This window comes from Crotalus tigris, unplaced genomic scaffold (assembly GCF_016545835.1).
Source record: "Crotalus tigris isolate CLP2741 ecotype Arizona unplaced genomic scaffold, ASM1654583v1 scf7180000017666.379230911805:20528666, whole genome shotgun sequence".
NCBI classification, from domain to species: domain Eukaryota; kingdom Metazoa; phylum Chordata; class Lepidosauria; order Squamata; family Viperidae; genus Crotalus; species Crotalus tigris.
In genome coordinates this window covers 9,423,800-9,487,130 of record NW_024096552.1, presented here as the reverse complement: position 1 = coordinate 9,487,130, position 63,331 = coordinate 9,423,800, and the positions used below count along the sequence as shown (strand labels likewise).

Sequence of the window (63,331 nt, the reverse complement as noted above, 5' to 3'; positions counted from 1 at the left end):
GCGTGACAATGGGGGTCTCCCACGGGCTGGAATCAACAGGTTCTAGGAGTCCCTGTTGGATTAGTTTGTCTAGTTCAGTGTCAATTTACTTTTTAAAGCAAAAGGGACCCTTCTTGCTTTAATCCTAATGGGAGTGACAGTGGGGTCTAGCTTTAAGGACACAGGTGGTCCTTTGAATGTGCCCAGCTGGGGGCTGAAAACATCTGCAAATTCTTTGCAGACTTCCTGTAGGTCGCGTGTTTGTAAGCTGTTGAGTCCTGTGACGTGTATCCCCAGGGCCTCAAACCAATCGAGTCCTATGAGACTCGTTCTTTCACCCCCTACTACTAACAAGTCTAGTGGACCTTCAAAACTCGTGTATTGCACGTTAAGGGTGGCCTCCCCCTTAACACACACTCTTGAGTTCTGAAAATCAGTTAATACAATATCAGAAGGCATTAACTTGGCCTTAGTCCCACTACTGGAACAAATCTTCCTAAATGTATGCAATGAAATGATGGAAAGGGCGGACCCTGTGTCTAGTTCCATAGATAATGGAACCCCTTGTAGCTTCACGGTGAGTGACAGCTTTTTCTTCATGGGCTTGTGTGTGCCTGTCCTACAAATGTTTCTACGCGAAGCGCAAAAACCTACCCTATTCTGGCTGGGGACTCTGTTACCCTTCAGGCGTTCTTCTTGAGGTTGTGCCTTTCGTCGGCCCAGACACACAGCTGCAATGTGCCCTAGTTTGCCGCATGCCCGGCAGGTAGCGGAGCGGAACTTGCAGTCGGTTCTCCTGTGGCGACCTCCACAGCCGATGCACTTGAGCGGAGCTGAAGAGCTTTCCTTCTGATTTTCTCCCTTAGCGGGGTGTAGACGGTCGACTTCTTCGTCCGGATCCTCCTCGGAGTTTCGTCGGACGTCTTCTTGGTGCACGGACGCACCCTCTGCACTGCTTCTGATCGGCGGCATGTTCTTGACGGCGCCGCCTGCTGCTTCTTCCGCGGTGGCTTCCCTTAAAGCGTCTTGGAAGGATAATTCTTCCTTAGCGAAAAGTAAAAGTCTCTGTTGTAGCTCTCGATGCCTCAACCCGCACACGAATCGGTCCCTCAGTCGTTCCTCGAGGTCCTTGAACGCGCAGGGCTTGGCGGCCTTCCGTAACGCGGCGATGTATTCCTTGGCTGACTCCCCGGACCGTTGATCCCTCTGCTCGAAGGTGTGGCGCCATGAGATAACGGACACCTTGGGGTGGAAGTGGGCCTTCAGCAGCTTCTTCAGGTCTGCGTAGCTTACAGACTCTACTGGAACAGGTGCTGCAAGGTTTTCTGCGATTTCGAAGGCGTCTTGGCCGCAAGCGCAAAGCAGGGTGGCAGCCTTCAAGCTATCTTCCCTCACTTGGTTTGCCTTGAAGTAGTTCTCCATTCTGTATACGTAGGACTCCCACCGCTCTGGATGTGAGACGTCGAATTCCGCAAGCCTTCCGATTTTCGCCATCTTCGGATCTTCAGGAGACGGGTCTATCAGCCAGCCTACCCCCGAATGCGCACTGGAGTGGCGGGCAGCTGCTGAGTCAACACCGTTCCTCTTCCGCCGCTCAGGACTCCTTGGGTAAGCTTACACTTTTTCCTTTCCAGGTAGTGCAAGGCATCCCACCTTCGTCGCCAGTGTTGCGTCCTTGGCGGGAAAACAGACACGAGAAGCAACTGGAGTCCTCAGGTTCTTTTATTCAGCGTTTCAGCTTACAGGAAGATGGCTTCAGCTCAGCCCAAACGCCTCGCAGCCCCTTATATAGGCAACTCCCGGGTAAATGGGTTACTTTTCCCGCGCCAGCACCCGCGCATGCGCACGGCGCTGGCGACAGCCTGTCTGGTCCCGGGCAGCTTTGCACCTGCCCGGGACTGCCTGCAAACGCCCGAGCCGTTTGCAAGGCTCGGGACATAACAGTGGGAGCAACACCTCTGGCTGGATTTCAGACAGAAGGAAGCAAGATGGCCTCACCCTTGTGCCTCAGAAGCCAGAAAGAGATCAGGGTCCATGACTTCTACCCTCAGGAAAGGGGACCAGGCTGTACAAAAGAGGCTTTTCCACCCACAGGGCTTCTCTCCTCTTCCATCTTGCCTGCACTGTCTCTCAGAGAGGCTGAGGAAACAGGAGCAGTTCCTCAGCCAGAGACGCTGCTGAGGAGAAAATGGTGGGAAAAAGAAAGGCCTCTAGTAAATGGCAAGCAACACACTGCTGAGGAGAAAATGGCGGGAAAAAGAAAGCCCCCTAGTAAATGGCAAGCAACACATAACATCCCTGCTCTCCGGGAGCCTCACTTGCCACTCAAATGGCTCCGAAGGAGGGAAAAGTTTTCCTTTTTGGAGAGTGAGAAGTCAGAAGAACTTTGAGGCAATTGGTATTTCTGATTTTTCAGATTTCATTCCTGCTTTCTGAACCACTTTGCTCATTCAAACCCTAACCACCAGATCTTTTCCATTTCCCTTGATAGGAAACTTCTGGAGATTTAGAAAGTTGCCTTTCAGAGACAACTTTCATGAAAGTATGTCTCTTCTAAATATTTAATCCAACAAGAAACAGAGAAGGATATTTGGAACACTTGCAATGATGATATTTTATTTCACTGATATCCAATATTTTAAATATTACTTCAGTTGACTAGTTCCATGTCTTTTATATTGTCAGCTATCATAGCAGTGTCATCAACATAGTGAGGGTTACTCCTGTTTATTCCTGTAATTTGAAAATATTTCTTATCTTGAGGTGGATGAACAGAGGTATGATGTTGAGATCATGGGAAGTGATAGTTCTGCTCTACACTGCATGGTCGTACCACACCTGAAACAGTGTCCAGTTTTGTCATTGCAAGAGAAGAAAGTGCACAAATAACTGTGTGGAATCAAAAGGCAGGACAACAGGCAAATGAGGAAGGCTTGCTGCAGTGTTTATTAAACAGAATGTACTGGGAAGTGAGAATGCCTTCTCTGAAAGAAAAGTGAGACACCCTGCCAACAAAGAGATGCACTCATATATATACATTTCAGAAATATGGAGAGAAATTACATAGGTACAAGTAATACATATTCATAAGTAATAGCATAATATATCTCTGGTTACTTCCTACCCTTTTTTATTTTCAGAAAACAATAGTCTTAGTGAAGAAAGAAAAGTTTACATCTTGAGGTACAGGGAAACTCATAAGAACATTCAGAGAGAAAACTACAATAGGTCACTGTGAGATAGATGTTGCAAGCCAATTCTTTCTGTTTCAGTTTGTCTTAAACTGTTCCCTTCAACTGAAAATTGATTTACCCTACAACTGCAAGAGGCTATATAACAGAATAACAGCGTTGGAAGGGACCTTGGAGATCTTCTAGTCCAACCCCCTGCTCAAGCAGGAGACCCTGTACCATTCCAGACAAGCGGCTGTACAGTCTCTTTTTAAAAGCCTCCAGTGATGGAGCACCTACAACAGGCATGTCAAACTGTCGGCCCATAGGCTGGATGCATCATGCCGAAACGGCACCCAACCCATTGCCGGCAATGGGGAAAAAGTCACGATATGGCACACAATGTCACGTGACGTCGTGAGTTTGACATGCCTGACCTACAGCTTCTGAAAGCATGCTTCAGAATATTGAAAGCCTTCAGATTATTGAAAGCAGGATATTTACGTCTACAGAAAACATAACCCAAAGGCAAACTTGAAGAAGCTTAGTTGATTGTATGCAAGCAGTCATTAGGATACAGCGGTTTTAGGATACAATAACATGAATGAATTTCAAGACAGGGCACAAATATTAAGGGGAAAAGATAAAGTAAAAATTTAAAAGGAAAGATACTAATACTCAATGGATTTTATGACATTGTATGATATGGTACAGCACAGATTTTATAAGGATGTGGAGATAGTCCCATACGTACTATAGATTTCTCATTGAGCTTTTTCACTCCTTCAGGCACCTGGAAACAGAAAGTCCTCAGCAGGCTGGTTAGGATAATGAACAACTCAATTCTTGACAACTTTTCTCCTAAGCAGACACGCTGCCCTGTGGAAGAGACATCATTCCATTAGCAATCATCTAATATTTGAAGGGCTGTCCAGGATGTGGATTCTTCAGAATTCCTTAGGGTTGGACAAGAACCCTGGTGGAAATTTTACATAAAAAGATCCAAATTAAAAATAAGGAACAATTTCCAGATTCCGAGAGCTATTTAACAGTTAAACAGCTGCCGCCTGGAGTCAGGGATAATCCATCAGTTTTCAAGAAAAGATTGGGTAGCATTTTGAGTTGGATCATCTCAGGATCCTATTTCTGGACATGGTGTTGGACTTGAAGACTCCAAAGTCTTTTCCAATCATTTATTTCTATGATTGTCTGATTCTAGGCAGTTTAAGAGAGATGCAATATGAAAGAGATGTGCTGGTCTACTGATTGTCCTGAATTGCTACATAAAGTAATCCTCATTCAGTCCTGCTACTGAAAGGAAGGCAATATTAGCTAGTAGAAGTGGGCTATGAGGGACCTGGTCATAAGATCAAAATATGCTGGTATGTTGCTTTTCTTGAGAGACAACGACTCTGTGTGTCAGCAACACAAGCTATTTGGTCTTGAGTTATGATATTGCATATTTCTATCTCATGTTGTTCTTAGGTTCATAGACTATGGGAAGATGTCAATTTGCTGGTCTCACTAGGTTAACCCTTCCAACGTTTGTCATACATTCAGATTCAGGAAGGGGCGCCTGCTTTTTCTGCTGACCTTCTCATCTTCAAGTCCTAAACTAAGATTTTCTTAATGACACTGAAGTCACAAACAAAGCAGACACAAATGTAAGGGGAAAAATTAATTATTTGTAGGGAAAGGGGTTTTTGGAGTGGTAAGGAAGTTTCCTTTCAAATGAAAAAGGGCCTGTTTTAAGAAGCAAGGAATCATAAAATCATGGGCTAAAGGCAGTGGTGGGATTCAAATATGTGACCAACCGGTTCTCTGTGTGGATGCGGTTTCCAGAAGTCCATTCAGGGCCTTGGCAACAAAAAATTAGCTATTGGTTCTGCTGAAGTGGTGCGAACTGGCTGAATCCCACCACAGGCTGAAAGGACATTGGAGCACTTCTAATCCAATCACCTTATAGAATGGAAGACTTTATACCATCCTGAACGAATGGTTGTCCAATCATTTCTTGAAAACCTCCAGAGAGGCCCACAACTCCAGGAGGCAAGCTGTTCCCCTGGTTAATTGGTTTCATTGTCCGGAAATTTCTCCTTAGTTCCAGGTCGGATCTCTCTTCAACGAGCTTCCATTTATTGCTTCTTGTCCTACTCTCAGGTGTTTCTCTGTGGCAATCCCTCAAATACCAGAAGACAGCCAACATGTTACCCCTAATCCTTCTCTTCGTTACGCTAGACCAGTGTTTCCCAACTTTGGCAACTTTAAGGGATGTGGACTTCAATTCCCAGAGTTCCCCAGTCAGCATGGCTGGGTGGCAAATTCTGGGAGTTGAAGTCTACATATCTTAAAATGTCTGAGGTTGGGAAACACTGGGCTAGACATTCCCAGTTCTCTTAACCATTCATCATGTTTAAGCTCCAGACCCTTTATCATCTTTGTTGCTCTTCTCTGCACTCTTTCTAGGATCAGAGTGCATCAGTGGCACTCAGACAATCAGGTAGTTTACCAGGCCACCACTTATGCCCCGCAAAAGCACCAGTGCAATCCAATCTAGTAATAGTAGTAAAGTTGGAAGGGACCTTGGAGGTCATCTAGTCCAACCCCCTGCTCAGGCAGGAAACCCTACACCATTTCGAACAAATGGCTGTCCAGTCTCTTCTTAAAAACTTCCGGTGTTGGAGCATGTACTGCTTCTGGAGGCAGGCTGTTCCACAGATTAATTGTTCTCACTGTCAGGAAGTTTCTCCTTAGTTCTAGGTTGCTTCTCTCCTTGATTAGTTTCCACCCGTTGCTTCTTGTCCTGCCTTCAGGTGCTTTGGAAAATAGCTTGATTCCCTCTTCTTTATGGCAGCCCCTGAGATATTGGAATACTGCTATCATGTCCCCCCCTTGTCCTTCTCTATATTATCTACTAGGATAATATAGCAGTTTCTGCTGTTGAACTGGCCTAGACAAATGAATTCAAACGATATTAACATTTAGCATCCTGAATCACAAGTTAAGGTTACATTGGTCAAATTAGAGCAAATACACTGGAATAACACACCCCAGAAGTCTTTTTCGGACCAGGCAACCACAGTTTTTGGATTCCATTTGGAACAGATCAACTTTGCTCTAGATTCTGGCCACAATGATTTCACCTGGTACAGATATTGTCCAGATAATCTCATTCTCTGCAGTAAGCTATTCACATGTCCATAATGTAAAACTAATAGAAACTCCAATCACATCTCAAACTAGAGGAAATAGAGATTAAGATGAGACAATTGTTTCAGGTTCAGGCAGTCAATGAAAAGGAAAATAATGGTTTTAAATTTCCTGAAAAACATTACAAATTGCCTATTAATCACAAACTGCCTTGAATAATTCTATTTACCTGCTCCAAATGGCATAAATGCTTCTGGAGCTTGAAATTTCCCATCTTTGTTTAAAAAGTGATTTGGGTTGAATTCTTCAGGTGTCTCCCATTCCTCAGGATCCAGAAGAACAGAGCGTAAATCAGCCATAATAATGCTCCCCTTCAATAACAACAGAACAGAAAGGAAATTTGTTAGTAGGGTGTGATGAAGGTGTGATGGATCTGTCAGTCAAAGAGGGCAATGCAGGACACGTCCTCCCAAGCTATATTCCTGCAGGAGGAAGGAACTGGAGCAGGGGAATTATGGGGGTGTAGTTGGAAGGACAGAGAGATCCATATGGCATAGTGATCAAAGCTATTAAACTAACAATGGGGAAATTTGGTTTCCAGACCACACATGACAGTGAAATGGGAAGAAGTGGAATACCCAGGAGAGATACCGTAAATGCCAGCGTATAAGGTGACTTCCGCGAGCGCTGAAATCGGCGCCAAAGACGGGGGTCGTCTTATACGCCGAGTCGTCTTATACGCCGGAAATACTGGTAGTTTCTGGCGTATAAGACGACGTTCTAGGAATGCGGCCCAGCGATAAAGACGGGGGTCGTCTTATATGCCGGGTCGCCTTGTACGCCGGCATATACGGTACATATGGTGTATCCATGGCAAAAAAAAATCATCAGGTTCTACTTTGCTTGTGGAAAGCTGACAAAGAAGGTTGCAAATGCAATTATGTGATTGCAAGACACTAATTGTGAACCAGTTGCCATGTACATGAATCATCAAAATAAAGAGGACAGCAAGTACCCCCTAATCTAAGGAGAGAGAGCAGTAGCTGTACACAAAAAACCATCTCCTCCTCCAGTAATATTTTTAGCAAACAATAACTTGTGGGGTTTCCAAATTATTGACCAAATATGTCATCAGATAATCCACAGATATTGGCTGCTAAGGACCTCTCTTTTTTAAAACAATAGTCCTGGCATTCAGCGAGCTTGCATTGTGATCAAATCATGACAATTTGTGCTACCGAGCCATTTCCAGGTGTTATTGTTTCAACTCCTTGTCTCTGAAGAAAAGTGGCAAAAACTCACAGCCACTTGGAAGTTTGGCATAGACCCAAAGTCCTAGAAAGGTGCTTTGCAACTGTCAAGTCAAGAGAGGTCCATCTCCTGTCATTCTTGGGGCTATTGGCAAGCTGTAGAGATGTGGATATCTCTTTGAGTCTCTTAATATTTACTTCTTCAAATACTTTTTGGCATTTCAGTCTCATTTCAGCCTGTTATTTCTGAAATAACAAAGAACCTATTGGTTGGCCACCTGGTGGCAACTTATGGTGGCAACAGAATAAGTAGATGATACTATACAAGCAATGAGGAGACATGACAAAGGGAAGAATACCCAATAGACCATGGATGACCATAGCTCTCTTAGGTTCAGCCCTTAATCTCTTTGATTTTTTTTGTATTATATTTAAGATTTTACTTTTGAAAAGGTTTAGATTTGTCAGTTTAAACCCATTCAATGAAAACCATATTTCAGTTATTTTTGCCCATATCGTTTTGCGCTGCAATTCCTGAGCAAACATATTTCTGCAACTGCCATGTTGGGCTTCTCCTTTCTCTACCTTTGGAATGTGGAAATCCCGCATTGTCACATCTCTTATGCTTTGTCTGGGAATTGTTATAAATAAAACATATTTTGCTCGTTGGGTTTCATGTATCACTGCATTGGTGTAAGGCAGCTTGTGCCGATCTTCATAGGAGATTGATCCTGAGGAACCAAAGACATCTTCAATCTCCTTGAGGACTTTTTCTGGAGAGAGAGAGAGAGAGAGAGAGAGAGAGAGAGAGAGAGAGAGAGAGAGAGAGAGAGAGAGAGAGAGAGAGAGAGAAGGAAAAAAGTGATAAAGTACAGGCAGTCCTTGATTTACAACAGTTCGCTTAGTGACAACAGTTCGAAGTTACAATGGCACTGAAAAAAGCGCCCCCCAAGCCACAGCCGAGCAAGACACCTGCCTGCCTGCCCGGCCACGTTCTTCCTCCTGTCCGAGGTTTTCATTGTTGTGAGCATTTCTGTTGAGGATTGGCAGTGGGGGTGGGGTGGGTGTGTTTGGTTTTATTCCCCTGTCTGCTGGGTGGTTGCAGCAGGTTTTGGTCACTTCACATGACCCTGGGACACTGTACCATCATAAATATGAATCAGTTGCCAAGCATCTGAATGTAAATCACAAGACCCTGGAGATGCTGCAACATTCCAGTTGATTGGCACTTCTTCAGGGCTCAGCAGAAGCACCAGGATCAGCACCGAGCTCCAGCTGGAGCCTGGCACTGATCCTGGCGCTTCTGCTGACCCCTGACAGCCCTGCAGCTCCAGCCGTCTCTCGCTCAGGCTTGTGCAGTGCTGCCACTGGTTCAGCTCATTCCCCTCCCCTGCTACCACTTTTCTAGTAATGTGGGAAAGAAATAGAATAACATAGAATAAAGAAGAATAAAGAATAATAATAATGAAAAATCGCTAAAAGCAAAAATCACGTGTCTGCATAATTTCTGGAAGAAAGCTATGTTAGCCAAAAGCTGTATTAACAGTACGTGAATGATCTAATGCATATTTAGAAACATTGTATAAAAGTAAAAACTGCCTTCATTGTATTCCCATGAGAAATGGACCTAACGTGTGAGAAACTATCTGAATGTTACACAAAGTAGATTCCATATACAATGTAAGATTCCATCTATGCTTCCTTTGTTCCTGAGAGAAAGAAACCTATAAAGCTTTAGTTTAGACCCTCCCCCTTGTTCAGAAATTTGCTGATTGTTAAATCACTTCTGAACCTTTTGCGCAAAAATAAAAACCTCTCTTTCATCCTTGGAATTCGTAAAAGTCCTCTTTTTTAAGGCTTTTATTTTTCCACAAGACTAGGATGGTCGCGTACCACCTGCCAGGTGCCAATGTACCACAGGTGGTACCCGTACCACTGGTTGAAAAGCCCTGGCTTAGAGAAACTACTACAATAATGTTCCTTCCATCCTTTTCAGAATGAGGTGCAGTTTTGAATCTATAATGGCAGACTGTGTGAAAACTTAATCTTATTCAATATACTGAAAATTTAGTCAATCCATACTACTATATAGAAGTACTAATACAGGTAGTCCTCGACTTACAACAGTTCATTTGTGACTATTCAAAGTTACAACAGCATTGAATAAAGTGACTTATGACCATTTTTCACAGTTAGAACCTTTGCAGCATCCCCATGGTCATGTGATCAAAACTGGGATCCTTGGCAACTGGTTCATAGTTATGACAGTTGCTGTGTCCCAGGGTCATGTGATCTTCTGACGTGCAAAGTCAATGAGGAAGCCAGATTCACTTAACTGGACTACTAACTTAACTTCAGTGATTCATTTAACAACTGTGGCAAGAAATGTTGTAAAATGGGGCAAAATTTACCTAGCAAATGTCTCATTTAACAACACAAATTTTGGGCTCAATTGTGTTCATAAGTCGAGGACTACCTGTATACAATTACTACAGCAATGTTGTAAAATATTTTTTTTTTAAATCTTTATATTTATACAATCTGGTTTCTTTTAATTTGCAAAACTATCTATCTTCATTATGGGTTCCAAATGTTCATAGAATATTATTGTGAAGATTAAGTTTATCATTCAGTAGTTACTGAGATGTCAAACAATTCCTGTGTATTTTCCACACTGAGACCAGTCACTTGTTCCCACTGCCTAGAGTTGTCTCACCTTGGATGTCGGGATGGTTTGCCAAGAGGAGCACTGCCCACATCAGGCTGACATAGGTTGTTTCTACTCCAGCAACAAACAATTCAAGCAGACAGCAAGCCAGGTTCTCTTCACTGCAGGCAGAGTTGGGATCATCCTTTCTCTATGTTTAAAATGAGAAATTTAACTTACAATAAATTCTAGGCTTCCTTCAATATGTTTAATGTTATTAGCCATAAATTATTTGTGTCTGTCTGTCTGTCTGTCTTCTGTCTGTCTGTCTGTCTGCCTGCCTGCCTGCCTGCCTATCTATCTATCTATCTATCTATCTATCTATCTATCTATCTATCTATCTATCTATCTATCTATCATCTGTCTGTCTGTCTATCTATCTATCTATCTATCTATCTATCTATCTATCTATCTATCTATCTATCTATCTATCCATCCATCCATCCATCCATCCATCCATCCATCCATCCATCCATCCATCCATCCATCTATCTATCTATCTATCTATCTATCTATCTATCTATCTATCTATCTATCTATCTATCTATCTACCTATCTCACCTAAATGGGTGGTTTGCAATAAAACCGTAAGAACCATAATTAAAAACAAGGTTAAAACAGAGTTTTAAAAAATGGATTTAAAAAAGTTAAGAATTAAAAGATAAAAGAGGCAGAAGGAGTGCCCACCCCCATCCCAAAACATACCCCACTCAGACCTCTATGCCATTTGGCAGAACCAGATGATGAAACTCTTCTGCAAAGCCAAAAGAGTGGGGCCTCACCTCACCTCTTGGGACAAGATGTTCCACTGTGTGGAAGCAATGGCAGAGAAGGCTGTTTGTGTAGTCTCTGCCAGTCAGAATTCTGCAACCAATGGGGTCTGTAACATACCCTCCATGCTTGACTGGGTGGGATGGGTCAATGAAATATGGACGAGACTTGTTGTCCTGCCATGAAGGGCTTTAAAAGTAATAATCAACACCTTAAATGGACCTGGAAGCAGCCTGGTAACCAATGCAGCTCACATAGCAGAGGTATTACATATACAATGTCAGAGATGCCCAAAACTGCACGCCACTGCATTCTGCACCAACTGGAGCTTCAGGATACTCTTCAAGGATAGCCCAGTGTAAAGTGCACTGCAGTAGTCTATTCAAGAGGCGACTAGGGCATAAGTGTCAGAAAGAATGGCCTCTAAATCCAGGATAGGGTGCAACTGGAGCACATCATGAAGTTGAGCAAAGCCACAACTGTCACTGTCAGCAGGAGTTGTGAATCCAGAAGGACCCCTAGTTTATTCATTGAATCTGTCTGAGGCAGTGCAATCCCATCCAAGATCAAAAATAGTAAACCTCCAGATGCCAAACAGGCCCGTACCTTCTTGAAGCTTGTTGTTTTCCATCCAGACCTCCTCAGTCTCCAAACATTGCCAAAGGGCATCCACAGGGACAAAGATGTGCAACTGGGTATCATCTACATACCGATGATACCTCATCCCATAGTGATGGAAGATCTCACTCAATGGCTTCATGTAGAGGTTAAAAAGGAGTGGAGACAGCACTGAGCCTTTTGGCACCCCCACAAATTGGGACAGACTGCTTGCTCCCTATCAACAACATTTGGGACTGGTCTCATTTGAAGGAGGTGAACCAGCACAAAACCATGTCCTCAACCCCCATCTCCCAAAGCCAACCTAAAGGCATACTATGGTTGAAGGTACTGAAGGCCACCAAGAGGTCAAGAACAGTCATAAAAATGCACTACCTCTAACCCATTCCTGCCATCTAAAGTGCTTATCTAAAAGTGCTCCATATTTATCTATGTCAGGGGTGTCAAACTCAATTTCATTGAGGGCCTCATCAGCATTGTGGTTGCCCTTGGGGGGCTGGGTGGGTTCGGCCATGGTGGGTGCAGCCTACTTGGTGGGCATGGATGGAGTGGGTGTGGCCTACTGGGTGGGCATGGCCAGCTCTACATCGTTTGCGTCAAGGGTGCCTGTGGGGGCCTGGGTAGGAGTGGAACAGATCTGAGGGTCTCTGGCAGAAGGAGATGGGACCAGGGCAAGTGCCAAGGCATGGTCCACTGGAGGAGCCTCACTGTTTCTCTCAGGCCATGTGGGACTGGATGGTGGTGCGGGCTGCCCGGAGCCCTGGGCAGCAGAGGTGAAACGCCCAGCCTGGCCCTTGAGCACCCGTGGCACCAAGCCCAGCCCCACTTCCCCAAGGGGGCACCCAGCTGCACCTATCTCCTCCTCAAGGCTGCTGCTGCTGTGCTGCCAGAGCCCATCAAGCCAGATATGTGAAGTAGGCAATGGTCCATTTCTTCCAGACGATGGTCCATTTCTTCATTCCCCACAAAGGGTGACACCTCCCCAGCATGACCCAGGGGGTGGGGCTGACAGGGCAGGGGCTGGTTCCTCACTGTTTCCAGACAGCCTTGTGGAGCTAAGACTGAATGCGTTTCAGCATAGATGGCCACCACAAAATTGTACATTGGCTCCCGGCCGGCCTGGGCCAGGGCCAAGGCAGCGGGGACCGTTCCCTCACTGTTTCCAGGATGGCTTCGTGGGCTGCATGAAACCACTTCCCTGGACCTTGTGTTTGACATGTCTGATCTATGTGTTCACATATACAGCTCCTCACCACAAAAAAGTATTTTTATGTATGCATGCATCATTTCCCCCTCCTTTCTGAAATGCATATATGAGTGTATCTCTTTATCTGCAGTTGTATGTCTCCCACTACAATTAGTTGACTTACAGCCACAACTGAGCTGAAAATTTTGGTTGTGAAGCAAAACATTTGTTGTGAATTTTGCCCCACTTTATGACCTTTCTTGCCACAGCTGTTAAATGAATCACTGCAGTTGTTAGTAACATGAATCAGGCTTTCCCATTGACTTTGCTTGTAAGAAGGTCGCAAAAGTGATCACATAACCATGGGACACGGCAACTGTCATAAAGACATGCCAGGTGCCAAGTGTCCGAATTTTGATCACGTGACCATGGGGAAGCTGCAACGGTTGTAAGTGTGAAAAACAGTCATAAGTCATTTTTTTTCCAGTAACTTTGGACTGTCACTAAATTGTTGAGAACTACATGGAGGAGGACAACTCCATTATGTACTGTCTAATAAACCACATGGTGTTTTCATGGCAAAGATACTGGAGTGGCTTGTTGTTTCCTTCTCCAGTGGATCACATTTTGTTAGAACTCTCTGCTATGACCTTTCCATCTTGGGTGGCCCTGCACGACATAGCTCATAGCTTAAATGGACTCCAGAAGATGGTAGAGGACAGGAAGGCCTGGAGGATCATTGTCCATGGGGTCACGATGGGTCGGACATGACTTCACAACTAACAACCACAAAAATAAACCACAGCCTTCATCAGTCATCCACAACAATCCGTAGTCCCCAAATAATAAGAAAATTCTGAATGTATCCCATGAACACAAACTTCCAAATACATATCCCATCATGTCATGGGTCCTAATGAAAAATGAGTAGCACAAGTTGGCATGATAAATAAAAAAATAAATGTATACATAAATGGGCCAAATACCTTTTCCATTTGTAGTAGATAGAAATCAGTGAAATCCTGTGGTTCATGCAGAGACTGATATTGTTTGTGCCTTTCTATTTCCTGCCTTGCAAATGAAAGGATACTCTTTGCAGAGTCCAGAGCCTTCTGGTGAGGCCCTGGAAGATATTTCATCAACCACGGGATTGATTCATATATCTAAAAACGCAAAAACAAAACCCCATCACTTCATATTATTACGAATAGTTAGAATAAGGATTTTTCCCTCTGCATAAGAGTTAGTGTGAAGAAAGAGAAGGTAGAAGTAAAGATAAATATTGGCCTCCATAGCTGCTCTATCAAGTATAATGCACTTTCAGAAAAAGGGTTACTTATTTACTTGAAGGATTTGTATCACCTGTCAATTTGAGACATGACTCTGATAGATAGTACTGAAGGCCGCCAAGAGATCCATGGGGCCCATAATGGGTGCACCACCTCCATCCCAGTCCTATCACAATCATCAATAAGCATTTATTTATTAAACTTGCATGCTGTTCATCTCGCCAGAGGTGATTCTAGGCAAGTTAGAGATCTGGTTGCTTTAGTCCAGGCATGTCAAACTCGCGATGTCACATGACTTTGCACAATGTGTTGTGACTTTTCCCCCCATTGCCGGCAAGGGGGTGGGTGTGGTTTCGGCGGCCCGCGGGCCAGCAGTTTGACATGCCTGCTGTAATATAAAAGGTCACTCACCAGATGAAAAACACCACCTGATATTCTTACAACAGTCCTTATGTCTTCAATCAACTTCAGGAAGGTTTTATCTTCGTGTACAAATTGGTGGCCAAAGCTAAAAGCACATATCACATTGGAGACTGAATTGATCAATGGCAATGAAGGATCAAATGGCTGCCCTAAAAATGAAAATATATATCATTAATTCAGCTTCCCCTGATAATACTGAGAACCTGTAATGAGAACTCAGGGACAACTGGAGTCTCAAGGCAATTTCTTTATTTTTATAGGAAGTCAATAAAATACATCAATTTTCAGATAGAGATCATGAATGGCTTCTTGCAAAACAACTTTTCAAATAAGCACCTAAGTTACTAAGACCCTATCCACCTAGGAGTTTGCTATACACCCTTCCCATCCTGGAGGTGGCAGGAAGCCATGCCATTGTAAATATGGTGCCCACTCTTATTACACATCTGGAATAAATCAGGGCTCTGCTGTTGTCCATACAGCTTTTACCTTCAACCTGCCAAGGTCTGTGATTAGTATTCCTTCAATTAAAATTCCGGACTTGACAAATAGCATAGAGGATATAAAGGGCCTCTTCCAATTGTCATGCTGCATAACTGCATTTTGGCATAATTGCATTGATGATGATTTTATTTTTCCCCTCAGTTTGCTACAGCTTGTCCTCTTCTCTTTCCTTCAACCTTTTCCAACATTAGAGCCTTCTCTAGGGCCTAGATCTTCACATAATGGAACCACTGTTACATAATTTAAGCTGGGTTGATTTGTTTAATGCTCAATTTAGAATAGAATAGAATAGAATAGAATAGAGCTGGAAGGGACCTTGGAGATCTTCTAGTCCAGCCTCCTCTCAAGCAGGAGAACCTATACTATTTCAGACAAATGACTGTCTAGTCCAGGAGTGTCAAACTCGCAACGTCACGTGATATGTTGCGACGTATCGCAACTTTTTCCCCATTGGTGGTGTGGACGTGGTTTCAGAATGACACATCCGGCCCACAGGCCAGCGGTTTAACATCGCTGGTCTAGTCTCTTCTTAAAAATCTCCAATGATGGAGCGTCCACGATTTCTGGAGGCAAGCTATTCTACTGGTTAATTGTCCTCACTGTTAGGAAGTTTCTCCTTGATTCCAGGTTGCTTTTCTCTTTGGTCAGTTTCCAACCATTGTTTCTTGTCTTGCCCTCTGGTGCTTTGGAGAATAGTTTGACACCATCTTCTTTGTGGCAGCCCCTCAAATACTGGAATACTGCTATCATGTCGCCCTTATTTCTTTTCTTTAGACTAGCCAAACCCAACTCCTGCAGCCGTTCTTTATATGTTTTAGTCTCCAGGCCTTTGATCATCATAGCTGCTCTTCTCTGAACTTTTTCCAAGGTCTCAACATCTTTTTTGTAGTATGGTGACCAGAACTGACTGCAGTATTCCCGGTGTAGTCTCACTAGGATTTTATAAAGTGGTACTAATACTTCATGTGATCTTGATTCTATGCCTATGTTTATACAACCCAGGATTGTATTAATTTTTTTGGCTGCTGCTGCACAATGCTGGCTCATCATTTGTTTGTTTTCCTTGATGTCCATACTGTTCTCAGGAGTCTACTCCAACATGAAAGTTCAAAACCATCAATATTCTTTCCAGCTTGCTTTTTCAAAGTCCAACATTAACTTCCACAGAGCATCACAGAGAATATCATGGTTTGCACAGTTCTGATCGTCGTAGGTATGAAACCATCCCAGCATTCGGATATCTTTCCTGGCTGCTCTACCAAGTGTTAATCTGCCATCAACTTTATATAACATTTGGAAAGCTTTTGAGCATGAATATAGGTTGGTTAAACACCATGGTACCATAGAGAGCCAATCTGGCCTAATGGTTAAGACACCAGGCTAGAATGTGGGAGACTTGATGTTCAAGTTCTGTCTTAGCCATGAAAGACAGTGAGGTGACTTTGGGCCAGTCACTCTCTTTCAGTCCAACCTACCTCACAGAGTTGTTTTTGTTGTTGTGAGGAAAATAGGAGGAGGAAGGCATGTTGGATATGTTTATTGCCTTGAGTTATTTCTAAAAATAATAAAATTGGGATAAAAACAAATAAACAAATAAATAAAATAAAAATAGGGACATTGAATCTGTTAGTTGTTCTAGTAGATTGTGGAGACTAAAATTAACAAAAGGGTTCTTCTGTCATTAGTGATGTCCCACAAATTATTCCATAGATTGTCTCTTGATTTAGAATCAAAAACTGATTTTAAATCTACTACTGCTCCATGCCATAGAATATTAAGGCCTAATGTACATTTGTCTGCCAAGTAGGATTGGATCATTTCCTGACTGATTGTGGATTTAACTTACCTAATCTTGCATGCTCTCTGCTACGTTTTTGTGTGTATATACTCACATATAAACCGAGTCGTTGTGTGAATTGTGATGGAAAATGAACTCACCATTCTGTTGCAGAGGTATGAAACCAAGCTTCATAAATGGCACACACACAGTTGGAGAGTCATTGAATTTTATAGCTCTAAACAACTGATTACCACTGCATGGATCCAACCATGCTGGAATTGGGTAGGTCTAATTTAATGAAGAGAAGGACAAGGGGTGACATGATAGCAGTATTCCAGTATCTCAGGGGCTGCCACAAAGAAGAGGGAGTCAAGCTATTCTCCAAAGCACCTGAAGGCAGGACAAGAAGCATCAGATGGAAACTAATCAAGGAGAGAAGCAACCTAGAACTAAGGAGAAACTTTCTGACAGTGAGAACAATTAACCAGTGGAACAACCTGCCTCCAGAAGCGGTGAATGCTCCAACACTGGAAGTTTTTAAGAAGAGACTGGACAGCCATTTGTCCGAAATGGTATAGGATTTCCTGCCTGAGCAGGGGGTTGAACTAGATGACCTCCAAGGTCCCTTCCAACATCATTATTGTTATTATTATTGTTGTTGTTGTTAACCATACATCATTTCGCAAGAAGTCTTAACACAGCTCTACTAATGTTTAGAACATGCTTTACAGCAGCACTATAGATCTTCATTCCTGTGATCCATCACTCCAAGCAAAGCATTTTAAGAGCTGCAAGGCTCCAGACACAATAAGAGCAGAAAAATAATGTTTGAGTTGCTTGGTTGCCTTCTAATGGTCAACCAGCTTTGTGCAACCAGATACAGCCAGTGGAAAAGTGCTACTGAAGAGCTGGATTAAAGGTGCTTTTCCAAAAGGCAACTGGACTTTCTCCAAGAAAAGCATCTTTGGGACAGCCATGACCTTGGCTAACTGAGAAGGAAACTCCGAGGAGCTGGAGTTTCAGAAAGGGTTTAGCTGTACTTGGGAGTACAGCTCCCAAGTACCCAAGTTTAGTGTACTTGGGAGCTGACGAGTATCCTAAGACCAACATGTGAAGAATGGGGCAGGGGTGGACAAAGAACTCCTGGATCAGACTAAAGAAACTGGAAGCCAACCGAATAAGTTGCATCCCCTTTCAGGCCTCTTCCCCAATATAAATCAAAACACCCTTCATTTCTTGCACATAGTATCTTGAGGAAAAAAAATTAGGAAAAACACTAACTCTCAGCAGTGGGAGAACATAAATGCAAGGGGAGGCATAAGTCCAAATAACAGTTAGTGGGACACTGTGTCAAAGAGGTATGGATTTGTCCTAAGCAAGCGTAAAGATTATTGCCATATGCAAAAATAATTGTTCATGGTGGTCTCTGAGCTTAGTTGTTTTCTTGCAGGTATTTCATTACCCAAACTAGGTGACTGTCCTCTTTGCATCTTAAGAAGACAGAACTCTTGGAATAATTCTTTCAACAGACATCTTTTATTAAGAGAAAATGGTTGCAGGCGTTCTAGACAGGACTTGGGGTCCAAGCTCTCCCATTCAAGGTTTTAAGGGGTTCCCCAGTAGCCCCACCCAATCACCCCCTTCTTCCAGTGACAGTCTCAGGCATTACACTCCCACCCCCTTCTTCTTACTGCCGGCTGGATGGAGACTTCAGAGAGAACTACATGAAGGTAATAGCCCCATTGTTATGGTTAGTCCTTTTGGTGATATACACATCCAGTTCCTTTGAAGTGTACCAAAGGAAGTGAGGGCCATAAAGCCCCTTTGTTCACCCCCCTTCCCTTCATCGTATGACAGAATCCAGAGAAGGCAGAAATGGTATTTTCTATAGTTGATAACTAGAGATGAAATATAATTGGATTCTGACAGTGACATCATGAGTGCTAGTTCAAAAATTAATAATTGTTCAGATGTTAGTTACAACTCTGCTTCCATGACCTCTACTGCACAGAGTCAAGGTTGATGTTTGCTAGCCCCCAGTCACTGACACAACTGAGTTTTACTAAGTCTGTGTAATATACAATGCAAGAAGGACAGCAGACTACACAGTCCAGTCAGAAAAAAAAAGAAGGAAACAGGAGGAGCAACTGACTTTATTGCATTTCCTGTTTGCTTGTATGGAAGATAAGAGAGTATTACTGCTATTTTAATTTTTATAGATTTGGCTAGGCTTCTTACACTAATGGGTCACTGATTATGATTCTTCGCTATTCATTCTCTTGGACTCGGGTTGCATTTAAAACTGTGAAAACCACATTCTTTGGCTTAGTTTGCTAAAGAGCTCACTGTTGTCTGTTATTATTGCCCTGTATCTTAAGCCTGTCTTCTGGAGTGTTGGCTACTCCTGCCAGGTTGGTGTAGTCTGCAAATTTGATGAGTTCCCCATCTATCCCTTCATCCAAATCGTTGATGAAGATGTTGAAGAGCACTGGGCCCAGAACAGAGCCCAGGGGCACCCCACTACACACTTCCCTCCATGTAGATGCGGTTTCATTGAGGACCACATGCTGAGTATGGCCGGTCAGCCAGCTACAGATCTATCTGGTGGTGATGCTGTCTACCCCACATTTTTCTATCTTATCAAGTACTAGGTTGTGATCTACTTTATCAAATGCCTTACTGAAGTCCAAGTAAATTATATCCACAGCATTCCTCTGGTCCACTAATTTTATGCCTGCTCTGTGCCTGCTCTTCATTCTGGTGTCTATGCTGTACAGAGTCAATCTTGCTTTGTTTGACAAAGAGGCCCAATAAGCTGTAGTTACCCTTTGAGCTCTCTCATTGCTAATGTTACCTACCTTTTGTACGTGCAAAACTTTTTACAAGTTGCTGGGCTTCGTCTTTAATCTGATGCTCAATCATTTTATTCCCTAGTCCCATCAGCCGCAAAGAAGCATTACCAATCTGTCGCTGCTTCTTCCAGATGTGACCATTTGCAAATATAATACCTGAAGACATAATAAATCAAGGAGAAATTATTGATTACATTCATTTTTGTTCATTTTTTTGAAAAGGACAAAGGAAATGTTGACTCTAGAAAGAGCAACAAAGATGATTAGGGGACTGGAGGCTAAAACATATAAGGAACGGTTGCTAGAATTGGGTATGTCTAGTTTAACGAAGAGAAGGACAAGGGGGAACATGATAGCAGTATTCCAATATCTCCGGGGCTGCCATAAAGAAGAGGGAATCAAGCTATTTTCCAAAGCACCTGAAGGCAGGACAAGAAGCAAGGGGTAGAAACTAATCAAGAAGAGAAGCAACCTAGAACTAAGGAGAAACTTCCTGACAGTGAGAACAATTAATCAGTGGAACAGCTTGCCTCCAGAAGCAGTAAATGCTCCAACACTGGAAGTTTTTAAGAAGAGACTGGACAGTCATTTGTCCAAAATGGTGTAGGGTTTCCTGCCTGAGCAGGGGGTTGGACTAGATGACCTCCAAGGTCCCTTCCAACTTTACTACTACTACTACTACTACTACTACTACTACTACTACTACTACTACTACTATTATTATTATTATTATTAAGAAACCATTATTGTGGCAGATCATACATGCTTACATAATAGCAATAGCAGTTAGACTTGTATACCACTTCATAGTGCGTTACAGCCCTCTCCGAGTGGTTTACAGAGTCAGTATATTTGCTCTCAGCAATCTGGGTTCTCATTTTACTGAAAGAAGGATGGAAGTCTAAGTCAACCTTGAGCTGGTCAGGACTGAACTACTGGCAGTCTACTGGCAGTCAGCAGAATTAGCCTGCAATACTGCATTCCAACTACTGTGCCACCACAATTCTTACATACATGTAAGTTTCAGTAAAAGATAACCATATTTTGCAGGCAACTCTTTCATAAAATGCAAGTAATAGCAGATCTTCACTGTATAATCGGAGCCATTACTGGCAAACTAATCTCTTGATATTAATAAGGCCACAGAGAATCCGTTGGTTTTTGTCAAACTAAGTTGAAACGTCTCTAGAGAAAATCTATATGGTTACTAAGATTCAACACCAACTTGATAAATGAAACCATCAAGTTGATGTTCTTGGATAATCCAGTTCTCAGAATTAAAATTTATAATACAGAAAAGGCAGATGTAAGCCAGGTTTTATCTTTTAGATCCATTAATAGATGGAAATGATACCTTTGCTATCACTCTCCACTTATGTATTTGTCTGATGTAACTCAGTGGCAGTTTTTGCAATTACATCTATTGATAACCAGTTTGAACATGTGACTTTTCATTCTCAGATACAATTAGTCAATCACTAAAGGTTTTGATGTGTTATAGTTTACTATTAGTCTTTATAACATTGCATTAGTGCTGAATAATAACTGAATGGAATAAAGAATTAGTAATAGTAATAGTAGTAAAGTTGGAAGGGATATTGGAGGTCATCTAGTCCAACCCCCTGCTCAGGCAGGAAACCCTACACCATTTCGGACAAATGGCTGTCCAGTCTCTTCTTAAAAACTTCCAGTGTTGGAGCATTTACTGCTTCTGGAGGCAGGCTGTTCCACTGATTAATTGTTCTCACTGTCAGGAAGTTTATCCTTAGTTCTAGGTTGCTTCTCTCCTTGATTAGTTTCCACCCGTTGCTTCTTGTCCTGCCTTCAGGTGCTTTGTAAAATAGCTTAATTCCCTCTTCTTTATGGCAGCCCCTGAGATATTGGAATACTGCTATCATGTCCCCCCTTGTCCTTCTCTTCGTTAAACTAGACATACCCAATTCTCGCAACCGTTCCTTATATGTTTTAGCCTCCAGTCCCCTAATCATCTTTGTTGCTCTTCTCTGTACTCTTTCTAGAGTCTCAAAATCTTTTTTACATCGTGGTGACCAAAACTGGATGCAGTATTCCAAGTGTGGCCTTACCAAGGCATTGAAGAGTGGTATTAATACTTCACGTGATCTTGATTCTATCCCTCTGTTAATGCAGCCTAGCACTGTGTTGGCCTTTTTGGCAGCTGCAGCACACTGCTGGATCATATTTAGGTGATTGTCTACTAGGACTCCGAGGTCCCTCTCACAGTTACTACTATTGAGCATGGTGCCACCTATGCTGTACTTGTGCATTTGGTTTTTTTTGCCTAAATGTAGAACCTTGCTTTTTTCACCATTGAATTTCATTTTGTTAATTAGTGCCCAGTGTTCAAGTCTGTCCAGATCCTTCTGTATCTTAAGCCTGTCTTCTGGAGTGTTGGCTATTCCTGCCAGCTTGGTGTCATCTACAAATTTGATGAGTTCCCCATCTATCCCTTCATCCAAATCGTTGATGAAGATGTTGAAGAGCACTGGGCCCAGAACAGAGCCCTGGGGCACCCCACTACACACTTCCCTCCATATAAATGCAGTTTCATTGAGGACCACTCGCTGAGTACGGCCGGTCAGCCAGCTACGGATCCATCTGGTGGTGGTTCTGTCTACCCCACATTTTTCTATCTTGTCAAGTAGTAGGTTGTGATCTACTTTATCAAATGCCTTACTGAAGTCCAGGTAAATTATGTCCACAGCATTCCTCTGATCCACTAATTTTGTCACTTGGTCAAAGAAACGCAATAAGATTTGTCTGGCATGATCTATTTTTGACATGTTGGCTTTAGAGTTTCCGATTTTACCCAGACAATGGGAAAAGACATTAAAGCTAAAATGTTCAATAAATATTAGATTATATAGATAGTCCTTGATTTATGATCATTTGTTAATGGCTGTTCAAAGTTACAATGGCATTGAAAAAGTGGCTTACAACTGGCCATTATGGCCATTGGAACATCCTCATGGACACATGATCACAATTCATGCACTTGGAAACTAACATGTATTTAATAAAAGTTGCAATGTCCCAGGGTCACGTGATCACCATTTCTGATCTTCCCAGCCCACTTTCAGCAAGCAAAGTCAATGGGGGAAGACCTCTGTTTTTGACAAACCCATGTTGGCTCTTAGTAATGACTTTGTTTGCTTCTAGGTGTTCGCTGATTTGTTGTTTGATTATCTTTTCCAGAATCTTCCCAGGTATTGAGGTCAGGTTGATAGGTCTGTAATTTCCTGGATCCATTTCCCCCCTTTTTTAAAGATAGGTACTACATCAGCTCTTCTCCAGTCCTCTGGTAGTTCCCCAGTGCTCCAGGATCTTTGAAAGATATAGTTCAGTGGTTCTTAGATTATGTCTGCCAGTTCCTTCAGAACCTTGGGGTGTAGTCCATCTGGTCCTGGTGATTGGAACTCGTCTAGGCTGGACAGGTGCTCACTTACCATTTTCTTGCCGATCTTAATTGGGGAATTCACACAATTGCCATTTTAAAATTTTTTTGGGGGGGGGGGAGAGGAGGTGTGTCTCCACTTACAGTGAGACAGCTCACTTTTTCTAATGGCAACCTAGTCAAATTCTGACAAACTATAGACAGTAAGAAAAGGGACCTTGAGAGAAATATGCAAGAATACTTCCAAAGGCAAAAAGGGTTGAAACATTTATTACGTTAAGATAATGAGACCATTAAGGAATCAAGATATTTTCCAAAGCACCTGAAGGCAGGACAAGAAGCAACGGGTGGAAACTAATCAAGGAGAGAAGCAACTTAGAACTACGGAGAAACTTCCTGACAGTTAGAACAATTAACCAGTGGAACAACCTGCCTCCAGAAGCAGTAAATGCTCCAACACTGGAAGTTTTTAAGAAGAGACTGGACAGCCATTTGTCCGAAATGGTCTAGGGTTTCCTGCCTGAGCAGAGGGTTGGACTAGATGACCTCCAAGATCCCTTCCAACTTTACTATTATTATTATTATTATTATTATCGATCATCGCACAGTCAGCCAGATGTTCAGACTGGATTTGGCATTTTGTCTACCTATCGAGTCCTTACCCAGGACCTGGGATAGGCAGATGTGGATGTTATTATTATTATTATTATTATTATTATTATTATTCAGATAATATTCAGAAATAAATCAGGCAAACACCTCCCTCATTCACTGAAGCGTAAAAAGGAGGGAAGCATAGTATAATCAGACTTGCGAGTTTCTATTACTTAGTTAGCCCATCTCAATAGATTATAGCTTTGCTTTTCCTGTGGAGTTGATTCTGATCTGATTTTTCTATCAGAATCAGAATAACAGAGCTGGAAGGGACCTTGGAGGTTTTCTAGTCCACTCCCCTGTTCAAATACGAGACCTTATACCGTTTGAGACAAATGGCTGTCCAGTCTCTTCTTAAAAGCCTCCTGTCACATGTTCCGACTAATGAAGCACTTCAAAGAACTTTCAGGCATGTTTCCTAAAGTCTTTATTTGCAGAGCTACAATTTTTGCCGGTCACCATGTTGGACTGGTTAATGCCAGAATCTGAACTTCCTGTCGCTGGCATCAAGCTTTCCTTGCTCAACCCCTCCCTTTTCATGCAGTCACAGGTCACATTATCCAATTAGTGAGAAGGTCAAACGTTTACTTCCTCTTTCTTTCCCGGGCTTTTTCCCCGCTCAGTCTAAGCTAAGTATTAACCCAATAAATGCCAGACAGTTTTGCATATTGTCAAAGCAAGAATATACAGTATTTGCAGCATTGACATCTCCAGCAATAGGGCACCCACAACTTTTGAAGGCAAGTTGTTCCACTGGTTGATTGTTCTCACAGTCAGGAAATTTCTCCTTAGTTTTAGGTTGCTTCTCTCCTTGACTAATTTCCATCCCTTGCTTCTTGTCCTGCCTTCAGGTGCTTTGGAGAATAGAGTGTCCCCCTCATCTTTGTAGTAGCCCCTCAAATATTGGACACTGCTGTCATGTCACCCCTAGTCCTTCTTTTCAGTAGACTAAACACACCCAATTCCATCAACTTTTCTAATAAGTCTGGCATAAACATAATGCTGAAATTGTTTACTTTCTGCAACTTACCCCTTCCTTTTCCTTGAGATGAAAAGAAAGCACTTACAGTTCGATCACTAAATTCTTCTCCATATCTAATCAAGCCTTCTTTTACAGCTTTGAATCCAGACAGCACCACAATACATTGTTTCCCCAACCACAATGTGTATATATTCCCATATTTCTTGGCCAGCTGTGAAGTAAATCAGAAATGGGAAGAACAAATGTACAAATTTACAAAATAAAACAAATATTACTTTGTCGCCATCAATTTTTTTCTATTCCTCCATTCAGAGAAATATTTTTATATTCAACTCTCCCACCATTAACAATTTTGTTTTTTTTTTTCTCTAAAATTCTGCGGCTTTATTAGGAAATGAAAATGGAATATTAAGGGGGAAAGAAGTAGATTTTTAAAAACATCTATGTAACTCCAAGGACATATTCCTATATCTTGGTTGGCTCAGTGAAAGGTTGGACCACTAACCATATCTTGGTGATGGGAATGAATAAGGTTATTCCTTATCAATCATTTCTTGCTCTGTATTCTGGACCGTATAGCTCTATGTAACCCTAACTAGAGAGCATGTATCAGTATGTTAGAATATCTGGCAGTTATTGGGTTAAATGCTAGGTATGTTGATGGGTCAGTGGGAGGAGTCTCAAAAGGTCATTGGTCATTGGGAGATTTCCTGGACACAAGCCAGATGGGAAGGCTTTTGTTCATCCAGCCTCATGTCTCCTAGCCACACGGCTTGGAGATCCTATGCCAACATGTGATGCTCAGGCAGAAGAAGAGGGGAAAATTCAATATCAATTTACCTGTGGAATGAACCTAATATTGCAAAATATGTTTCTGGACATATCTCTACATAACAGTGAGTTATTGTTTAGGATTCCTAGAAATAAAAGCAATATTTTCTGTTTATTCTTCTGAATTATCTATCTGTTTGGATTGGACGGAAAGCAGTCTGTTCTGTCTGGAACAGAATACTCTGTGTCAGCAGTTGTGTTTTTCCACTTATTTTGTCTTAAAAGAGTTTTGAAAGTCTTTTGGTATAAGAGGTAGAAAGATGGTAGTTATGTAGAATTTTCAAACAAAAAGGGATCCGTGAGGACTCCAACTGCTCCCCGCACCTCCTTCCCTGGACTTTTCTTTTTCCTTCCTCAGTTTTTGGACTCTCTAGACTAGGGGTGTCAAACTGCCGGCCTGGGGGCTAGACATGTCATCTGGAAGCCGCACCCACCCCATTGCCAGCAAGGGCAAAACTGGCCCGATACATTGCGTGATGTCAGGTGACATTGCGAGTTTGACATGTCTGCACTAGACCCATGAAGGGAGTGGGATCCAGCTGTTGCCAGAGGCAGATGCCTCACACACATGCATGCACTTGACAATTCTCACTTTCTAATTTCTAAAGATGGTAGTTTAGGTGGTACTTACCCTCTTTCTAGACAGCTGTTGAGTGAAAGACTCAAATACTTCCTTTAATACCCATTGCCTACTGGGCAGGGTCCATGGAGTCCTTTCCCACAGATAGAAAGTGTCTGCCGCCAGAAGGGTAGTGGCTCTTTGGACCCGGTCTGATGGCTGGGTGAGCTGGGAGTCCCTTCATGGTCACCAGAATTGTGGAGAGGAAAATCCCCCCCCCCCGATGAGGATTCTTCCAGCTGGGACGCAATGATCAGCGCTTTGAAGAATAATTGAATCGAAGCAGAGCTGCTGGAAAGAAGTCTTTAATGGCAAGAAACCAAGATGAGTGACATTCAGCAAAGTTTCCTGGCTAGCTAGGAAGATTGATATCCAAATATCAGTTTATATACCCTTTTCTGAGGTTCCAGTCTAACATTTGCTGAAACCTATATTTGGTGATGTTTAATCCTATGCCTATTGATGGGATAATTTTCTTATTTGGCTTTGTTCGGAAGAATCTGAGCGAAATGGTAAATTTCTGTAAAATTCTGTACTGACTTCCCTCTTGGGGTTATGTGGCAAATACAATTCAAATAACCAATTTTAAAGAGTATATATTTAACTGCCTTTTATGTATGATATTTAACTATAATTCCAATGTTAACTCCTGACCAAAGCTTTGGATAGGATCAAGCCTGTGTGACCTCAATTGACCCATCACTCCTGACACTCCCTGTAGTTCACAGAGGAGCTACCGATTCTGAAAAGGACTAAGAGATACCTAGAGTGTTGCTGGAGGAAAACAAAGGACCATTACAACCAGATTACAACTGTTATTAAGGTCTGCCTCATGGAGGTAAGAATAGCGAAACACTATTACATCTCCATCCTTATTGCATCAGCAGAATGTTGCCAGGGCTCAGATAAACATCTTCAGGGCTATGCAGAGGAATTTGTGGATAACCTGACAGAGAAAGTCATTCGCATCAATTCCCAGGTGGAACCTCTGTATGGTGCAAGTCCATAAGAGATGCATGGGGAAAAGTCTAGACTATTTCTGCCAGTGAAGGATTTCTGCAGCTTCAGAAGGATTATATGTTGTTGTTAGTTGCGAAGTCGTGTCCAACACATCACGACCACATGGACAACGTTCCTCCAGGCCTTCCTGTCCTCTACCATCTTCTGGAGTCCATTGAAGCTCATGCCTACTGCTTCAGTGACTCCATCCAGCCACCTCATTCTCTGTCGTCCCATTCTTCTGTTGCCCTCAATCTTTCCCAGCATCAGGCTCTTCTCCAGTGAGTCCTTCCTTCTCGTGGCCAAAGTACTTGAGTTTCAGCTTCAGTATCTGGCCTTCTAAAGAGCAGTCAGGGTTGATCTCCTCTAGGACTGATTATATAGATGCCTTCCAATCGGATTTCAGGTTATGGGACAGAAACAACATCGGTCGCATTTGTAAATGATCACTGACAAGAATGGGATGGGCCAGGCCATGCAAGTAATCCATGAAGCATACTTTCTCTGTATTGGTGTGTGGGAAATCAGCACCTCCCCCCAAGAAGGAAATATTTTGGGGGATATTAAAAATGCAGAATATTATATCTCCCCAAAGAATCTTAAAGGCAGAAAAGCAGGCCCAGTTTTTCTTAATAGCCCCAAGCAGAAACAAACCAGGCCAGCTCTGTAGAAATGCAGATTTAATAATCCCATTAAGAAAGACTGAGCCCCATTCATGAGCAAATACTATCAGGCAGAAGCTCATTCAAGACAAAATATTTTGAAATCTCTTGCAGCAAAACTGATAGCTAAAGTGATAGAATTAGAACAAGCAACCCCTCACCCAAAAATCCAACACAGGACATAGCCACCAGCCCAAGCCCCCGAGAAGCAGGACATGATTTTTAGGACATAATAGGATTAATCCACCACTATTAGACTACCAAAAGGGCACACTGAACCTCAAATCAAAGTTCATGATGTCAATGTTGTGACAAACTGAACTGAAACCATTTTTCATTTTGTCTTTGTTGCCACAGTTTAGTTTAGAGATTTTAGTTGAAGGAGGGGGGAGAGGGATGTTAAGTTTCTCAGTTAGCCATAACAATACTTGTGTGTGAGAATCAAGGTCAGTCCTGATAAGGGTTTTGGCAGGCTGAAAAGCTGGGAGGAGAGCCCGCATTTTGAAATAATTGGTGAATGTGATTTATGACAGCAATTTGGGATGGGAATTGCACCTTGTTACTTTGTATCCTGAGGGAACGGTTTTCAGTCTTGGGTTCAACTATGTAAGTGCTGATACTTTGTTTCCTAAATAAAATGTTCTTTAAGGAAGAAATCTTTGCCTTAAAGTTCTTTTAAATGGCTTCATCTATTGGAACAATGACACATGCCATAAGAACAGGAACAACTCCAAACACAAAAGCCCAAGAAGTATAAAAACCCACCACTCCCAGCTCCATGTGGTCAACCATCCCAGAAACATGCTGTGTCACCAAAGTTTCTGGCAACTAAATAAACAAAAATCTTCTTTCTAAAGCAGTCTCCATTTTGTTTATTCTTGGCTTGGACTGGACCCTGATGAAGATTTTTCTTTTAACAGATGCATCCTTTACAGCAGGGCTTTTCAACCTTTTCACAGATTGTACCACTTTTAGGACATGACAATATTTGAGTACCACCAGTGCTTAGCAAGGTGTCAAAAACTTGATGACTAAAAAAAGGGGGGGGGGATTTTGGGTTTTACTGATTAGATTCATTTGTTGTTATAGAAATGGCTAGTTTATAATATTATGGAAAAGTAAAAAGTTGAGGTTCAATGTTAATGCTTCCTTCTACTGCAACAGGGGAAATATGTTCTTTTTCCCTTCTACCCCCTCAATTTCCCCCCTTTTTCCTCCTGATTGTGTCCTACTATTTGCTTTTGTATTTTTGTATTTTATTCTATAATCTAATAAAATATTACAAACTGTAGAAAAAAAGAAAAAAGTACCTGTTTTAATTTCTTTGGTGGCTGTTCCTTTGCTGAATCCCTTTCCCTTTGCACTGACAAATGTATGGTGAATTTATCCATGTTTATTAATATGCACCACTACCAGCTAGTTCATTCAGGGGGTCTTCAAACTTGGCACTTTTAAGACTTGTGGACTTCAACTCCCAGAATTCCTCAGCCCTCATGGCTGGCTGAGGAATTCTGGCAGTTGAAGTCCACAGGTCTTAAAGCTGCTAAGTTTGTAGACTCCTGAGCTACCTGGTTGGCCCTTCTTCCTCTCTCCCTTCTGAGCTCTTCCACAGTGTAGTAAGACTGCACTCCCCAATCCCTTCATTGTATCCTTAAAGACACAGGAATCAAATGCAAAGCAAGAAAATAAACACAAACTCCATTTTTTTCTCTCTTTAAGTTGCCTCAAGTGTGTCACGTGTCACAATGTTGCAATCCTAGACTGAAAGGCTCTAGCAATTGCAAAAAGCTTTAGCTTTAAATTAAGCCTGCTTACCTTCAAAGAAAACTTTCTAAAAGCCATAGACAGACTCAATTAAAGGGGGTAAAACTAATTACATTTGTTTAAAGGGATTAAACCTTTCCTGTTGTATTTTTTTCCCTTCCCCCACCCAAACCACATTCTTTTATAGCCTCTCCTCTCCCCCCCTTTTCTTCAGTTCACCTCCAGCTCCGAGCTGCTTCTGGAAGCACCAATCAGCTGGAGCCCTGCCGGCTCCTGGGGCTTCTGCATATGCCACATGCCACACTTCCTGCATAGTGGATGGCCCCGTTGCTGTTAGTTTTCCAGAAAGTCTTGAGGTTTTGGCTTTTTCCTCAAGCACTGGGGCCTTATTGAAGTTATGAGCTGTTTTCATCCCTTATATGAAGTTTCTTCATCCTTGTGAAATAATAATCTTTGGTTGGCTTCAAGATAGAAGGGTGTTGTCAGGTATGCTATAATTTGACTGCTTTTATCAGTCTATCAGATCAGGGAGTGTGAACTATTTTTGAGGATTAACAGCTATAAGCAACTGGACGAGAACAAGCTTTGCATTTTTAAGTGTTACAAAAAAATAATTTGAGACACCAAACTGGGTGGATACCAATGAAACATGATCTCCTTGGGTTGAGGATATTGGTGACTACCATCACTGGATATTTTTATCCAAGCCTCAAGATATAAATACAAATGTGTGAAAGAGTGGAAGACAACTCTCCTCCAATTGAACAGTATAGGCCAAATTTGGGAGGGGGATTGCTGGAAAAAAAGAAGGTATTTTGAACCAAAGGTGCTTTTTCAGGAGGCAATTGGACTTTCTTGTTTTTCTTTGAAGACGTTTGGGAATGGAAGGATTTATATTCCTTGCAGACAGCTGGTCATTTGTATTCTTTTAGAGAGTCATTGAAGCCATTTGGAAGTTTACCTGTGTCCTCAAAGTCACCTGAGTAGTGGAAATGTGTGTGGAGCCTTCTGACTGCTGGATGTTTTCTGCCCTTTTCGTGTAGTCTGTAGTTTGGGACAAGCATAACCTGGATGACTGAGAATCTCTATAGACAAGGTATTTTGAAATAGGCCAGATGCATCCAGCAGCTGCAGAGAAAATGTTCTGCCCTGGCTGCTGGCAACTGCTCTGTTCCAAGCCCCCTTCCCAGTGGTGGGATCCAAATATGTAAACAACTGCTTCTCTGTGTGAATGCCACTTCCAGAAGTTCATTCTGGGCCTGGGCAACAAAAATTAGCTACCGGTTCTGGTGCGAACTGGCTGAATCCCACCACTGCCCCTTCCCCCTGATCCAGAGGAGAAGTAGTGCATGCATACACACTAGCAGGCCCAGGGATAACACGGTACTTGGCTGTACAGGAGAAAATGCAGCCTTCTGTGTCTACTAGAGGTAGGGGACATGGAAAGAATGCAGAAGCCGCACCTCCTGCCTCCCTTGCCTGGTTCTGAACATCCTGCAAACCTCCAAAAGCTGGGTGTGGAGACATGCCTCCTCGTGACATTTAGGTGGTATAAATATTTCCTCTTCCACTCCAGTCTGGAAGGAATGCTAGCAGAGTAAGGCATAAGGGGTCAAGAAGGAGCTTCTCCTTTGTAAAGTATGTTTTCTGTAATCCAAGACACCAAGATGAGGGGAATAACCAACATTTTAAAAGATAGGCTTAAGATCCAGAAGGATATTGACAGACGTAAGCACCAACAAAATGCAATCCAGTGATGGGAAAAGCAAGGTTTTACACTTAGGCAAGAAAAACCAAATGCACAGGTATAAAATAGGAGGTAACTGGCTCAACAGGATGCCTGTGAAAGGGATCTGGGAGTCCTAGTGGACAATCACTTAAATACGACCCAGGAGTATGTGGCAGCTGCCAAAATAGCCAACACAATTCTAGTCATAATAATAATAGCTCAGCTGTGGGAACCCAAGGTCATTTGGCCCAGAGTTGATAGAGTTTTGGTGGGCTGGAGAGCTGGGGAGAAAGCCCAAGCTAATTAGGGAATGTGATTTATGACTGTTTATTGGAGGAGGGAATTGTGCTTTGTTACTTTGTATCCAGGGGAAGGGAATTTAGTTTTTGGTTTCGACTGTGTAATGTCGATACTTTGTTTCTCGAATAAAAGATTCTTTAAGATAAACAATGCCTCAAAGTTCTTTTGAAGAGTTTCATCTGTCGGAACCATGGCATACAGCTAGTCTAATGAAGAAAAGGACTAAGGCTAATATGATAATAGTCTTCCAATATTTGAGGGACTGTCACCCAGAAGATGGGGCTCAACCTATTCTCCAGAAGACCTGAGAACAGAACAAGAAATAACAGATGGAAACTTATCAAAGAGCAATCCAATTTAGAACTAAGGAGAAATTTCTTGACAGTGAGAAAAATTAATCAGTGGAATGGCTTGCCTTCAGAAGCTATGCGGGCTCCATCACTGGAGGTTTTCAAAAAGAGATTGGACAGCCATTTGTCTGAAATGGTACAGGGTTTCCTGCTTGAGCAGGGGGTTGGACTAGAAGACCTCCAAGGCCCCTTCCAACTTTGTTATTCTGTACATGTATGGCTTGACTGTATTGTAGTTTTCAGAGGCCTTGACTTTATCACAATCTTGATTCATTATGAATTATGAGCATCCTAGTTACCAGATTGAGATGGGGTATTATATAAATGCCATCAATCAACATCTTGATGAAAACATCGGCCTCAGCTACTGAAGCCTATTTTCTTCCAGTAGCATGGTGATTAGAATATTTGCTTCATATACACAAGGTTACTAGCTTGAAATTATTGCAAAAAAATCTTATATTATGTTTTTACATTATGTTGTATTGTTGTGTACGTTAGGCTACCCAATTCCTAAATAGCAACCCTAGGTGGGTAATATAGAGTAAAACATAAAACAATTACAATTTAAAACAAAGGGCCATTTCCAAGACAGCACAACTAAGGTCAAACCCCAACATATTCAAATCCTCAAAACATTAATGCAGTGTTTCTCAACCTTGACAATTTTAAGGCATGTGGACTTCAACTCCCAGAATTCCACAGCCAGCATTGCTGGCTGTGGAATTCTGGGAGTTGAAGTCCACATGCCTTAAAGTTGTCAAGGTTGAGAAACATTGCATTAAAGGATGTACTTATTTAATGTTCTAGCCAAATGTTTAAAGGAAATATTTCAAGGCTTAGTGAAAAGCAAAAAACCTGAATAGTATACTTATTATAAGCTAAGAATATTTCCCAAAGTGGCTTCAGTTAAATACTCTGAAGTTAAAATATTATCATTTTCTTGGGGTTCAAATTAAATAGGCAAGACATCAATACTCTTTTTATATAGCATAATTCTGGTGTAGAAGACATGGCAAAATAAATTGATCTCAACCCCTTTACTTCTAATTTTTTTATATTCCATTCTTATTTCTTTAATAAAGATAAACTAATCTAACCTAAACAAAACTAATTTAAGAAACTGATTAGACAGGAACACTATAGAACTGAACAAAATTCTTTTCAGATTCCACATTTTAATCTGTAGAACAAATGCAAGTAAGACAATACTTACAGTTTTGGATGCAGCTATATCAGATTTTACATTTCATATCAACATCATCTCTCAAAGAACAAGGAATAAAGACACTTACTAGATTTGAAATTTTCATAAAATTTCAGAAAAAAAGGATAGAAACTCCACTATTTACAAGATGATATTTGACATAGCTAGAGGTATGAAAGATTGTTTTAAGGACTGATTTGTATAGAAATTTTGGGATTTGGGAATGGGAAAAAAATATAAATCAATAGCTAAAATGAGAGAAAGATCATATATACTTAACACCTGGGAGGTTGAGTTTAATAAAATCAGGAAAAGTTGAAAGGGACTTTGGTGAAGAGGTAACAGTATTGGAACATATTCACATAGAAGATGGTCCTGTACAAACTGCGAAAGTTTGGGGGAAAAAGCTCACTGAAAAAAAGAAAATTGGAAATCCAGTTTCATGTAGTCCTCAACTTTCAACCATTCGTTTAGTCACCATTCAAAATTACAACAGCACTGAGAAAAGTGACTTAGCACCACCACTTTCACACTTACGACCTTGGCAGCACTCCTGTGGTCATAGGATGAAAATTCAGACGCTTGCTAACCAGCATATATTTATGATGGTTGCAGTGTCCTGGGATCCCATGATCCCCTTTTGCGACCTTCTGACAAGCGAGGTCAATAGGGAAGCCAAATTCATTTAACAACTGTATTACTAACTTAGCAACTGCGGTGATTCACTTAACAATTGGGGCAAGAAAGGTCATAAAATGGGGCAAAACTGACTTAATAACTGTCTTTCTTAGCAAGGGAAAGTTTGGGCTCCATTGTGGTGATGAGGCAAGGACTATCTGTACTGTTCTAGGGCCTCGGTTTGTCTTATTATCAGCTTGTGAGAAACAAATGAAAAATGCTTGAACCAACTGAATGCTTGAACCAACTGACTGGGTTCATGTTGACTCATGAGCTATCAATATCTAGTATGGTCTGATCTAACCCAACCCTTGTGCACAAACTGCCATTTTTTGTTCCAACCCATAGATCAGATGCGCTCACACTGCCCACAGATCAAAGAGACAACCAGCCCACAGATCAAAGAGAAATTTCCTGACAGTTAGAACAATTAATCAATGAAACAACATCTCTATGCATTCACAAGCTAAATATATAACATATATTCATAAGACTTTAAGTAAAAAAAATCCTTGAACAATATCAGATGTGTAAATCGCAGACCAACTAAAGCTTGCCTGACACAACTTAGAGGAGTGCTCCATCACTTTAATTAACTTACAGTTTTAATTATGATTAAGAGATGTTTTTCATTCCATTTAATTGCCTTAGCAGACCTTTGTTTATCTGTGAGTTACTGTTATCCTATTTTATATGAGACACTAAGTGAAATTTGTAATTTACTTTACTACACTTTTAGCCTTAATTTTATTGTAGCAAGCTACTTTTTTTTTTAACCTGGGGAATGTTTCAGCCAATAGAAACATGATCATTTTTATATCATTCTAATCAATATATATATAGTATTGGAAGGAGCCAGTGAACATGATGCTAAGTTCACAAATCCAAATTAAGGCAATCTCCAAAAGATGCCTGTCCAACTTCTGTTTCACCACACCTTGAAATCCATTCTCAAAGTACCTTTAAACTCTTTTCTAGAATTCAAGTGGATTCTGCATTCCTGGACCTCAGTCCAACTCTAAAAAGCCGAGGAGCAGGTCTTAAACTTCATCAACATCGTCCTCATTTTATTCATCAAGTTATTACAATATTAATATAGCATCAGAATATTTTACTAGCAAAGCAACTTGGGAGATAATCACAGGAGAAAGAAAGTAAAGTAGAATTACCTCTGTTAATGATTTGGCTAATTAATTATTGGATCTATGCTAAGAAATAAATACCTGTTTCAAAATGTCTTCATTATGTTTAATCTGCAAAGCCCATGCATTTCCAAGGATTGGAAGAGAAGGAGGACCGGGCGGGAAGTGTCTTCGGGACCACCATTGTTTCAGAGAGAGCAGAATCAGTAGAGAAAACAGTGGACAAAGTAAAACTATTGATATTTCTATCATGCTGTCTTTTCTCCTTGTTGATTCCTGGATTCTTTCTAATATACTTAGAGGAACTGGATTCTCTCTCACTACTCGAGTGCCTTATAGTTGTTGCTGCTTCTCTTTTTCTCTATGTCAATCTGTATCTGTAGCTCAGGGTTGAACTCCTGGTGTTTGGCTATTTGCTTGCAGATATTTCATTGCCCGGTTGGGCAACAACATGAGTTGTTCTCTTTTTATATATATAATGGCTTGTCCAGCCAGTTTTGATGGGGGCTGGGTTTTCTCTGTGGCAATATCTTAACCAGGCAATGCTTTCTATAGAAGGGGAGTTGCTCTCTATATAAGAAATAACTACATCTCTACAGAAATAGAGCTCAAGAATGATGAAAACTGTCTTGAACGTATTTGGGTCAATATAAAAGGGGGGGAAAATGACATTGCCATAGGTGTATACTATAGTCCACCCAACCAAACAGAGGAAAAAGATGAACTTTTTGCTAGTCAGCTAACTAAGGTATGTAGGAAGCATATCACAATAGTAATGGGGGACTTTAATTACCCTGACATCAACTGGGAGACCAACTCTGCACCAAGTGGAAGATCAAATCCTTCCCAAACAGATTCCTGAGAAACCTAGCAGACAACTTTGTCTCCCAAAAAGTAGAGAAGGGAACTAGGGGATCAGCCATATTGGACTTAATTCTCACTAACAGAGATGAAATGATAGAAGGTGTTGAAACACAGGAACCTTGTGGGGAGTGATCATGCAATATTGGAATTCAGCATTATGGAAGCGCAAGCAATAGAACACAGTCAAACTAGAGTCTTAGATTTTAAGAGAGCTAATTTCAACAAACTTAGAGAGGGCTTGGGAAGGATTCCATGGATGAGAATCCTCAAGGAGAAAACAACTCAAGAAGGTTGGGAAATTTTGAAAAGTGAAATAATAAAAACCCAATCTATCATAATACCAATAAAGAAGAAAAATAACAGCTCTCAAAAGAAACCAGCATGACTGCATAAAGAACTCTCCGACAAATTGAAACATAAAAAGGACAAGTATAGAAAGTGGAAAGAGGGGCACATAACTAAGGCAGAATATTAGCAAATAGGCTGAGCTTCCAAAGATGAAGTGAGGAAAGCCAAGGCTCAAAATGAACTAAGGCTTGCAACCAAAGTCAAAAATAACAAAAAAAGCTTCTTCCAACATGTAAAAAACAAGAAAAAAGTCAAGGAAATGATTGGTCCATTAGTGGGGGAAAGTGGCAAGAAGGTGACAAGCAACAGAGAGAAAGCAGAACTATTTAACTCATTTTTTGCATCTGTCTTTACACAAAGGGAAAAAACAGTCCAACCTATCAAAAACAGTGCCATAAAAAACAGAATAGAAGCACAAGTTAAGATCGGCAAGAAAATGGTAAGTGAGCACCTGTCCAGCCTAGATGAGTTCAAATCATCAACACGAGATGGATTACACCCCAAGGTTCTCAAGGAACTGGCAGCTGTGATCTCAGAAAAACTGAACTATATTTTTCAAAGATCCTGGAGCACTGGGGAACTACCAGAGGACTGGAAAAGAGCTGATGTAGTTTCCATCTTGAAAAAAAGGAAAAAATAACAGTCTGCATTTTAATTACTTTCCTTTAGGCGAGACAACCCATCCAGGGTAAAACATATAATTCGGCCATTTGGGCTGAAGCATTAGGAGGTAGCTTTGCCCCTTCAAATAATTCAATAGAGGTACATACTCAGCTATCTGCTGACCCTCTTCAGTCTTTTTTTTTACAAGATTGTATGAAGACGATTTTGAAGATATTTTCTTTTTTTCTCATTGGCAGCAGCAACCCTTCTTCTTTTAGCCTCTACTGAGAATATACATGTGTAAGGATAAAGAAGCAAAATATCTGATCAAGTAAAGACAAGAACAAATATTCAATTGCATCATACACCTAATGAGAGTAGAGCCATTAGGGTGTAAGGTAATGGGGTAAGACTACAATGATAATCCAAGGATATTGAGGTGGGTGGCCTCTCACCTTCTTTATCCTTCTTCTGTTAGCCTCTATCTCCTTCCCCTCACCCCTTCTACTTCAATCTCTACAGATTCCTGCCATTCCTCATCCAAGGGCCCAGATGAAGAAGGAAGAGGTGATGCTATCTAAGGCTGCATTAGGAGCTGAGTGCAAAAATCAAGAAAGACATATTTTGATCCTTCCAACAGATTTCTTTGTTGATCCTCATCCATAGACAGAATCTTGCTGGACTAAAACAGATTAACATCCTCATAAAGCATATGTGTCATGGTTCCGATAGATGAAACTCTTCAAAAGAACTTTGAGGCATTGTTTACCTTAAAGAATCTTTTATTCAAGTAGCATAATATCGGCACTGTATAATCAAAGCCAAAAACTAAATTCCCCTCCCATGGGCACATAGTATCAAAGCACAATTCCCTCCTCCAATTAACAGTCATAAATCACATTCCCCAATTAGCTTGAAGACGAGCTTCCTCTCCAGTTCTCCAGCCCACCTATTCTTTATCAGCTCTGGGCTCAATAACCTTGATTCTCACACTACGTTTAGTGTTGTTATGTCTAACTGGACTCTCATTCACATCCCTCCCTCCCAATATCATCTAATTCTAAAAGCGAAAGGGAAAAATATGGCTACATTTTTATCTGTTGTCAATGCAAAACATCCAATGTTAGCAGTGTTGACAACATGTGTATGAAAATATTATTAAATAGCACATGCTGATGGGACTCACTGCAAAGCATATTGTGAGAGAGACACCCCAACCAGCAACGGGATGCACTCATATTTACATGTCTCGGAAAGACAGGAAAGAATAATGTATAAGCAATAGATTATATCATAGGTAAAGGATCTTAAATAAATAATGGAACTCAAGTTAATTCCTGAATGTGTTTTCCTTCAGAAACCAAAAAGGGGGGACTGAAGCAATGAAACAGCAATAAAATATCTGTCATAAATCAAGAGGAGGAGGCAGTTTGGGAATGCCAACTATCAACATAGAAAAACATTTACAATTGTAAATGTAGAAGATTGTTATAATAAGATAACCAATTTTGGCCTTATAGCTCTATATATCAACTTGATTTAAACCAGCGGTTCTCAACCTGTGGGTCGGGACCACATTTGGGGTCAAACGACCATTTCACAGGGATCGCCAAACAACGCAGTCCACCATTTTTCCCCCTTTTCCTTAGCTGTGCTACTCCCTTTTATTCTATTGGCTTTTGAAAGCCAATAGAATAGACTCTCTTGAATAGAGTCTAATTCTATTGGCTTCCAAAAGCCAATAGGAATTGTCCAGGCTGTCTCTGCCCTGCTGAGCCTGCCAAAAGTCCCATTCTGCAAACGGTGCTGCAAGTTGTCTGCAGTGAAGGAGAGCTGTCTGGAAGTTTCCACCCCTCCCTGCTGAGCAACTACTAAAAATGTAAGGCCAGGGATGGGAGGTGGGAGGCCGGCGGGCGCAGGGAGGGTTGGTGGCACGCGTGGGGCCCGGTGGGTGCCTTAATAGGTTTCACCTATTCTGTACTTGTACCTTTGTTTTTTCCTGCCTTGGTGTAAAACTTTGCTTTTTACCACACTAAATTTCATGATGTTGGATAGGGCCCATTGTTCAAATCTGTCAAGATCTTTTTGGATCCTGAGCTTGTCTTCTGGGGTATTGGTTATTCCTGCCAGCTTTGTGTCATCTGCAATTTTGATGAGTTTATTAATTTAGTCACTTTGACAGAGAATCAAATAAAATTGGTTTGATATGATCTGTTTTTAACAAACCTGTGTTGGCTTCTAGTTATATCTTTATTTGTTTCTAGATGTTTGCACATCTGTTTCTTTATTATCTTTTCCAATATCTTCCCAAGTATTGATGTTAGGCTGATTGGTCTGAGGTTTCCTGGGTCTGTTTTTCCCCACTTTTTTGAAGATGGGAACCACATCAGCTCTTTTCCAATCCTCTGGTAGTTCCCCAGATTTTTTTTAAAGATATAATACAATGGTTCTGAGATAACATTTGCCAGCTCCTTCAGAACTCTGGGATGTAATCTGTTGGGTCCCAGTGACTTATATTAATCAAGATCAGACAGGTGTTCTCTTATCATTTTCTTGCTTATTTTAATTTTTATTTGTAGTCTTCTTTTACAGTCATGTTTTGGTAGGTTGGTCTATAATTTCTTTTTGTATGAAGACCAATGCAAAGAATGAGTTAAGCAACTCTGCTTTCTCTCTGATGCCTCCTTGCCATCTTCTTTCTTTAGTGGACTGACTGTTTCTTGACTTTTTTCTTATTATTTATATGTTGAAAGAAACTTTTTAAATTATCTTTGACTTTTGTTGAAAGTCTTTATTTTCCTGACTACCTCTTTGCAGATTCAGTATCTGCTGATATTCTGCCTTAGTTATGTGTCCCTCTTTCCATTTTTTTGTACTTGTCCTTTTTGTCTTTCAGTTTATCAGAGAGATCTTTGTGCAACCATGCTAGTTTTTTCTTGGATTTCTTGTTTTTCTTTTTCAGTGGTATTATGCTGGACTGGGCTTTTATGATCATATTTTTTCAGAGTTTCCTACCCTTGAGCTGTTTTCCCCTTTAGAATTTTCACCATGGAATTTTTCTTAGGCTCTCTCTCAGTTTGTTAAAATCAGCTCTTTTAAAGTCTAATGTTTTTAATGTTTAAAAAAATGATTCTTGCTATACTGAACAATGGAGAGGCCAGGGAACTCGGGAAATTATGCAATGGCTCCCTTACTGTGGTTAATATTAAACTCTTGCTTTACGTGATTTTTCATTATTTTTTAAATTGCAAGTTTTTTTATGTATTTATTGTTTTTTAATTAAGTATTGCACGTGGCCCAGAGTATTTTTAATGTGAGATGAGTGGTTATATAAGTATGATAAATAAATAGATATTTAAGATACTGTAACTACTATATCTAATATTATGTCTTAATAACACCTTACTCTCTTTCCATGCCACAGTCCATACCTGGCTTTAATTCTTACAGCACCTGAACACAACCTATATAGTCCTGATGAAATATTCTCATGTCCCATTTATAGCCCTGTTTCACTACAGGAATCAATTTTTGTGATGAAACTTCATAATTATATAATGAACATGCTATTACTAATGTCCTCTGATTGACCTGCATTTTTAATTAGCACCTGAAAGAGATAACTTCCTGCTCTAATCCCAAATAGTTAATGATTTCTGTCTTTTATCTTAGCCAATTTGCACTAAAATATATGTAACTCGCTCTTGCTAATCCCGCTCTTGCTTGCCAATCCAACTCCAGGGGTGGAGTGGGAAGAGATACAGATCCTGTCAATAAAAGCAGCCTCTTATGAGAGTCACAACCATGAACAACTGGCCTTCTCACAGTTAAGACTCACCACAGTTTAATGAGTGGGTAGATAACAACAACAACAACAACAATAATAATAATAATAATAATAAAAGTTGGAAGGTACCTTGGAGGTAATCTAGTCCAACCCCCTGCTCAGGCAGGAAACCCTATACCATTTCGGACAAATGGCTGTCCAGTCCTTTCTTAAAAACTTCCAGTGTTGGAACATTCACAGCTTCTGGAGGCAGGTTGTTCCACTGATTATTTGTTCTAACTGTCAGGAAGTTTCTCCTTAGTTCTAGGTTGCTTCTCTCCTTGATTAGTTTCCATCCGTTGCTTCTTGTCCTGCCTTTAGGTGCTTTGGAGAATAGCTTGACTCCCTCTTCTTTGTGGCAACCCCTGAAATATTGGAACACTGCTATCATGTCCCCCTTCCTATGCTGTAAGCATAGGAAACATAGGAAACATTTTAATCTGTATTAATTGTAAGCACCCATCATCTCTTTATTTTTTAAAAGATGTTACAGATACAGACTGCTTTTTTTGTAAGAAAAAAGATGCGGGAACTTATATCTTGTTAATCTTTTATTTACCTTTCGCACATAGTCAATCATTGTACACACACCCACACACGTCAGTTTTGTAACGAAACATAACAGTCTTTGCCCACAGTAAGCACTCAGCGCACAACTACATGACCAATCATAAGCCGAGCAGTGTCCCAAGCTGAGCAGCCGGAAGAAATACGGATGGATTGGACTTGACACACAAGCAGCCCGCATGCACCATTTTAATGATTTTGCCACCGACCTGCTACGCTTGACAGGGCAATTCAAGTCCATATGGACCAAATATCAAATTTTCAAAAGTTACTTTTAAGACTTGGAAAATATGTCAAAGAAAAGGTGCCGGAACTCCATTCCGGTGAGTTCTATGACAAAAAGAGCACTGGATATAATAGATATAGATATAGATCTTTGGTTATTCAGGTTTTCTCCCGCATCAAATTGGAAGTGTCTTGGTGATGTTTCAACAAAGTCTCATTCATCATCTTCAGGCTGGTGTTTTCGGCTTCGTGCTTCTAGGAGCACGAAGCCAAAAACACCAGCCTGAAGATGACGAATGAGACTTCGTCGAAATGTCACCAAGACACTTCCAATTTGACGCGGGAGAAAACTTGAATAACCAAAGACCTACATACAAACACCCGCGAAAACCTCAGAAAACAAATAGATATAGATATAGATATAATGGGAAGAGTTGGTTTATCTTATACAAATATTCCTAATAGAAACTTATGATCTGTGCAAATTCAAATGCCATATAAATAGCAATAAGATGTCTTAATCCCTGAGGTTATAACCAATGCACCTTTCTCTTTGTAAGCATAGTGCTTCAACTTTGAAGAAGTTGTTCACTAATAAAAAAAAATGATAATTGTATCCCTCCCATCAAGCCATATGTGGCTGAGAATTTACCTGGAATTAAGGAGAAACTACCTAACAATGAGAACAATAAACTAGTGGAATGGCTTGCCTTCAGAAGTTGTGGATGCTCCATCACTGGAGGTTTTTAAGAAAAGACTGGACAGCCACGTGTCTGAAATGGTACAGGGTCTCTTGCTTGATCAAGGGGTTGGACTAGAAGATCTGTAAGGTGTCTTCCAGCTCCATTCTGGTTGATTGATCGAACTTCCAATAGTGAAACAAAAGGTTTTTGTTCACTATAAAAAACAAGGCCTGAACTGGAGGTTAGTAACCGTAACCTCTTGACAACTTGGGGAAATACATGCTCATGAGTCCAGTTCTGGTTAATCCTTTTGTTCAGCAGGCAATACAAAGCTTCTGCTAGGGTTGGTGTTTTCCAAAAGATATAGTGGGTTGGAGGCTAAAATATATGAAGTACAGCAGCAGGAATTGGGTGTACTTAGTTTAATAGAAAGAAAGATCAGGGGTGACATGATAACAAGCCCCAGTATCTGAGGGGCTGACCCAAAGAAGAGGAGGTCAACCTATTTGCCAAAGCACCCAAAGGCAGGACAAGAAGAAATGGATGGAAACTAATCAAGGAGAGAAGCAACATAGAACTAAGGAGACAGTGAAAACAATCAGCGAAACAACTTGCCTCCCAAAATTGTAGGTACACCAACACTAAAGGTTTTTAAGAAGATATTGGACAACCCTTTGTCTGAAATGGTACAAATAGTCTTTGACTTACAACAGTTCATTTAGTGACTATTCTAAGTTACAACATCACTGGCCATTTTTCACACTTACAATCGTTACAGCATCCCTGTGGTCATATGATCAAAATTCAGATGCTTGGCAACTGACTCATATTTATGATGGTTGCAGTGTCATGGGGTCATGTGATCACATTTTGTGACCTTCTGACAAGGAAAGTCAATGGGGAAACCAGGTTCACTTAAGAACTACATAACTAACTTGACAACTGCAGTGATTTACTTAACAATTGTGGCAAGAAATGTCGCAAAATGGGGCAAAATTCATTTAACAACTGTCTTGCTTAGCAACAGCATAAAGAATTCTCTGATAGATTGAAAAATAAAAAGGACAAGTATAAAAAGTGGAAAGAGGGGCACAAAACTAAGGCAGAACATCAGCAAATAGCCCAAGCCTGCAAAGATGAAGTGAGGAAAGCTAAGGCTCAAAATGAACTATGGCTTGCGACCAAAGACAAAAATAACAAAAAAAGCTTCTTTCAACATGTAAAAAAAGTTAAGGGAATGATTGATTCATTAGTGGGGGAAAGTGGCAAGAAGGTGACAAGCAACAGAGAGAAAGCAAAACTATTTAACTCGTTTTTTGCATCTGCATTTACACAAAGGGAAAACCAGTGCAACCTATCAAAAACAGTACCATTAAAACAGATTAAAAACACAAGTTAAGATCGGTAAGAAAATGGTAAGTGAGCACCTGTCCAGCCTAGATGAGTTCAAATCACCAAGACCAGAAGGATTATACCCCAAGGTTCTCAAGGAACTGGCAGATGTGATCTCAGAAAAACTGAACTATATTTTTCAAAGATCCTGGAGCACTGGGGAACTACCAGAGGACTGGAAAAGAGCTGATGTAGTTTCCATCTTGAAAAAAAGGAAAAAAATGGATCCAGGAAATTAGCCTGACCTCAATACCTGGGAAGATTCTGGTAAAGATAATGAAACAACGAATTAGTGAACACCTAGAGGCAAACAAAGTCATTACTAAAAGCCAACATGGGCTTGTCAAAAACAGATCATGCCAGACAAATTTTATTGCATTCTTTGACTAAGTGACAAATTAGTGGATCAGAGGAATGCTGTGAATATAATTTACCTGGACTTCAGTAAGGCATTTGATAAAATAGACCACAACCTGCTACTTGATAAGATAGAAAAATGTGGGTTAGACAGCATCACCATCAGATGGATTCATAGCTGGCTGACCGGCCGTACTCAGCAGGTGGTCCTCAATGGAACTGCATCTACATGGAGGGAAGTCTGTAGTGGGATGCACCTGGGCTCTGTTCTACGCCTAGTGCTCTTCAACATCTTCATTAACGATTTGGAGGAGGGGATAGATGGGGAACTCATCAAATTTGCAGATGACACCAAGCCGGTAGGAATAGCCAACACTCCAGAAGACAGGCTTAAGATACAGGAGGATCTGGACAGACTTGAACACTGGGTGCTAGCTAACAAAATGAAATTCAATGGTGAAAAAAGTAAAGTACTACATTTAGGTAAGAAAAAACAAATGTACAAGTGTAGTACCTTGCTCAATAGTAGTAACTGTGAGAGGAATCTTGGAGTTCTAGTTGACAATCACTTAAATATGAGCCAGCAGTGTGCTGCAGCTACCAAAAAAGCCAACACAGTGCTAGGCTGCATTAACAGAGAGATAGAATCAAGACCACGTATTAATACCACTTTACAATGCTTTAGTAAGGCCACATTTGGAATACTGCATCCAGGTTTGGTCACCACGATGTAAAAAAGACGTTGAGACTCTAGAAAGAGTACAGAGAAGAGCATAGAGAGTTACAGCCATAAAAATAATATCTTACGGGGAGCTTCCGGTGGGAGGCGACGGCGATGGCGGCTAGCTTTTAGCCGTCCAGCTGGGGAAGTGTCAGAGCCGCGGAGCGCAGCGCGCATCAGCTGGCCCGCGGCTCGTAAATCCCTTCCCGGGCAAAGGGAAGGGATAGAGAACGCAAGAGTAGAGGTAGAACCCCTGAACCCCCTCTGGATTTATTTCTAGAGGGGGTGAAAGGAGTGTTCCCTCGGATCTCTTGCTGATCTCCGCCTCCCAGCTGTTTTTGCTTCCTAGGAAGCAAAAGAAACCGCCGCTTCTATCTCCGTGTTTACAGCATTTTGGTGAGTAATTTTTAAACGGACGGAGCAGTTTAAAGGATTTTTTGTTATATTTTAGGTGTTTATTTTTTTTATCTTTTGATTTTTACTATTTTTCCTCCTTTTTTTGTTATACTAGTGAAAGGATTTAAGATGGCGTTTTGAAACTGTCGGAGTTTTTTTTTCCTTTCTCTTTTGTTTTACTTTCCCTTTCTAAGGACTGTTTTTTGCTTCTGCTTTTGCTTTTGGTTTAGAATTTTTTCTTTTGAACTGTTTGCTCTTTTACTATTTAGTCTTTGGATTTACTCTGGACTTTTAATGACTATAGTTTGTCTCTTTTTAAAAAATTTTTTTTTTCTTTCCTCCTCCCTTTTTGGCTGGAGGGGAAAGGGAAGTGACAATTGTGCTTTTTAAAATGGCTTCAAAGAGGCAGCAGCCTTCCTCAGCACCTAAGGTTATTTCTTCTCCTATAACTTCCACTGCACAGCTACAACAACAATCTAAACATGTACCACCGGCTCAGCCACCACCCTCCCCTCCTCTACCTGGACTTTCAGTACAAGAGGTTCGAGGCATAATGGGAGAGATTGTAGTTCAAATGAGAGAGGAAATGAATCAATTTGTTTCACAGATTAAATCAGAAATTAAATCTGATCTCAAAGTAGAGATAACGGGGATAAAGTCTAAATTGCAAGAAAATAATAATGAACTACGACAAGATATATTGGCAGCTGTTTCAGGTTTGGCTACTGTGGTGGTTAAGCTCGACGCAAGGCTTGAGGAAGTGGAAGAAAAAGTTGACTCTTTGGATGACAAAATTCAAGACGTGGAAAGGAAGGTGGACTCCTCACAAGAAGATATTTTGATGTTTCAGTATAGACAGATGGAGTATGCCCTGAGGATTATAGGCCTCAAGGAAGATATCAATCAAGATTTGGTGGAGGTGGTCCTTACTGATCTGGCGCTGGCCTTGGATAGGGATAAAGGAGAATTACAGAGAGAAGTGGAAAAAATTTATAGACTCAACTCCTGGATTGCTAAGCAGAAGAATTTGCCTAGAGATGTGGTGATTTACTTTACAAAGAAGTCCCTGCAGAATGAGATTATACAAGCCTTTTACAACAAAAGATTTCAGATTGCCGCCCAAGATGTCATCATTCTAAAGGAAATCCCATCCAAAATTTTAAGAAGTAGAAAAGACTTTGCTTTTTTAACCACTGAGCTTAAAGCTAGATCGATGCCATTTAGATGGGAAATTCCGATGGGTATTGTTTTGAGCCATGCTGGGACACGCTACAGATTTAACACAGTTGATAAAGCTAGAGATTTTTATACTTCGGTCCTGGGTGCAGGCTCAACTTCATCTGGTCGGAAATCTTTGAGTGGTAAGGAAGCTGAGCAGCAATCTGAGGCATTAGATTTGGTTTCCGCAGGGATGATAAAAGTGGCAAAGCAACGCCAGACGGAGGCTAAAGAGCAGAGGATGACTCGTGCAGCCTATAAGCGTAAAGAGAAGGAGCAACGTAAAAAAGAGCCCCAAGAGAGTTCTCCTGGAAGTGCTTCACCGCCGGTGGGAGGAGCAAGACCCAAGAGTTATGCAACACACGCAGCTCTGTCAGATTTTGATGGTGTCTTCTCCAGGCTGCGTGCCCAGGGAGATGGCAAAGTTTTTGACCTGGAATGTTAATGGATTGAATTCTCCTCAGAAACGGAAAAAAATCTTTTATTATTTGAAGCAACATACCAATGATGTTATTTGTCTACAGGAAACTCATATTTTACTTAAAGACCAGAAATATTTAGTTAATGCTCGTTTTGGATCTCATTTTATATCTCCTGCTCCTGGGAAGAAAGGGGGAGTTGTTATATATGTTAAACAAAACCTACCAGCTTGTCTGGTAGAATCAGATCCCCAGGGGAGATATGTGATGATTGAACTTGGTATATATGGTAAGAAAGTACTTATAGTTGGACTTTACGCTCCAAATCAACAACATGAACAATTTTATAAACAGTTACATCAAAAAATAACTTTGCTTGATTATAGATCAGTGGTATTAATGGGTGATTGGAATGGTGTCTTAGATACACTAAGGGATAAGAAAGGGTCCTCTCCTTTTCTTAAACAAGCAAGGCTACCTAAAGCCTTTTTTGACATGAAAGAAGACTGGGAATTAAGGGATTATTGGCGGGAACGTAATCAAGAGTAGAGAGACTTTACTTTTTTTTCTGATAGACACCAATCTTTTTCAAGAATTGACTTTTTCTTGATTACCACGGACTTGTATAATAAAGTAAAGAATGTAAAGATTTTTCCTAGATCACTGACGGATCATAGTCCAGTCTGGATGGAGCTGATTCAAGAGAAAGAGGAAAGAAGATCTTGGAGAGTTAATGAAAATTTGTTTAGACAAGAACAGAATGTTCAAAAACTAAAGGAGTGTTTAAAGGACTATTTTGCTTTGAATATGTATAAGGGGACTTCAATGTCAATGGTATGGGATGCAGGTAAAGCATTTTTGCGCGGTGTTTTGATAAAAATGAATAATTTTTATAAGCGAAATCAGATTCAGAAACGTAGAGAACTTGAAGATGAAATTAAATTAAAAGAAAGGGCTTTGATTTTAAATCCTTCTGATGAGAGTATTAAAGAATCTGTAAAGTTATTAAGGTCACAATTTAATATGTTGATAGCAGATCAAGCTGCAACCAACTTATTATTTATGAAACAAAATACATTTTGTAATGCCAATAAGCCGGGGAGATGGTTGGCTTATCAATTAAGAAAGAAACAGAGACAAAGAATAATAGAGAAAATAAACTATAAGGGTAAATTAGTTTCTCAGAAGGAATTGATTAAAAAATCTTTTTTGGATTATTATCAAAACCTATATAAATCTACTAATATACACATGCTAGATATAAATAAATATTTAGCTGAGGCAAGTTTTCCTAAACTGACTGAGGATCAGAAATATGAAATTAATGGTTTAATTACTAAGGAGGAAATTACCTCAGCAATTCAACAATTGAAATTAGGGAAACCACCGGGTACGGATGGGTTAACAGCTGTTTATTACAAAGTTCTAATAGAGGAGATGATCCAACCATTACATGATCTTTTTAATGGTATTTTACAGGGTTTAGAGATTCCTCCTTCATGGCGTAGTGCTTTTATATCATTGATTCAAAAGGAGGATCAAGATCTTACCCTACCAAAAAATTACAGGCCTATATCTCTTTTAAATGTGGATTATAAGATATTTGTAAAAATTTTGGTAAATAGGCTGATGAGGGTGGTGCATCATCTTGTGCATAAAGATCAATCAGGATTTATAACAGGAAGGTATATGAAAAATAATGTCAGACAAATTATTAATTTACTAGAATATTTAGACAAGAACAACCAAGTTCCTGCAGGGCTCATATTGTTAGATGCTGAAAAAGCATTTGATCAATTGAATTGGCATTTTATGTTAAGAGTAATGGAAGAAATGAATTTTGGTGAAAAGATATTACAAGCCCTTACGGTAATATATCAAAATCAAACGGCACAACTTATTGTTAATGGAGGTTTGTCGGAGGTTTTTACAATAGAGAAAGGTACTAGACAGGGGTGTCCTTTATCGCCATTGTTGTTTGTTTTAACATTGGACATATTATTGATCAAAATTCGAGAGTCTCAGGAAATTAAAGGAATATATGTTAATAAAAAAGAATATAAGTTGAGAGCTTTTGCGGATGACTTGGTTGTTACTTTGTCGCAACCTGATTATTCTGTAGTAAATTTATTACAGTTGATTCATCATTATGGTTTGGTTTCGGGTTTTAAGATTAACGTAAATAAGACTAAAATTTTACCTAAAAATATGTCGAGTCAGGAGAAGCAGATTTTGGTCAACTTGACGGGTTTGGAGATTGTTAATAAGGTAAAATATTTGGGGGTGATGCTGTCTGTTTCTAATGCAAAATTATTTAAAAATAATTATGAAAGGTTGTGGGTCAGGGTACAGAAGGACTTGAAGAATTGGGAAAAGTTGCAATTATCCCTCATGGGAAGAATTGCAGTGATAAAAATGAATATTCTAACCAAGTTTCTTTTTTTGTTTCAAATGTTACCAATTTTGAAAAATGAGATTAATTTAAATGAGTGGCAGAAGGGTCTCAACAAATTTATTTGGGCAGGGAAAAAGCCAAGGGTTAAGTTTAAAATTATGCAAGACTTCCGTGAGAGGGGTGGACTTAAGGTACCAAATTTGAAATTATATTATGATGCGGTGGTTTTAACATTTATTAGTGATTGGGTAAATTTGACAAATTCTGAGATACTTTACTTAGAGGGATGGGATTTACTTTATGGGTGGCATGCCTATTTAATATTTAATAAAAAAATAGATTGGGCTTTTAAATCTCATATTTTAAGAATTTCTTTACTTAGGATCTGGAGAAAATATTATAAAAGTGATTTTAAAGTACCATTATGGGCTATACATTGGCATGCGATAGAAGGAATAAAAAGAGGGGTTAAAATGGATATGGTGTCTTATAGACAGTTACTTAAATGGGATGGACAAAACTGGCAATTAAAATCACGTGAAGAGTTAGCACAAGAAAATTTTACTTATTCTTGGTTCCAATATAGGCAATTATTAGATAGATGGAAGATGGATTGTAAGGTGGGTTTTCTTAGAGAAGATGAAAACCTTATTAAGCAACTGAGGGATCAAAGACAAACCCACATTAAGAGAATTTATGGGGTTTTAGTTGAATTGGACTCAGAAACGGAACTAATTAAAGATTGTATGATTAGATGGGCGCAGAATTTTGGTGAGCCAGTTTCATTGGACACCTGGGAAACTATTTGGGTGAGAAATGTCAAATTTACTCAATCACAGAACTTAAGGGAGAATTTTTATAAAATGTTTTATAGATGGCACCTTGATCCACAAAAAATGTCTTATATGTATCCTGACGTGCAACCCAAATGTTTGAGATGTGGTTATAAGGAGGCTTCCTATTATCATATTTGGTGGTCATGCAGAGAGATAAAAGCATTTTGGATTAAAATATGGTGGAATATCCAGAGAATTTTTAGAAGGAGGGTAAAATTTACTCCGCAATTATTTTTGTTAGGTATTGTTACAGATTGTGATACAAAGGAGGTTGTATTTATGTTAAACTTGATCACAGCCGCTAGGCTGTTAGTAGGACAATACTGGAAGAAGGAATCTTTGCCTACATTGCAGGAATGGTTTCTTAAAGTAGCTTATCTGGCAGAAATGGCAAAGATTTCGGCTTTCTTAAAGCAACAAACCCAAGAGAAGTTTTTTGCTGTTTGGGATAAATGGATAAAATTTATACAATTTAGATTGGGTATACAAAAATATTATATAGTTTTTTCATAAGTTTTATTTTCATATATATTATAGATAATTTTTTTATATATATAAATATAAAGTTTTTAATTTAATTTTTATTTTTATTTTTTAAGCCTATATTCTGCTCTGGGAAGCTCAGGGGGGGGGGAAGGGAGGGTTTTTTTGTTTTTGTTTTTTTTTGGGAGGGCTGGGGGATGGGGTTTTTTTTTTTTTTTTAATATATGTATTGTTTAGTTTTATTTTTCTGTATATGTTGTCTTTTGTTTTGTATTATTTTTCCTTTTTTGTAAAATTTATAAAACTTTCAATAAAAAAAAAAAAATAATATCTTACATGACTTAATTTTTTTATTTCAAATGTACCATCGTACCATATTTTCCCAAAAATAAGACCTAACCAGAAAATAAGCTTTAATGTGTCTTTTGGAGCAAAAATTAATGTAAGACCTGGTCTTATTTTCAGGGAAACATGGGTGTACACACACACACACACACACACACACACACACACTCACACACACACACACACACACACACTATCTTGCAGGATCCAAACTGGGTCAGTCACTGTGGCCAGAGGTTTGGTCTTTCAGGTTTTTGGACTCATGCTGGAGCCCATCCTCAGAGACCTTCTCTCTCACCAGAATGTGAGAAAATCTCTTACACTTAGACAAAAACAAAACAAAACAAAAAAAACCCTTAACTGCACAGATATAGAATAGGTGGTACCTGGCTCAACGTTAGTAACTGTGAAAGGAATCTAGGTGTGCTAGTGGACAATTAGTTAAGTATGAGTCAACAGTGTGCTTCAACTGCCAAGAAAGCCAATGCAGGTTGCATCAAAAGAGGGATAATATTAAGATCAAGATCAAGGTAGTATATGGCTCACACATTAAGCAAACAACCAACACTTAGTCATTCCTTTCAATTTGTATTCCCCTTTTGTATGTTTTGTTTATTCTCTTGCAATTTCCTCCTCTCCAATGAGCATTAATGCAAACATTACCGTATATGCCAGCGTATTAGGCGACCCGGCGTATAAGACAACCCCCGTCTTTATCGCCAAGCCACATTCCTAGAACGTTGTCTTATACCAGTATTTCCAGCGTATAAGACGACTCGGCATACAAGACGACCCCCATCTTTGGCGCCGAGTTTAGCGCTTCTGGAAGTCGTCTTATACGCCGGCATATACGGTAATTTTCCTTGCTAATTATTCTGAAAATGAGGTGGGAATTCCAAAGGGGTAAGGAAGAAGGGCTATAAGATTTATCCTTTATAGAAGGATTGTTTGCCTACTATAGAAGAATGGACGCTTAAAGTGTCAAATCTAGCAGAAATGGCTAAGATTTCTGCTTATTTGAAGGATTATTCACAAGAAAGATACATTTCGGTTTGGAGAAGATGGATAGATTATATTCAGAATAAATATGGGACTAAAAAGTTTACTTTATGAATAAATTATTGAATATTATTATTATTATTATTAATAGTTTAGTGTAGTGGAATTTTTATTATATTGTATTGTTTATAAATTGGGATTTTAATTTGTTTATATGATAAAGTTTATTTGTAAATTGTTTACTCTGTGTTAAAAGAGAGTTAAAGTGCATTATATTTGTTTATCTATATAGTTGGTTAATGTTAGTTAGATTATGATTATTATATTTGTTACCCTGTACTCAGCTCTGGGAAGTGGGGTAGGGGGGTAGGGGGGGTGGAGGGGTTTGGGGTTCATTTTTTAATTTTTGTAAAACTTTTCAATAAAAAAAAAGATTTATCCCTTTATTTCCATTTTCCTCATGAGACCTGTTCCAGAAAACTTCCCCACCATTTGGGCTCATCTGGCTGTTGAGGGCCATTTCCTGTTGCTGTAAGTATGTTGAGGGACAATTTATTAATAAATCTTTTTCATGATTTATTACCATCCAGTGGTTTGTCATTGCCTTCTTCCTAGGCAATGTGGCCCAAGGTCAACCAGCTGGCTTTGTGCCCAAGGTATAACCAGAACTCCCTGTCACCCAGTATCTAGCCTGATGCCTTAACCACCACACACACACACACACACACATACACACACACACAAACACACACACATCACTAACCCTTTTAAAGCCATAGAGATCCAGTTGGGGAAGGAGAATTGAACACTCCACCCCTTGGCCTCGCTGCAGACTACATGGCTCCATCCCAGAATTGCTTTGAAATTATACCCACTTCCAGGACAGAACCACCTGGCTTAGGGATGCCAAGGGATGTAACAGCCTTTTTTCTTTTCCAATGTAGTAGCAATAACAATAGTAATAGCACTTAGAGTTATATACCACTTCATAGTGCTTTACAACACTCTGTAAGCAGTTTACAGAATCAGCATATTGTTGTTGTTGTTGTTAATTGCGAAGTCGTGTTCAACCCATCGCGACCCCATGGACAATGTTCCTCCAGGTCTTCCTGTCCTTTACCATCTTCTGGAGTCCATTTAAGTTCACACCTACTGCTTCAGTGACTCCATCCAGCCATCTCATTCTCTGTTGTCCCCTTCTTCTATTGCCCATCAGCAAACTGCCCTCCAGCAATCTGAGTCCTCATTTTACCAACCTTGGAAGGATGAAAACTGACTTAACCTTGAACTGGTGAGACCTGAACTGCCAAATTGCTGGCAGCCGGCAATCAGCAGAATTAGCCTGCAATACTGCATTCTAACCACTGTGCCATAACCACTGTTCCATCACAGTTCTATATATGAACACACACACCCCAGAATTGATGGTTGCAAGCTACAATCAATTCTGTCACCACAAGATTTCTTGAAATTCATTTCCTCAGGTAGCTGCTTCATTCGTTCTATTTGCTTTCAGGGTTGTCTACATCGTTGGATTTGCCAATGATTACTTTGCTGAGGTAGTGGTGTACCTCAGTCTGACACTGTATCTCCTTTGGAGACAGACTGATATAAGATGCTGGGCATTCAGAGGATGGCATCAGCCTTTGTTCTGTGGTAAGAACACACACACCCCAATCCTTTTTACTATGCTCCCCAAATCACAAAAATAAAACTCAGGAAATGAAATACAGAAACAATGTTTCACTCATGAAACCCCTGACTATTGTGAAAAGTGGAAACATAGAATCAGGCCTGTTGATTCAGAAAGAGAGCTCAATGGAGGAAATAGATACACTAAAGATACAGGGTAAAATTAATTACACTTGTTTGATTGGATTAAAACTCAAGGAAGTCAGTATTTTAGACCCATTGCTAGCCTTTGTGAAACTAGCTGAACAAATCTAATAATAAAAACATACAAAGCAAGCCTCCAAATTACGAAATGCTGTAAAACTATATAAAAATCCTTGTATTCATCAAATCAATTTGTCAGCTGTCCCAGAACTGCATGCTGTTGCTGGTTCTGCTCATCAATAAACAAGAACCTTCTTTCCTAAGCAGTTAGCCTCCATTTTTTATTCCCAGCTTGGAACTGGACCTGATTTTTCTTTCAACAGTTCTAAGACCCAAACCCACAATCAGATAATGGGCATCCTCTGATGTTCCTTGAGCCATTGACACCAGCATTTAATGTCCATGGCATTGGAGACACCTGTATGACTGCTCCCCATGGCCATTCTTCATGGATTGGCTAGTTTTCAAGCAGAGCAGAATCCATTCCTGTTTGTCTGCTCTGGGTTCTGCTAGCCTGAAATTTGGAGCTGATCTGGAACTTCAGGATATATGAGTTTTGAGGCTGCAAAAGTCAGTGGTGGCCTCTAGATGGGAGAAAATCCTATGCTTTTGGGGAAGGTTGGAGAGAAAATGATTAGGCAGTAATCACAGAAGATGTAAGATATATTTGGATCCAGTCCAGGTTCAGTCCTAAGTATGGGGTACCAAACACATTGCTTGCTCTTGTGGATGTTCTGCCCTGGGATGTGGATGGATGGCACACCCTTTCTTCATCTTCTATTAATTCTTTCACCAGCATTTCATACCTTCTAGCAGAGTATGATTTTGGAATATCTATGAAGTTTGCTCTGGCTGCAGAACATAAAGTCCATAGGAGAAATTTATTTAAAATGAAAATAAATACTAAGACTAAATGGAAAGTAATATGTTTTATTGGCACCAAAAAGGAAACAAAGATAAAGATTAACAAGCTTCCTTCGCATACTGTTCATACATAGCTTTCTGGTCTTTTGTTGACCTAGTTAGGTATGTTGTGTGAACCTACCAATGGGTTCAAGATGTTTAAATGTGGAATAAATGGAAGCAAAACATACATGAATAGGTATTTAGGAAACAGTGACATACTGAATTAGTGTTACACTTTTTATGGTGTTTAAGTTTAAGAATGTGTGGGAATAGCACACAGTTTGTAAGGGTGTGGATGTATTGTCGCGTTTACAACAGGGGCTTCATTGAGTTCTTTCACTCCTTCAGGCAACCGGAAGCTGAAGGCCCTCAACAGGCTGGTCAGAAAGATGAAGATCTCAACTCTTGCCAGCTGCTCTCCCACACATGCACGCTGACCTGAAGATGAGACAAAGCATAAAGGGAATAATAATCTGTTCTGCACAGTATATCCCCACCAACAAGGAAATCTGAAAAGATTTGGAACAGCGAAAGCAGATTTCCATGTTGAATCCTAGAATCTTCTAACAGATTCAATTTCTAGAGCTGCTTTCTTCCCTTTTTTTCTGTTTGTTGACAGTCTTCAGTGGGGACACCTTTTGATTTGGTCCCATCAGAGTAATTGCCACTGTGGCATTAGACAGTCTTTGACTTCTTTTCCTCAGAAAGTCTAATATTTATGGGCAGATGGTCAATTCAGGAATAGTCCAGAAAGTTGGTTTGGCCATGATTGCCATGGATCTGTCCCAGCTACTATTGGGCTTTGATATTTTACTTGTCTCTGAAGAAGAACCAACTTTGCATAACTCTTATTGCCATGGACAGATGTGGAGGCCATTCTGAAAGGATGGAAATCAAATTCTCCAGAAATTGGAGAGGACCTTCTGCAGATCACATTCTGCAGGGACAAAGGGACACCAAATACTGTGGTCGAGGTACCTGATAGGTCTGGAAAGAATACATCAAAGGAATCTTATGTCTCATTTACTGTGAAGTCCTCTCTGACGTGAAATATGGAGATGGGGCAAGCAGTTTCAACAACACTCATAAATTTCTTTTTACTAATAGAAAAGAATCACATTTTGGTTTATGATTATAGACTATCCTCAAATATTGCAGGTAATCAAGGAAGCGATGGTCTTACAGCTCCAGATGCATTTGGATAAAACTGACCATTCCACCTGGGGCTTTATCGGCCTATGACACTCAATCTATTTTGGTTCTCTAGGCAAATGAGCTATGCCAGAAACTTGAATTTGGGAGACCTAATTCTCCTTCCTCAGTTATTTTCAGTTTATTGACCATGTATGTTTCTGGGCCATCAGTTGGAGTTGGGCTTTGAAGGCACAATGATTACAGTCTTTCCTATTGGAATATACCCAGAAGAGTATATCCAGGTAGATATCCTCATAGATTACTATATGATTAGATCACTGAGGCTGGGGCAGGTGAGCAAACTGTGGAAATTGACTGGCACCATAAAGAGTAAGTTGAATTGTGGGAGTTAGTTGCCAAAAAAACTCAGGAGTAGTGCTGGTGAAAATTTATTTGTTATGAGCTACTTTGGGCTCATGGATGTACCTATTCCGAAGGGCAGAAACTCTTCCTGTTCAATGAACTTCCCATCCTTATCTAAAAAGTGATTTGGGTTGAATTCTGTAGGTGTCTCCCATTGTTCAGGGTCAAGAAGAACAGAGTGCAGGTCCGGGATAATAAAACTTCCCTGTAAAAATAGAGATGACTAAACAGGAGTTTCATAAAGAAACAGGCAAAAAAGTTCAAATGAATGAAGCATTAGTTTTTAGCTTGCCTTTATGGACCCCTATTTGTTCATTTTCAAAGCAGATTCTGAGAACAGTAGATTCCTAACTGTTTAGCTTCCTTTCTCCCCTCTGTTCTGTTAAAACAGAGATCTGGGTGCATATTTATCACATCAGATTGCCCCAAGAAATGGACAAAGAAACATGGTCAGGCATAATTACAATTCTAAACTTAAGTACAGCCTTTAATCTGTTACCATCTTCCTAGGATAAATAGAAAACATTTAAGGTTCTAACTTTAAAATCTGAGAGTGTTTGGATTTAAACCCATAATTCATGCTCAAAAAAGTTTGCTATTCTTGCCGTTTCGATTTTGCATGACTACATTCGCAGTTTCTGAGCAGAGAGCTTTTATCCAAGTGCCGTATTTTGCTTTTCCTTTCATGTTGGATCGGTGGAATGCAGCCTGAATACATTTCTCACCTGTGGTAACCTCTCATGTTCACATTCTTTTTACTTTTCCTGGGAGCCCCAAAGAATAAGGCATATTTTACATGCTGCATTTCATGAATCACAGCACTGGTGTAGGGCAGCTTCTTCTGATCCTGATAGGAAATTGACTCCGATAAGCCAAATACATCTTCAATCTCCTTCTGGACTTTCTCTAGAAAAAAAATAGATGGAAATAGAAGCTGGGTTTCATTTTCTTTCTTTTTAAAAAATATTTTATTGTTTTTTTACAATAATGATCTCCAATGCCTGGTGTACAGCGTGCTGTCTTGGTTTATATATATATATATATTTTAAAAACCAAGAATAATTAATTAACAGTCAATAATGATTGATCTTGATAATTCCATAATTAGTATATTAATTAATGTTATATTTCTTTACCTTCCCTTTTCCCAATTGTATTCTCCTTCTTCCACCTTAAACAAATATAATTCTTAATATTTTCAATGTATAAATGATTAAATAAAGACATTTTTTCATATTTGTACAAATAATGATAACATCTATATGTAACTTTTTTTATCAGCTTATATTATTCTTATAACCATCATCTCATTTGTTCACCATGCATCCTATTTTCATTATTTTTGTTTAAGCTTAGTTTCCCTTTTATTCAATCCATTCTTATCAGTCATGATTTTCTCAATGTTAGTCATCTAGATATCCAACATTTTTCCATTTAGATACACCATCCCAATTGTTGCGTCCTTGGCGGGAAAACAGACACGAGAAGCAGCTGGAGTTCTCAGGTTCTTTTATTCAGCGTTCAGCTTACAGGAAGATGGCTTCAGCTCAGCCCAAACGCCTCACAGCCTCTTATATAGGCAACTCCCGGGTAAATGGGTTACTATTCCCGCGCCAGCACCCGCGCATGCGCACGGCGCTGGCGACAGCCTGTCTGGTCCCGGGCAGCTTTGCACCTGCCCGGAACTGCCTGCAAACGCCCGAGCCGTTTGCAAGGCTCGGGACATAACACCCCTTTCCCCCGGGCTAAAACTACTATCAACATACAACATTTATTTTACACGACAATTTGCTCCCCAGTGTTCCCACTGTTTACTGGCTTCTGTCTTGCCAACACTGTTATGTAATCTTCTAGGTACTTAGGAGATTTCTTTGCTCTCTGTGACCTTCTTAGCTCTGGGTTACTGGCATAAGTTCCCTGACTGGAGGGAGGCGTGAGCCTGTTCTCTCTAGTGTGCCCTGGTGTCTTCCAAGGACTGTGCCCCGATGCCTGGCCTGCTTGCTTGCCCACCGGGCTCGTCAGGCCAGGGCTTCTGTTGCTTTGTGACCTGGTTGTCCTACCTAGCTGTAGACCCTCAGGCCCCTTGAAGTGATAGCCACTGCTGGGAGTCTCTGTAGAACCCCCTAGGTCAGTCCAAGACCTGTCAGGAGGCTGTCTATTCCCTGAACCCCATTCTGTGTTTGGGCTCGTGTGGGTTTCTGTACTCTCCCCAAACTCAGGTGTCCCCTGATTTGTGCTAGGGGTGTTGTAGTCGGGACTTGGTTCCTCGACTAGCTCTGTGTATGTTTGACCCCCTGTAGGATTTGGGGTAAGGTCAGGCCAACCTTGGGCATTGTGTGCCAGCTCTCTTGCGGGGAATGATTTGTTGGGATGCCCCCGGGGATCCTCCGTTGCTGGAGTGCTGTGTGCTGTGTGTGGAAAGTGAGTATGCCCCCGGGGTAACTCCCTGGCTGGAGGAGGCGTGAGTGCCTGTTGTGTGGGTAAGCTCCAAGACTTCCTTTTCGGAGCAATTGCAGAACCTTGGGACGAGCCGTTTGTGGCTCCCTCAGTGGCGATGGGCAGTAGCTCTTGCCCTTCCCTTTGCTCCAAAGGGTCCCCCTCCCCCCCTGGATAAGACCCAGGAGTTTCAGCAGAAAAGTCCCGCCTAGAGCGGAGTTGGTCGATGTGCCGACGCAGGACACGACCGTTGTCCAGGGCAACCTCGTAGGAGAGAGGACCTGTGATCCTGGACACAGAAGCGGGGACCCATGGATGACCAGGCCCGTAATTGCGAGCCCAAACCGGGGCACCCACAAGTAGTTGTCTAGGTGCCCTAGGATGTGAGGTAGATGAAGGCAGTCTGTCCGGATGCAACCGGTCAAGTCTAGTAGTAAGTTGGCGCCCCCAAACGAAGTTCAGCTGGACTTCTCCCTGTAAGGGAAGTGGGTACGGTGTGGTGGCGATAAGAAAGGAGAAAGTCGCCAACCTTTGAATGCCAGTCCCCGTAGGTGAGTCCTCTTCAATGGCGTCCTTTGCGATGCCACCCAGCGTATTCAGTTCACATACCGTTGTGTGGATGGGTGAAAGGCGCGATTGGCATGACGAATCAGGTTTGCCTGTAAGAAAGCTTGGAATTCGGAGGAGGTGAATTGAGGGCCGTTGTCAGACACAATGACATCTGGCAGCCCGTGTGCAGCAAAAATCCCCCTCAGTAACTGAATAGTCTTTGCAGTGGTGGTGGACGAGACAGGCACAACCTCAAGCCATTTTGAATGGCTGTCAACAAGGACCAAGAAGAACTGGCCCTGAAAGGGCCCAGCGTAGTCAATGTGCACCCTAGACCTTGGGGACTGTGTTTCCTCCCATTTATGCACAGGAGCTTGGGGCATCTCTGGGCGAGATCGTTGGCACATGTGGCATGCGTGTACCTTAGCCTCAATATCTTTATCGAAAGCAGGCCACCACAAGTGGCTGCGTGCAAGAGCCTTCATACGAACAATGCCAGGATGACCCTCGTGGAGGGATTCTAAGACCCTAGCCCTCATTGAGGTGGTAATGACAACTCTGTTTCCCCAAAGCAAACAACCCTGAGAAAGGGACAATTCGTTCCTTTTGGACCAGAAACTCTGAAACTCAGGACTAGGGCAGTGCTCAGGCCACCCGGACAGGACCCAGGAGCGGACACGTGAATGTGTGTGATCTGTACCTGTTTCAGCGGTAACATCCCTGGCACTAAGAGGAAGCTCGGGCAAGGCTTGGATTGATAGAATGTTGACAGCTGGCGCGGGGTCCGCTTCTACTACTGGCAGAGGCAACCTACTGAGGCCATCAGCATGGCCCATTTCTTTCCCAGGCTTGTTGAGTAATGAAAAATCATATGCAGACAAAAAAATAGACCACCTAAGCATTCTAGGGGAAATGATGTGGGGAGTCTGCTTACGTGTGGTAAACAGTCCCAGCAGAGGCTTATGGTCAGTGAAGACCGTGAAATGCCTGCCATATAGAAAATCGTGGAATTTTTTAATTCCAGCAACAACAGCCAGAGCCTCCCTGTCTATCTGAGCGTAGTTGCGCTCGGCAGAAGACAATGTTCTGGAGTAGTATGCAATAGGAAACTGAGTTCCATCAGACCTGAGGTGACTCAGGACAGCTCCACCCCGCCCACCCCAACCCACCTCACCAAACCCGTAGGGGGGGGGGATGCATCCCAAGGCGATGCACACAGAAGAGACTCGTTGAATGTGGCAGAACACTGTTTAGAAGTGAGCAAAGGCCTTGACTTCTTTAAAGCAAGCCTCATTGTGCTTGTGACCACAGGCCCAGCAGCTTGTTTGTCTAGTAGCCTGTGAAGAGGCTCAGCTACACTAGCTTTATGTGGAAGAAAAGAATTGTAGAAATTCAGGAGGCCTAGGAAGGCCTGAAGTTCGGCCTTAGACTTTGGCCTTGGTGCTTCTAAAATAGCAGTTAGTTTGGATTCAGCAGGATGAATCCCAGCAGCATCAATTTTGAATCCCAGAAATTCAGTAGAAGGCACCCCAATCTTGCATTTGTCTTTTCTGAGCTTAAGGCCTGATTTCCTGAATCTTAACAGGACAGCCCTAAGCCTTTCAGCTAGAATGTGGGTGGAGTCTCCTGCAATCAAGACATCGTCAAAGTAGGGGCAGACCCCTGGTATACCTCGTAGTGTGTTTTCCATTACGCTTTTGAAAATCCCAGGAGCGACATTCACTCCAAACTGCAGCCTTTTTACCTTAAAGGCTCCCCTGTGGGTCACAATAGTCTGAGCTATGGCAGCATCATTATCAACAGGCAGCTGTTGATATGCTTGAGCTAGGTCAAGCTTTGCAAAAACACGCCCCCCCTTGAGAGAGGCCAGGATGTGACTGACCACAGGAACAGGATAGGCATGTTGCTGCAATGACTTATTGAGTGTGCATTTGTAATCAGCACAAATGCGAATGTCCCCATTTGCCTTTAGAGGCGTGACAATGGGGGTCTCCCACGGGCTGGAATCAACAGGTTCTAGGATTCCCTGTTGGATTAGTTTGTCTAATTCAGTGTCAATCTTACTTTTTAAAGCAAAAGGGACACTTCTTGCTTTAATCCTAATGGGAGTGACAGTGGGGTCTAGCTTTAAGGACACAGGTGGTCCTTTGAATGTGCCCAGCTGGGGGCTGAAAACATCTGCAAATTCCTGGCAGACTTCCTGTAGGTCGAGTGTTTGTAAGCTGTTGAGTCCTGTGACGTGTATCCCCAGGGCCTCAAACCAATCGAGTCCTATGAGACTCGTTCTTTCACCCCCTACTACTAACAAGTCTAGTGGACCTTCAAAACTCTTGTATTGCACGTTAAGGGTGGCCTCCCCCTTAACACACACTCTTGAGTTCTGAAAATCAGTTAATACAATATCAGAAGGCCTTAACTTGGCCTTAGTCCCACTACTGGAACAAATCTTCCTAAATGTATGCAATGAAATGATGGAAAGGGCGGACCCTGTGTCTAGTTCCATAGATAATGGAACCCCTTGTAGCTTCACGTTGAGTGACATCTTTTTCTTCATGGGCTTGTGTGTGCCTGTCCTACAAATGTTTCTACGCGAAGCGCAAAAACCTACCCTATTCTGGCTGGGGACTCTGGTACCCTTCAGGCGTTCTTCTTGAGGTTGTGCCTTTCGTCGGCCCAGACACACAGCTGCAATGTTCCCTTGTTTGCCGCATGCCCGGCAGGTAGCGGAGCGGAACTTGCAGTCGGTTCTCCTGTGGCGACCTCCACAGCCGATGCACTTGAGCGGAGCTGAAGAGCTTTCCTTCTGATTTTCTCCCTTCGCGGGCTGTAGACGGTCGACTTCTTCGTCCGGATCCTCCTCGGAGTTTCGTCGGACGTCTTCTTGGTGCACGGACGCACCCTCTGCACTGCTTCTGATCGGACGCATGTTCTTGACGGCGCCGCCTGCTGCTTCTTCCGCGGTGGCTTCCCTTAAAGCGTCTTGGAAGGATAATTCTTCCTTAGCGAAAAGTCTCTGTTGTAGCTCTCGATGCCTCAACCCTCACACGAATCGGTCCCTCAGTCGTTCCTCGAGGTCCTTGAACTCGCAGGGCTTGGCGGCCTTCCGTAACGCGGCGATGTACTCCTTGGCTGACTCCCCGGACCGTTGATCCCTCTGCTCGAAGGTGTGGCGCCATGAGATAACGGACACCTTGGGGTGGAAGTGGTCCTTCAGCAGCTTCTTCAGGTCTGCGTAGCTTACAGACTCTACTGGAACAGGTGCTGCAAGGTTTTCTGCGATTTCGAAGGCGTCTTGTCCGCAAGCGCAAAGCAGGGTGGCAGCCTTCAAGCTATCTTCCCTCACTTGGTTTGCCTTGAAGTAGTTCTCCATTCTGGATACGTAGGACTCCCACCGCTCTGGATGTGAGACGTCGAATTCCGCAAGCCTTCCGATTTTCGCCATCTTCGGATCTTCAGGAGACGGGTCTATCAGCCAGCCTACCCCCGAATGCGCCCTGGATTGGCGGGCAGCTGCTGAGTCAACACCGTTCCTCTTCCGCCGCTCAGGACTCCTTGGGTAAGCTTACACTTTTTCCTTTCCAGGTAGTGCAAGGCATCCCACCCTCGTCGCCAGTGTTGAGTCCGTGGCGGGAAACAGACACGAGAAGCAGCTGGAGTTCTCAGTTTCTTTTATTCAGCGTTCAGCTTACAGGAAGATGGCTTCAGCCTCGCCCAAACGCCTCGCAGCCTCTTATATAGGCAACTCCCGGGTAAATGGGTTACTTTTTCCGCGCCAGCACCCGCGCATGCGCACGGCGCTGGCGACAGCCTGTCTGGTCCCGGGCAGCTTTGCACCTGCCCGGGACTGCCTGCAAACGCCCGAGCCGTTTGCAAGGCTCGGGACATAACACCAATATTTTTATGTTTCATGTATTATTTAAAAATACTGTGCTTCTTGTCTATCTTATAACATCTGGGTATAACATTCTTTCTGATCAGCTTACATTTCACTTATGTTTATAAAAGTTACATCAGCCCAATATTTTTACATTTCATATATTGTAAAACATACTATACTACCCAAATCTCTTATCCCTCTTGTTATAGGGCTCCTTTATGTTCAAAGTTCTCTGTTCTTTTAACCATATTCAAACAAGTGTTTACTCATGTAATACTCCACCTGGTAGGGTGAGTCAAGTCTCTTGAATCTGTCTCTAGCCTTCTTCTTTTGTCAAGTTGCTTTCCAAGTTGATATATTCCACTTGCCTGCAGTTCCTGTTTTTTTTTTTTTTTCATAATATTGTCATGTGTCTGATTAACGAAACACTTCAAAGAAATTTCAGGCATTTTTTTAACCTAAAAAGCCTTTATTAGTGTTACAGA

At 41.2% G+C, this 63,331-nt stretch overlaps 1 protein-coding gene across 1 annotated transcript; it reads right to left on the bottom strand.

Moving 5' to 3' along the window:
• Window positions 1-3,837: 3,837 nt before the first annotated feature.
• Window positions 3,838-35,318, bottom strand: LOC120305060 (cytochrome P450 2J2-like). The gene is made up of 9 exons (XM_039336366.1): window positions 35,090-35,318; window positions 24,776-24,938; window positions 19,686-19,835; window positions 14,532-14,692; window positions 13,818-13,994; window positions 10,266-10,407; window positions 8,135-8,322; window positions 6,529-6,670; window positions 3,838-4,028 (listed from the first exon to the last, which is right to left on the bottom strand). Exons 1-9 carry the CDS (start codon window positions 35,258-35,260, stop codon window positions 3,838-3,840), a joined length of 1,485 nt encoding a protein of 494 aa, XP_039192300.1. The 5' UTR covers window positions 35,261-35,318.
• Between the last annotated feature and the right edge of the window lie 28,013 nt (window positions 35,319-63,331).

What these genes read in the sequence shown, in the direction of transcription:
- LOC120305060 (XM_039336366.1), bottom strand. Translation starts at nt 35,260, where the DNA reads ATGATAGAAATATCAATAGTTTTACTTTGTCCACTGTTTTCTCTACTG. An exon ending in ATCTCAAGGAAAAGGAAGGG is followed by an intron (nt 19,836 to 24,775) that starts GTAAGTTGCAGA and finishes TTATGTCTTCAG; the next exon opens with GTATTATATTTGCAAATGGT. An exon ending in ATTTATGCCATTTGGAGCAG is followed by an intron (nt 4,029 to 6,528) that starts GTAAATAGAATT and finishes TCTCTTCCACAG; the next exon opens with GGCAGCGTGTCTGCTTAGGA.